At 38.0% G+C, this 72,089-nt stretch overlaps 1 protein-coding gene across 2 annotated transcripts; it reads left to right on the forward strand.

Annotated features, from left to right (window-relative positions):
* Positions 1-20,798: 20,798 nt before the first annotated feature.
* LOC149184189 (uncharacterized) lies at positions 20,799-47,943 on the forward strand. 2 transcript variants are annotated; one of them, XM_089417419.1, is made up of 5 exons: positions 20,799-21,340; positions 21,611-21,742; positions 21,834-21,886; positions 21,989-22,055; positions 47,245-47,943. In XM_089417419.1, exons 1-5 carry the CDS (start codon positions 21,101-21,103, stop codon positions 47,752-47,754), a joined length of 1,002 nt encoding a protein of 333 aa, XP_089273545.1. In that variant the 5' UTR covers positions 20,799-21,100; the 3' UTR covers positions 47,755-47,943. The 2 variants fall into 2 exon arrangements, with proteins under 2 accessions (XP_089273545.1, XP_089273547.1); XM_089417421.1 differs by having other exon boundaries at positions 20,806-21,340; positions 21,849-21,886.
* Positions 47,944-72,089: the final 24,146 nt, after the last annotated feature.

The following is a 72,089-nucleotide window of genomic DNA, read 5'->3' on the forward strand; positions in this document are numbered from 1 at the left end:
ATATATATTCCTAGTCAAATGAAGGTTGAAATTAGCAGGGATGTTACATTCGAAGAAGATGTTGCCCTTGGAAAAGCAAGGGACCTTCCTCCACCTCCTCCTCTTGAGAATAATAATGATATAGATATTTTGGATGGTCCTTCCATGCCCGAATCTGAGACAAATATTGTTGATGATCCCATGGAGCCCATGGATCCCTTAGATCCTCCTTCATGTGATGCTCCCACCTAGAAGAGGCCATTTTGGCTTTGAGATACATTAGAGAATGATGAGAGACGAGCTCTCATTCAAAGATCATTTAGAGAAAGGAAGAATCCATGGAGGTACCAGGGATATGCTATAGCCATGAGCACTATGACTCAAGTCGAACCTCCCACATTCGAAGAAGCCATAAAGGAACAAGTTTGGAAAGATGATATGGCAGAAGAATATGAATTGATTATGAAAAATGACATATGGGATGTAGTTCCGAGACCAAAATGGAAATTTGTGGTGACTTCTAAGTGGATATTCAAGATCAAGCATGGAGTTGATGGTAGCATTGAAAAATACAAGGCAAGGTTCGTGGCTCGAGGATTCTCCCAGAAAGAGGGAGAAGATTATGATGATATATTTGCACATGTGGATTGATATACAACCATTCATTCGATAGTTTCCCTTGTCATAAGTCAAGGATGGACCCTTCATCAGATGGATGTGAAGACTGCATTCCTCCATGGCATGTTACAAGAAGAAGTGTACGTTGAGTAGCCAGGGATTTGAAGTAGAGGATCGAAAGACACATGTTTGCAGGTTGAAGAAGCATTATATTGTTTGAAGCAAGCCCCCAGAGCATGGTATGCCCACATAAATAGTTATTTGGTGAGGTTAGGATTCACAAGAAGCAATGTCGATCCCAACCTCTACTTCAAGGTAGTACAAGGTATGTTGTTGATTTTGGTTTTATATGTTGACAATCTATTTTTGACAGGTAGTAAGCCCTTGATGATTGAGTGTAAGAGGGAGATAGCCTCTGAATTCAAGATGAAGGACCTTGGACTCATGCACTACTTTTTAGGCCTTGAGGTGTGGCAAAGGCTCGGAGATATTTTCCTTTCACAAGGAAAATATGTTGTGAAGTTGTTGGAAATATTTGGAATGATAGAATGCAAGTTCCTACCCACACCGATGGAAATGATCTTCAAGAAGCTATGTGGAAAAGCTACAAGACCCGATTTGGTGAATCCATCCGAGTATAGACAGTTTATTGGGGCTCTTATGTTCCTAATGAAAACCTTTTTAGACATATGATATGCAATGAATACATTGATTCAATTCATGATTGAACCTCTCCATGTACACTAGATCGCTTCCAAACACATTTTGAGATATTTTCATGGGACTATCACACTTGGTCTGAGATATTCTGCCAGAGATGTTCGACTTCATGGATACATCAATGCTGACTAGGCAGGAAACGTTGTTGACCAGAAGAGTACGTCTGGATGTTGTTTCAGCCATGGATCTACCACGATATCTTGGATGACTAGGAAGCAGAAGTCTGTAGCATTGAGTACGCCGAGGCAAAGCATATTATCGCTAGCATGGCTAGCTGCGAAGTAGTTTGGTTGAGGAATCTCTTTTGAGAGCTATTTGAATAGGTCCTATATACTACAGTGATATATTGTGACAACAAGAGTGGGATCCATCTTGCAAAGAATCTCGTATTTCATGACAAGTCCAAGCACATAGAGATTCTATATCACTTCATTCAAGACATGGTGCAAAGAGGAGCTATTTGGTAATTTAATTGATGTTAAATTACTTACATGAATTATCAACTAGAGCTAGGGTGCAAAGAGGAGTTGTTTGGTAATTTAATTGATGTTATATTACTTACATGAATTATCAACCAGGGCTAGTAAACCGATGAAATCTATGTGCACTGTATGTGCTAGGAGTGTTTGTCACTCATTTAATTCCTAATTTAATTTGAGTTATTGAAATGCACATGTTTCTCTATATCTATGTAAGTAAATAAAACACTCATATAAAATGAAATCAAGTCTACTTTACTTGTTTGAATAATGATCACACTCACACTTGCTTTAAAATAAAATCACTCTTAAAATCACATTTGCTTAAATGAAAATCACTCTTGAAAATCACATGTGATTAAATGTATATCACTCTTCAAAACCACACTTGCTTAAATGTAAATCATACTTATAGTTGAATGACAATCACTCTTGAAAACCACACTTGCTTAAATGGAAATCACACTTGTACTCGAATCAAATTACTCTCTACAATAAAATCACACTTACAAATGAACCTGTTTTAATTTAAAGAAGGATTAGTTCTATAATTGAAAATCACTACAATGTAAAACTTATACTTCTTCTGCTATGTTAGATTATACTCTATCCACTTGCATCTGAAATCTCTCTTCAACTAAACAATAAAATTATTAGCAAAAAAAATCTCAAACTTGTATCTAAGAATCAAAACTCAAATACTCAAATGAATTGACAAAAATCTACAGGAAATATGAACTGAAATACTAACTGTTAATAAACAAAGACCTTACTATCTCGAGGGGGCCCTCCTACGAGAAGCAGGTAGCACTATCAAGCTTTCACAAGTTAATTATCCATGCATTGAGATCGCACAACAGGATGGAATCGAAACAAAGTTTTTATATATCAAAACAAAGTGCTTACAAATAAAATTCAAGTCTCCTTTAGCTATGCCGAGAGGCATATTTATAAAACCCTTATGCAATAAATGTTTTTAGAGCTTTACACCTATGCTAATTGACATTGGCTATAATTAACTTAAGAGATAAGATATCGTAATCTTGCTCATGATTTGCTATCAACGCAACAAATCATGAGGCAGAAAATATGCATCTCGCTCGCTTGATTCGCCTTCCATGATGGTTGACTTATCCTTTGACCGAACTGATAGAGTGCCTTCTTCATCGATCCAACTTTTGCAAATAGGAAAAAATCATTGTCCCAACTAATTGTCAACTACCCATGTGCCTTGTTTCTCGGCTGAGACTCTGCAAACCTATCGAACCTTGGACTTAGCTATAGAAACATTCATCAATTGTAGAATCACTGTAATTCGGTGGCTCAAGTAGATATTAAGTTAAATAATAAAGACAAACAAAATTTACGAAATATAAGATGATTATGTACTTGCTATACTTTCAAACTTGTACTTTGACACCCAAATTGTAGTTATGAAGGTCAAAAAGGAAGGATTAAAGTGAAAAAGGGTTATCAAAAAGAAGAAATTTTGGGGTTCAACAGGAGTTGTTTGTCTCCATCACATATCGATAGATGAGCAAATTGCAGATGTTCTCACCAAGGCTTTGTCGAAATGGAATTTCTTGGTCTCAGAGAGAAACTTGGGTTGATGGTGTGACCCCTCCTGATAAGGGGCATTGCTGATTGAGGACACTGAGCCAACTCTTCACCCTTATTCAACCCCTAGGGTGAGGAATTGAGATAGAGGGCTTATGGGGTGAGTAACTCTGGACAATAGGGTATCATCCCTATCTGTCACCCGTGGGATGTGTGTGATCCTTGTCCATTTTGACAAGTCAAGTATCTCCCCCACCTTTGGTCGTTGCAGAGTATACCCTAGTTGGCATCCTACCCACAAGCATGGCTTATTGGGATTGTCCCTCCCCTTCTAGCCAAAGGGTTGAGGAGGCTTGGAGACATGTGATCCTTACCTCTTGGTAAGTTGAGTATCTCATCCAAGCTCGGATTATGATGCAAGTGTCATACCACATGAATCCTTAGAGTTTTCCATGGGAAGATCGACAGGTAATAAGACTGGGTTGATATTTTCTCCCCTATGTGTTTCTTGGTTGAGAATGAGCTCCTCGATGTGATTCTAGGGTTGAGATATTCTCCCCTGTGTGTTTGGATATCCTATTGCTTAATATGGGGTTGAGATATGTGACTCTCTCATGAGATAGAAGGTGTAAGCTAATGCTCCATGATTCTTCTTCTTTTAGATTCAACAAATAGAGTTGAGCAGATATGGACACAACATGACAAGATGATATGATGATCAACAAACATATATTGGCAAGTGGAATTCTTCCTAGTTGAGAGGGAGTGTTAAAGTGTGAAACTAGGTTCAACTTTCATCTTGAATAGCTCATATGATGAAGATGATGATTGCATTGAATTCCTCTTTTAGAGAGGACCAAAATTGACCTAAATATCACCTCATTCGGACAAGCAGAAGTTGGATTTTGAATTTATGTACCCACACATGCACATTTGGACAGGTTAGCCTCAACATCAAATGGACACCCATGGAAGCCTATAAATACAAGTGACCTCAAGCTCATTTGGATATCATCATCATTAAGCATCTTATTCTTCTCTTCTTTCATTGATTGGTTCACACAAGTCTGACGGAGGAAGCTCGCACAAGGTCCGAAATTATAGGTTTGAGGCTTGCACGAGTTTAGGGTTTTTGTTTTCTGGTCGCACGCTTGATACAGGATCAATCCGACCATAATCACTTGCTTGTAGGGCTTAAGGGAGCTACTGGGAAGCCGCATTCACTCGCATGAAAAATTTCTGAATGTATTTGGGGCTTTGAGTTAGGGTTTGACTCTTGACCGATGTTGACCACATATGACCGAAGGCTGGAAGATTTCTCTCTATTGTACAATGATTTTGGAAGTTTGTTTATGATTTGTATTGGGTAAATATTTGCTAGATGATTTTGTATTGGGCTCATTGTACTCTCTGCTAAAACATTTTATGAAAATCTAATAAGAATAAGATTTGAAAGGGTTTTCCCCCCTAGTGGGGTTTTTTCCTTGGTCTTTGACCAATTTGGTGACTCTTGTGATTGAATTTATTGTTCTATCTTCAATTACTATTTATGATTGGAAACATTTTTAATAATTTAAAGAATTGCTAATTAAAGAATTGAATTGGGCTAAAGTAATTGAAACAACGTAGAATAATAAGAAAAATTAACACATAAGGGAACACCATCTGATGCTAACCTCGACGAACCTTACCCAACTCTGTGACTATGAACTCTATTCTACTCATACTGTTATTGCTACTGCTGTGTTGTTATTTTTGCACTCTTGTTGCAACTACTGCAATATTGAGCCTGATCTCCTCGAATTCTAAACCATTAGCTTCTACAAGGTTGCAACCTTTGAAGTTAGACACCCTTTGAGTCTCGATCTCTCTATGGTAAATATCTCTGCTCCGTCTTGGAAACTTGTACTATCCTCTTGCACTAGAAATTGGACTGCGAACCCTTGCACTTGGAATCTTCTTGTTGGAATTGCACCTGCATATTGCAACCAGGGGTTAAATTTGACGCCCGTCTACCCGTTTTTAGCTCTTTTACACGTAAAATACGTTCACATTTCAAATATCCACGTCAACCGTAACTTGCTATTAATTTTTAAAACCGTCAATTTGACGGGCAGGTTTGTAAATGAAAAGTTTTAAGTTTTTTTTTAATAATTTTTTGATATATATATATTATATATATATTTAACATCCAACTTCCAAGTCGGGATCGGACCGTCGGTAATAGGAATGAAGTGACTGTAGTACTAGTCTGTGGCTCACTGGCTGTAGGCTGTAAGTTGGCGTGACGCGTCCACCAACTTTCATGAATTGAAATAAATTTTGAGCCTGGAGCATTTACCACTGTGACTGTTCCAACTTCCGCCGCCCGCGTGTTCAAGTCTCAAGATATGGAAAGATATCATAGATTCATATGTATTATGGATTCTGGAAACAAGAAACTTAATTAACAAGTTACAAGTCCATCGTCGATGGGGCAGTGCTGCAGTGGGCATCTCCGGCTTTATATTTCCAGCGCTTTTATCTTCGTAAAAGCTCTCCCCTTCTCCGCTTGAATCCGTTGGAGCTTTTTCCGTGACTTGCTCTGCTCTCGCCTCTGTCATATAGATAGCTTGGGCTGCTGTTTGGCGTATTTGGCTGTTGTTTGAGCGAGAATCGTGGCTGGCGCGAGCGAGAATCTGCCCATTCATCTGCAATTTCTCCCATTTATTTCGATAGTGAACCACAGACTCTGCTTACGATCCGGCCGAGCTACAAGGTGAGCTTTACTTTTGACAATGACAGCACAGAATCACACGGTGTAGTTTACTGAGGTTTTTCATTTCTTTTTAGAGGTTTCGTGATATTGTAGTACAATGGCAATATTTAGTTGAAATGTAAAATTGGGTTTATTTATTTTTGTATTCACAAACAATTTAGAAGAGTTTTAATTAAAGCCCAATTATATTATATGTTATGGTGTGTTATTGTGAATTATTTCTGAAAATTTACTTCGTATAACAAGTGTTTTGCGTTTACTTATTCCTTTATTCTCAAGCAATTTAGAAGAAGAATTTTAATCAGACTCCAGCTCAGCTCTATTATATGCTATGGTGTAGTTTATTATATGTTATTGCGAATTATTTGTGAAAATTTACTTGGTGTAAGAATAGATTTTAGTAAATTACACGACTCAAATTAACTAATCCAAAAAATCCATTTAGAACAAAATTGCCCTAGCAAAATTTGCTCAGTTCTAACAGTTATACTACAGCATTTTAAGCCGCATCAACCAGTTTACACAAGCGAGAATGCCGTAAAACACAATGTAACAGTAATAGATCTGTCAGAGTATCTATATAGGAAAGGTCTGACAAAATGAAACAACAAAATGTAAGAAGGGGGTTAACTATGAGCGTTCTCGAGTGCATTTGCGGGGTTTTTTAATCGATTTGACATTGGAAACTGTAGACCTGATCAATCGATTTTCGAAAAGCTAACTATTTCTCTCGCGCGGGGTGCGAGGGATTGCTGCAAATTCCTGCATCTAGTCGGATCATTGTTCTTTACCAAATGTTTATTACATATTGAAAAACAATGCCTGACAAAGACTAATATGGTTCCGGCAAGATCCACATGATATCAGAGACTATGTGGAAATCACAGGTACTCAATGATGACCATGGCTTAGGGCTATTTGCAGTACAAGGCATTCATGGGGGATGTTGCCACGTGAACTATAAAGGTTGGTATATTGCCTGCCCTCTCACGCAATAAGTAGGCCATAGCAGCAGACAGTGGCCGCCTAGTGTACTTCGTGACCCCATAGTCACCTAATTTGCCAAAACTGTCCAGGAATAGAACCTGGTTCTAATTCCCTGCAATATTATGTGACTCTGTCAGGCGATCAATCTGCATTTTGATTACCATCTTAAACGATCATCAATTTTGTTGTCTGGAATTAAAACAATTTGTTATTATTACAGAGATTGCATGCTTGCAGAAATCTTCTCAACACATTAATATTCTGTCACATTTATTATTATTATAGGTAAGCTCTGTCCTCAGACGCATGACCTTTTTGTTGGTAATTCCCCTGGGCCCTAATTCACTGTTTTGTTTCACTGGCACTGGCCCCCTACAATAAAAACTTATAAATGACCTCTCCTTGTAACAGCTGTTATATTGTTTAGTTTTGGATTTTTGTTGTAAAATTTCATTTGTTGGATTAGTTAATTGAATTTGTTAAAGATGTATTTTTATAGTTTTATTAAATGATTTATTTAGATTTATTTTTAGTGTTTGGGATTTTCAGTAGAGTAACAATGCAATATTATTTTTTTAATATGGTTTAATTTGATGAAATGAAATTCATATATACTAAATACTTTATTTTTTTTATATAGGTATTATATATCAAAAATGTCTTCAAAAAAAGGAAATCAACTTTCTATCAAAAAAAAATTTGGATGGTCTAATACATCTCAAGCTTCATTGCCTGATAAAGAAGATCATGATTTTGATCTAAATGAAGATTTAGATGTCTTGGGGCATAATGAAGAATATGATATGTTGCAGCATAATGAAAAAAGTGATGAAGAATTTCACCACGGAGAACCTACCACCCAAAAAAAAAGAAAAATGAAAGTAAAAAGAGAGTTTCGTGATCAGTGGAAAACTAAGTATAAGTGGTTGAGAGAGGCAAAGCATGAAGGAAAAACAGTTATGAAATGCATATATTGTGAAATGCATAAGGCAATGGGGCCATGGGGAATTGGGACTGGTTGCTCTACATTGCAGCATGATTCTATAATTGTTCATGCTAATTCAAGCATTCATAAACTCTCACAGGCAAAGTGGATATGTGGAAATGAGAAGAAGGCGAAGTCTATTACAGAACATATTGCATGCATTGATGATATGAACAAAGAAAGAGTCATCACTACTATGAAATTAGTATATTGGATGGTACAAGAGGATCTACCACTTTCAAAATATGAATCTCTTTGTTTGTTTACAATGTCTTTACACACGCCTAATATGCCAAAGAACAAAGAGTACACATCATATACAAATCACATGGCTGCAAAAGAGTTCCTTTTTGCTATATCTCAGTACCTTGAAGAGCTACAAACTTCCAAAATGCTAGATAGCCCTTTTTTTTCATTGATGTTAGATGAAAGTACAGACCGTAGTTTAGAAAAACATCTTGTGGTTTATGCCACGTTTTTAAACTCAAAAGGATTGGGTCCTCCAATTTCACAGTTTTTAAAGCTCATAAATGTTTGCGATGGAAGAGGGAAAACAACTTATGATGCAATCAAACATTTAATGGAATCAAGGGGCCTTTCAACAGAAAGATTGATAGGAGTTTCCACAGATGGCGCTTCTTCAATGGTTGGTAATGAAAATGGTTTTATCACTTTCTTGAAGAAAGATGTACCTAATCTTGTAGGTGTTCATTGCATTGCTCATCGTGAAGCCTTAGCTGCATCAGATGCTTAAAAAAAAATACCTGAATTATTATTTGTTGAGAAATTAGCAAATAAGGTATATTCTTGGCTGCAAAATTCTACGAAAAGAAATAGTCAACTTATTGCTCTACAGGAACTTATGCAACTTGAAACTCTTCAAGCTCTTCAAATCCATGGAGTTAGATGGCTTTCAAGGGGACAAGTCATTGAAAGACTTGTTGCACTTATGCCTCCCATATTAACATTGTGGAAAAATGAAAGAAAAGACTCATGGTATGATAAGGCAAGAATCTTTTCAGTACAATTTTGTTTACATATGCTTGCAGATATAATGTGTGAATTAAACAAGTTGAACAAGCAATTCCAAGAAGAGTACATTGATGTTAGCTTTTTAGGGGCAGCCATAGATGTCACGGTAAACACTTTGAAAAGGTGGTTTTTAAGAAGCGACACATTTGCAGATGGCACATGTTATTTATCTAAATTTATAGATGCCTCTAAATTTGGCTTTTTAGAAATTTGTGATAAGGAGGGGCTTGTTCACAAGCATGAATTACGATTTGTATCAATTCCACATGCATATGATGATTGTGTTGATATACAAAAACAATCATGGAAACCGTGTATTGAAGGTTCAATAGAAAGTTGCAAACAACTTGCAAAAGATTATGTTCAAGCTCTTGTAGAGAATTTGAACGGAAGATTCCCTGATCTTGCATTTTTCAACTCAGCAAAATTGTTTAGCCCTTGCCATTATTTAGAGGATGTTCATGGCAGAGAACGAAATTCAAAGCGTTGGCTCGAAAAGATTTTTCAACACTTACAACATCCTTATTATCAAAGTGAAGAAAACAAAACTACATTTGATTTTGAGGCTTGTTTGAAAGAGTTGCATCCATTTGTTGACACTCTTCGTGTTAATTGCGAGGGATCATCTATGAAAGATGCATGGAGGATTTTTTATGTTACAGGGTTGCATACAAATTTTCCTCACATGTCAAAATTATGGCAGGCGATACTATTCCTGCAAGTACAGTTGCTTGTGAGAGAGGATTCTCAAGACAAAACATAATAAAGGATGTCCGAAGAACAAAGCTATCATTAGTTGCATTGGATGCCTTGATGCGAGTGTCTCTAACAGGGCTTGATTCATCTATGGTGGAATGGGATAGGGTATTTGACATCTGGAAAGATGCTAAAGAAAGGAGAATCTTAAATATTTAAAGTTTTTGCTTTTATTTTTATGTTTGTAATAGTGGTGTTTTGACAATTACCTCTTTTGGTGAAACTGTCCAAAATTTAGTTTGTGTACATGGTGATATTGAATCTACTTTTTGAACATTTACATAGTTCATGCACATTATGTTTTTGGTTTCTCTGCCGGGGACTGCACAGCATCACCAGCTTTATCTGTCTATGAAGGCAAATAGGCCCGAGCACTATGGCATTCACGAGTGCCATTTTGATTGACACTTGTTATCGACTGTCTCTGTAGTTTTTAAATGAAAAACAATAATGACCTGTCTCTGCAGATGTAGGAGGAAAGTCTAAAGACATGTATTCCTCAGCAGATTTTTTTTTTTCGTTTTAAGGCGGCGGGGTATTGAAGTGATGGTGCCGCACTATCCATGTAAACTTTGAAGGAATTGCAATCTCTGTTAACGAGGCATTTAGATGCAGAAGAAGCAGTACTACCGAGAATGAAAGGAAAACAAGGGCTAAAATACACCCCAGTCCTAAATTCATATTATATTTATATCCTAAATCTCCAATTTTTCACGGCATTTGGGTCAAATATCTATCTTCAGAGCTAACGATTCATTACAACTTTTTCTAAGTAATGTATAAATATATTTACTGCCCAAAAAAGAATCCAGCACCGAAGAAAAATGAATTACTAGGAATTGGCCGTACTGTTTACTAGTTTAGAGAAGTATTTAAGTTTAGGATTACATCTTTATGGAAATTTCGGTATAATATTTTTTTTTGAGATTTTACATCGGTTGTTTTGGGTTTATTTATTTTTGTATTCAGAAACAATTTGGAAGAGTTTTAATTAGAGCCCAACTCTATTATATGTTATGTTTTTGGTTTCTCTGCCGGGGACTGCACAGCATCACCAGCTTTATCTGTCTATGAAGGCAAATAGGCCCGAGTACTACGGCGTTCACGAGTGCCATTTTGATTGACACTTGTTATCGACTGTCTCTGTAGTTTTTAAATGAAAAACAATAATGACCTGTCTCTGCAGATGTAGGAGGAAAGTCTAAAGACATGTATTTATACGGCCTCAGCCTCTTCCAATGGCGCGCAATTAGCTGCCTCGCTTGATCAAAGCCTTAAGGTACTATCTCACCTGTTCCTGATAGGCTTGCTTTTAATGTGAACATTCTGATATATGTAACATAGAGCTGTCTGATTGTCTGTGTCAATGTAAACATATGAATTTTGTTCGCTCCGGAGCAACACCACCAACACCGATAACCTTTTAACCTAGTTTCTTCCCCTAATAAATGCAGTCGCTCTCTCCTTTCTCGAATGGCCCCATTTTTTTGTCATGGGTATATGTATATCTAGCTATGATATATATGTATATATAGCCATGATAATGATATATATATATATATATATATATATATATATATATATATATATATATATATATATATATATATATATATATATATATATATATATTCGACGGTGGTCATGATACTTAGTATGTGCTCCCGTCTAATTTCAACACAGAATTGAGTGGTGAGACGTAAATATGATTGAGATCTTGTAAGACTATAAGGCCATCTTTTTATGGCTTTTTGACTGTCCCATATTGTTAAAAGGAGCATTTGGCCTAAATTCAAACCATAATTCATTGCAGTTGGCACGGGCCAGGAGCTGGGCGAGGTCGTTCTCCATTGAGCTGGGCTGGCCAGGTGGGTAGATCACGAGCGTGCGAGATTAGACTTTTTATTGCCCAGTAACCCCACCAGAGCAACTGTGGATTAACGCGTATTTTGGCTTTGAAGTTTTGTGATCAGAAGTTGTCATCCTCTGTGAAAAAGCCGCATACAATTGGCAGGGATTCATGATCAGCAGGTCTCAAAACAAAGTGTAGCAATGAGACTTGAGCCCAATTGTACAACAAAAAATGAAAAATTTAAACAATTATGAGTACAATTTGAAATTAGATAAAACTTGTACAAATAAATTTTAAAAGTCATATGATGGGCAGTTTAAAAATAAAAACGTCATAAAAAAATTCCTTGACGGGTAGGGTCACCCGTCAAATTTAACCCCTGATTGCAACTAGGCAATTCACATTACCCTTGTTCCTGCAACTACCTCACGTGTATTGACTACAACTGTCATCTAATTGAATGATTTCACCCGCTGACACTGAATCCTACTACTGTGATACTCTGGGATCCTATAGCAAGGTAATGGTCCCATTGCAACAAATTGAAACTGATCTAACTGATCTCCTTGTTGCAACTGTGATGGAACCTGCCCATCTAGCACACTGGAGTTTCATACTCCTCCTCTGCCTGGATCTAGTGCCCTACTATATCCTTTCAAGCCTAGTCCCTGGATGGGACCCTTCTTCACTTGGAAACTTGCACTTTCTCCGACACTTGTTTCCAACAACTGGAACTCAATATATTTCCCAGATATACAATCTGGCTAACTCGCATGACCTCCTCTAGCAAGCTACAAAATATGCGAAACTCAAGTAATTTGGAAAAAACCCTAGAATCTCCCTCTCTTCCTTGCGTCCCTACGCTACTACTCGCACTCTTTGAGGAATGCGTAAATATGCTTTTGCTTCCCTCCAGAAATCCTTCTTCGATCAATGTACTGCCTTTAGCTGTTCATTGAGACTACTCCCTCAGCCTTTCAGATGTCCTTTTCCAGGAACTGACACATGATTTACAATCTCGATAACTCGAACTGGCTACTCTAGAAAAAACCACACGGCCTCTGCAACTAGAAATTTTGGATTTCTAAAACTAGAAACCCTATGAGAGAAACTCATTCTGTGTGTGCATTTTATCTTCCACTCGACACTAAATATTCTCTAGCAAACTTTTTCAAACCCTCTGTGCCCAAACCAAGAGTTTGTTTTGTGAAAATCTAAGCTGCTACTCTCTCTGCACGTGCTACACTCGTGACTGTTTAGTCTTTACTCACGCGATCCGTGCGGCTGTATAAGGAAATCTTGTGAGGTTCTCGCGGTTGTATTGAGCTAACCTGCATGGCCCTCTGAATTTTGTTTACAACAACTCCCTCTGAGCTACGCATTTTCCCTTCTTCGCCTTTGAGCCTCTTGTCTGCTAAATATGCTTTGATACCATGTGAAAATTCCTTCAAAAAATGCATCAACTAGAATTAATTCTCCTAATTGATTAATAATTAATAATTTTTTGATTAATATCGAATTAATCACAATGCAATTTCTTCACCAAAATAAACGTTGCGGAAAATAAATACAAGAAACCGAGAAATATGCTAGCACACACACATAAAAATTGACATAATTATTTTTGGACAAATGTCCCCGAGAAAATCGATGTAGGAAAACTGGTGCAACAAACGAGGGTTTATTTTATTATGCGGTAGTGAAAATCTGAGTGCAACTGGATGCCCAAAACTGGCAATCACTACGAGAGAAATACTGGAAAAATCTCGGTTATAGTCTCCCTTTGAAAAACAAGTCGTCCAACCTCTACGTAGGCCTTTCAATGCCCTTGCGACTAATCTTTTTGTACTCATGCGATCCATTTGATCCTCGTGGCTGTACTAAGAAAACTCACGTGACCCTAATCTATGACTTTCTCAGAAGAATATGCGCACACCTTACGGCTGTATCAGGTGATCATCTTGTGCGGCCTTCTCTTCTGACCCTTCGAAAACTGGAAAACTTCCTCCGGATTCACTGTCTTTGCCCCTTTGATACTTGCTACTCGTTCTATCCTACTAATCACCTGCACTAGAGAATCAAACTGTCTAGATCACTAAGTATCTGCAAATCTGTGCTCTCCATCTACCCATGGACCTCTTCTTATAATCTCCAGTTGGGACTCCAACAACCACAATTAAAACTTAATCGATGGTTGAGATCATCTCCAAGTCGATCTATGTGAGCTTCTATAGAATTATCACCTTTTCCAATTAATTACTTTCAATTAATCATTTTTCCTAAGTTATACTTAGGAAAATATAAATGATGGTTAATTAATTTAATTGAGATTATCTCTAGGTGGAATTTCGAGAAACGATTTTTGGGTTTTGGAGAACTCATGTGTTTTAGCCTCTCCACAAAGTTTTGAGACTAGAACACCATCTGGTGCTACAAAAACTAACATAGTCGATATGCTAACGAAGTCTCTTTCTAAAATGAAGTTTGTGTACTTATGGAACAAGCTTGGGCTTGTGGAGAATACCTCTCTTATTGAGAGGGAGAGTTGATGAGTCCTCATTATGAATGGACATTCTCCACGTGTCCTCATGACCTTGGTTGGAGACTGGTTTGATATTCTCCCTGTGTCATTATGACCTTGGTTGGAAAAGTTCTCCCTGTGTCATTTTGACCTTAATTGGAGAATGGTTTGACATATGAGATAACATCATGGATTGGAATTCTTTCCGTGTCATGTATTTTGACTTAATTAGGGAGGTTATCTATGTGTCAAGTACATAGGTTTGATTACGAAGAATGGTATGATGGATTGACATTCTCCTTGTGCCAAGTACTTTGACTTGATTAGGGAGGTTATCCTTGTGTTAATTACTCTGACTTGATTAGGGAGAATAGTTTGGATAAGACATACTCCATGTGTTAGTTGACCACTAGATGGAGTATGGTCCTAGAAGTTGTAACCTCCCAGTATCACGCTCAAATCTCTTTCTAGAGTGAGCTTGTTTATCATTTATGAGGCTTTTGGTGTTTCACCTAGACTATGTATACAGTTGGTTGATGGTGAACTGTGATTATGTATGATTGATGCCGATGATTATGATATTGATAATGATGTTATCGATATACCATGTGTCTCAATTGTTGACCTAATTATGGTACTTGGATTTGTTATAAACTTTTCTTAGAGAAATTTGTCAACATGAGAACTTCTAGATAGGCATTATGAATACCACCCTCGTTAAGAGGGAGTGTTCATTTTTGTAACTATGATCGGTCTTCATAATTTATATTTGAGCCATTGATATATTTGTAAACATGTTCTCCATGCTAAAAACAAAAACAAAAATATTAGACACGTTCTTGATGTCAATTGAAAAAGAAAGAAATTTAAATTTGTAAAAATTAAATCTTTTAAGGCTCTAAAAGATCAAGTCGGTGCCTTCAAATGTTCAAGTCAACCCTAGTGTAGAATGCACCCATTTAGAGAGCTAGATTGCTATATAAATAAGGCATTCACCCCTCCTCCAAGCCAAGTAAGCTCACATGATTTGAGGTAGTTCGTATCTTTCTGTTTAAGGATAATTCAGATGGTCTGAGGCAAAGAGAAGAGCAAGGATTAGTTTTTTGAAAGCATGAGAGGTTTGAGACAAGTCATTAAACCTTGTCCGAGGTCATCGAAGGATGATAACACTCTGTGGAGAGGGCCAAAGTTATGAAGAAGTAATCTCCATGGGAGCACCAAGTTGAAGGATGAATCTATGCATTAAAGAAGATGAAGTTATGCTCCAATAGAAGCAAATGTTATTGACCCAACTGATTGACTTGATTAGGTTTGACCTAGTTACTAAGATATATCACTATTGAATTGAAGATTTCTTTGTTGAAAAGGTTGTTGGGTTTTCCCCCATGTGGGTTTTCCCAGGGTAAGTGATTGTGTAATTGTATGGTTGTCCCTTTATTATTCTACTAAAACTTTTGTTTATTGTTGAGATTCTCGATGCAATTACTTTATGATGGATAATAGGTGCAAGAAAACGATGAACTCAAGATAAGATCATAAAAAATAATTTTTTGTTTAGAGAATCCTTTAAATGTCAACAAATCTCATCCTCTAGTTATAGTGATCTCAGAAAAATCCAAAAGCAAAATTATATTAAAAATTATATGGTCATCATTCCTTTTAGAAAGAAAAAAACATATATATGTTTACGAAGAATTTAAAAACCTTTTTATCATTTTGGTGCTATTTAGCGATTAAATTTGAAAGAATAAATCCTACTTTCAAATTATTGGTCTTTTTCACTGAAAAATTATGATTATAATTATATGATAATAAATCAAGTATTAATGTTATAAATATTAAATATAATATTATTTTTTAAATGTTTTCAATATTAAAAATTAATTATTATTTAATAAATTAATTATAATTTTAATAAAAGATAACCATAAACATACTTCATATAATTTGAAACATAATTTTACGATAAAATAATATAAACAATTTTCCATAATACAAGTATAATGGGCCGAATATTTTCAAAATATTATAAATCTCAATGCAAATCTTCTAATATAATAATTTTTTTTGTTTGAACACTCATATAAAAGTTGGCTTGTTACACGTATGTATATTATGAGTGAGAACCACAAATTGAACCCACATCTCAAACATATTACAAAATACAAATATAACATGTTAAGTAATGAAAGGTAGCACCCTCTAAATTTCATAATAGCACATTTAGTATACTAATTTTCATAATAGCACATTTAGTATACTAACTGTAACTTTTATTTTATTTATTTATTTATTATTTGAGGATGAGATGCTCTTGGATTGCAACAAATACATTAGGTAGTACATAGCTATATCTTCAGTAAATTTTCTTGAGCCCTCTTATCTAACAAAACTACAATTTTTTCAAGAGGGACTTCAATTTGGACAATAAAAAATAGGGCTTTGTAGGTATATACCTTACAAAAATGACCCACCAAAAAACGTAAGCTACATGTAATTGATTAATAATGCAGTCCTTCATAACTATGTAATTCCAACCCATTAGCTCCTTCATAATCCATTTAGCTCTAAGGAATAGGAGAAGCCCTGATTCGACCATTGAATTTTAAATCTCCCAATCTTAATTTACATCCTTCATTAGCACACAAGTCTGCATCTATACTGAGATCACAGAGAACATGGAAATATGTTATTAAAGAGAACCCTTCCAATGTTTTCCTAATGCTTTTCATAAGACTTTCTAATGTTTTATCCCTCAAAGATAAGCCCTTAACCAAATGCTGAATAAGAAGGAGAGAGTCTCCCAAAACTGTGAGAGAAGTTACTTGCTTTTCTTTAACTAACTAAATCCCCAGGCAGAGAGCATAAGCTTCAACTTGGTTGTTTTTTACGCATTCTAAGCCCCATGAATACTTTGCAACTTTGCTTTGGTCAAGGCCATAGAACACCCTTCCCCTCCTGCCACCCCCATTAAATATAAAATTTATTAGGAAAGAAGTTGTATAAGATTTTGAGACTTTTTTCAATAATGTAGATTTCACATGATTGCGTCCATTATTGAATATTTAGGATAACATGTTCATCATTTGGGGATTTGTGAGAACCATACAAGCAAAGTATAAATAAGGGTTGATAAACTACCCAAACAAGGGCAACAACATCATGCTAGAATGATGCATTTCAATATTTTGATCGCTAATTAACTCCATAGTTCGGGCACCTTTCCTCTTTTTTTGCCTTTGTGTGTTGGATCCTATTTCAAATTCTATTAGTGCACATATTTTGAATTTGGATCGATTAGTGGGCTAGAACTGGCCTCTTTTCATGGGTTTGCGATGGAAGTGCCATCTACTCAATACTTTTTTGTTTTTTCCATGTTTATATTATATAGTATATTGTGTTTCTCTTGGGTTAGAATTCTCACTTTTTTGCTAGTCATGATCAGGGAGCACTCCCCCATCTCTATGCCCTTTTGTGCTATTAATAAACATTAAATATTATTTTGTATTTTAGTCAATATGCGAACATGTAGTCAATCTTTCTAATTTATATATTAATAGAATTCTGAAGCTATTTTTTCCCTAAATACTCTGTAACTTGAACATCATCAGGGCCATAAAACACCCCTCCCCCTCCTACTACCCTTATTAACTGTAAAATTTATTATGAAAGAAGCTATATACGATTTTGAGACTTTTGTCAAAAATGTAGATTTCACATGATTCATCTGTAATTGAATATTTAGGTTAAGATGTTTATGATTTATGGATTTACGAGAACCATACAAGTAAAGTTTAATTGGAATTGTTTATCAAGACCATCAAGTTTATTATTATTATAGGCAATAATGATTGTTCAATCTATCTTTCAAACCATGAAAATTGTGTGCTACATCATAATCCCTAATGCATAGATATGTCGATAACAACAATTCTATTACTTTATTCATAACTTGTTTAAGAATTCCATTTGAGGAAAATAAATGTTTCTCGAAATTTTCAAGGTAGAAATAATGTCTCATGGATCTTGTCCTTTGTGCGAGGAGTCTTGGGGCATTATTGAAAGTTTTGATACATAAAAATATCACCAAATAAATGATTGTTGCTACAAACATTAAGAAGAAAGTGATATATAAAGATGCATATAATTGAGAAAAGAGGAACACTTAGTTTTGAGAACAAAGAAATAGGAATTTAATAAGACACCAAATTAAATGATTAAAGTCAAATTTTTCACAACTATAATCATAATTTTAGGTTTTGTTACATTTATAAGCTCAATTTTACGTGGGTTCATATCTAAACTTAATCGAGGACACAAATATTTCATGAAGGTTGATAGAGTTTTTCATCCCAAGTGAAATCACACCACAATTATTAATAGAGCTATATGTGAAATGAGGAAAAACTACTCATTATAATATAGTGTGAGAGCCATATACATTAAGTGTGGACAATAAATGAAATTCCAATCATTAGATCAATGAGGATACATAACACCTTATTTCAAGTGAGGATATGAAAAAATAAGGTGTCAAATATTTTATTAAGTGACATTGAAAATGGTAAACACATTCATATGGTGGTGGGAATATGTGAGCATGATTTATGTGATGGATCTTATGATGTGGAAGGGTGCATTGTATTAATGAATAGGTGAAGGCCATTGAGAATTGATATGATTTCAATGTTTAGATGTCAAATGCAAGTATTGTTGATCACAATTCACATCCATTCTTGATCACAATTCACATCCATTCTCATTTAATACACAATGTAGAATGATCATTGAACATCCATGACTTAGGATTCACAACAATGATGTGCTATTCCAAATATGACCTTGTTTTTTTAATTTAATAATATTTGTTGTTCCCCATAAACAACTAGTAAATTTAAAAGTACATTTTCTTTGGAAAATGATTTTGAATCACTTTTATGAAGAATCTAACTCCTTAGAAAGATTAAAAATGGTTTAATTTTGATCACTAACACCACTCATGTAAAATCAATACTCATTTAAATTACATATGGTATTTAAAATATGTTTTTTTTTTTTTGTAAGCTAGTGCGGTACTCTATTTTCCATTACTAAAAACCATAAGAAAATTACAAAATGGACAGGTCTCCACCCGCCCTTAAGGGAAACCGGGCTTCGTTACCATCTAAACTGTTTCAAAGCCATCCAAAAACAGTGTGTCACCAGCCTATCTATCCATGCTAAATATACGTCTATCCTTACTAACAGTTTAAAGTTCTGAGACAGTATCATCAAAATATGTATAAACAAAACAACAGAAAATCAACTACATAGAGAAAAACCTCGACATCTCAGCTGCAAACATTTACTGCTTCGGTACATCCTTTGGTTCTGTCTCCACCTTGATGCCTAAACCCCCCGCTTGGAGCAGCTGCACAATATCATCCATCTTCTTGTCTTGCATCATTAGAGTCACTTGTATGTTTTTCAGCTCCTTTTTCATGGTTCGAATACCTTGAATCAATTCTGCCATCTCTAAAGCAACTTGTTCCATAGCCTTAGCTAATAGACGCTTCATACCCCAATATACATGCAGAGACTGTTTATATAATGACATTCTACCTCGGGTATGTCCAGGGTCAGGGAGATACTGTTCCCAATCCTCCATCTCTGGCTCTGAGTACCCTTGCAAGGCTTCTTCCTCCATCTGCGCTATCATCTTGCGGATATTAGGATTAGTATCCAATACATATGCAACCTCTACCTCTTGCAAACGCCTCCTCACATCCTTCTTCCCTCGCTTCCTTCCACGTGCCTCACTGGCTGCCCCTGCCTCCATCTCCGAGCTCAGATTTGAGTTTCGACCTCGTCCCGCAGGTCGCCCTCGTCCACACTGCTTCGCCCTTCCCCGCGCTCCTCTGCCCCGGCCGCGTTCCTCCACCTCTTCTTCGTCATTAAAGTCTTCACTCTCCTCCTCACTGTATCCTGTTCTGCGCGGTTGGGCCTTCCCTATGCCCACTTTGCCTCTCCCTCCCCGGTGGGGCTCCTCTTCTGCAAGGAACTTTCTAATGTCGAATTCCTCTTCTGAATCCTGGGGTATTTAAAATATGTTGAACACATGCTTTCTACCTAAATTCTTATACATACATATTAGGATAAATTTAACTCCTTGATTTAATTGCTCACACCAATGCTCCAGATTAAATTACATATTCCACATCATATTTAAAATATACTAAACACATAATACATATATAAATACAATTCAATAGAATATACCAAACACATAATACATATATAGATACAATTTAACATTAAGTAAATACTTCCTAACCTTAATGTAACGAATTATTATCAATACCGAAAATCTTAGTATTTTAAGATAAACCATTGAGCAGACAAAGCAATTTACACCAATATTCCTAACACATATTAAACCAATAGTGCTTACATCAAATAATCATACCTTTCACGAACATGGAATACCGCATAGATACAAAAAAAAAAATGTCGTTTTGAGGCTTAATTTTTCAGGCAATAGGCATCGGTCCATAGAGGCTTAATTTTCAGGCAATAGGCATTGGTCCGTAGACGTCCATATAAGCCTTTTTGTCTGCATTACCACAGGGAACGCATCATATTATTTAGTTTTAGTGTGCTATTTACCATGATCAATTCATCAACTATTTCTTTTCAGAGTACAGTTCGATAACTAATAATTAACAAGTGCTGTTAAACAAGTGGCTGAGGTCTTCAAGCATATCAAGTGCAAGACGGCAATGAATGAAACTGACCTGAAAATGAAGAGCATTTTCTAACATTTTGTGATTAAGGTCAATCAACCATTGCAGTTTTTGAATTGGTGGGATTCTGAGAAATGTTGCTGCCATTGGGAAATGGAATACGGGATTCTAATCCAATCCCCGCTGTGCCAATGCTCTCTTCTCCCTGCAATCTCCTCACAACAACCAGATTCAGTCCCCATCACGTCGTGCAACACCGATGGCTCGGGCATCCTATTCGTCTCAGACACTCAAGACATTGTTGTTTCACGAAGTATTCCTCGGCCTGCTTCGGAGGACCCAGAGCTGGACTGGAGCAAATTGCCCACAATCAGGTGAATACCTTTTAGCTCAATTTTGCAGACTTCATGAATATTCAGTACAGATTGAATGAATGAATTTAATGGGAATATCGGTATGCAGGTTAGATTCTTTTAGCTTAGTTTTGCAGAATTTATGCATATTCACAGCATAATGATATGTGAAGAATGAATGAATGAATTATATGGGAATCTGTGTATAAAGGTTAGCGCTCTTTAGCTTAGCTTTGCAGAATCTATGCATATTCAGAGCATAATGAATGATATGTGAATGCTGGTGTAAAGGTACTGGTGTCTGCAACCGCTGCCTGTTTAATCGGACAGCTTTCGAAGCCCCTAGCGTCGGCTCTGCTAGGTAAGGGTTTCAACTGGAGGTTAGCTCTTAAATCTGGTGGCATGCCTTCAACCCATTCAGCGGTAAGCGCACTGTCCTACTTTCTTATCATTGAAAATTGCTTCACTGAAAATATTCATTGATTATCTGATTTTGTTGAGGTGGGCATCTAAGATTTTTGTCTCGCAGAGCATGGTAGCCTCTGCCACTGCTATTGGACTGGAAAGGTAAGTTTGGGTTACCCATTCTCACAAGATTAATATTGGAATTTCAGGATGCAGTATATTGATAGACATCTATTAATGTGCTCTAAATTCATCTCAGTGCAGGGGTTTCTCAGATTCCTTGTTCGGGTTGACAGTTGTTGTCGCAGGGATTATCATGTATGATGCTCAGGTACTGCTATCCTACTCTGCGATGCGATTCAACCTGGATTTTTTGCCGAATGTAACATGGAACATTGAAGTTGAGCTTATTACTTAATTACTGTAGTAAAAAAATGTGTTATAGGCATGGTCAATGGTGCCTTGGTTATGTTTCTCGAAGCAACTTCCAAATAAAATTGTGTAAAAGATTTTGATATTGAGCTGGCAAGGCTTTGGGCTGGGACATAACTCTGTTTATCTGGCACCCATGTTTTTGTACTATGCCTTAGGAGATCTGTGACACACATACTTTTAGTCATTATGGTCTATAAGATGTATTCTTTTATATGACACGGCAGACCTCTTTTAATTTCAAGATTAATGCACAATTCGTGGTTAACCAAGAAACAAATTGACGAAACAGCAATTCGTTAGGAAAAAATCACTTAATTTTAATACAAGTTTGTTACAGAATACAATTCTTCTTCAGTCCAGCCAGATTCTGAACTTATCACACTCAATCCTCACGCCGTACCCTGTAACTCTTTCTTTTGGTCTTTCTCTTCTCTTTCCTATTTTCCTGATTGCCCCCCTTAGAAAAGTTGGGATCCCTGGCCTTCTTCTTCCTCTGTTGTTTTATTTTCAAGGTTCCAGAGTCCATTACCACCCGTGGATCATGATACTTCTGTTCCTTACTAATTTTCTGTTGTTTGCCTTACATGCGATTATTTGGATTTGGTATTCTTTTTGACTACAAGCAGTATCCACATATTGTTTTCTTTGAGTTTCTTTTGCCAGCAGATGTGTCTTATTGGGCCACAATCTTTTGGGTTTTTAGAGTGTCAGGCTTATTTAGGGCTTTCTGACTTGTCTCTTGGCTGGCATTTCTCCCAAATTCCCTCCGTTTAAGCATCCTAACAACCCACCAACATGTCCTTCCATTGCCAATTCTTCCTGTTGCCTCAAAATCTAGCAGGTCTTGTAAGGGGGAAGCCTACAAGGCAAAAACTAGACCAAGGGACAACAATGAGGTGTGGCCCATTGTCACCATAGCCACTATCTCCTGCACTTTTGTGGACTTTCACCACTAAGGAGGCATCCCTTTAGTTGGGTCACCTAGAGGATATGCTAAGTTCGAGGAGTAAGGTGACAAGATGGGCTTGTAGAGGATAATTGTTCCTAAGAACAAGGCTCAACAAGCATAATGAAGCAATTCACATTCTCCATAAGGCCTACTCAGGGCAAAAATGATCTAGGGTTTGAGAAATAGCTAGCCAAAAGAGCACACCTAGAATCACAAGCAATGAATACTAGCAACCAATGGAACAACTTGTTGAAGTCTAGGAAAAAACAGGGTTTGTCTAGGGCAAGATCTACCTAGGGCAAAGGAGTTTAGCCTTGAAATGGATGGATTAGCCACTAAAAGGGGGGTGGTTGATTTTGAGGCAACCAACATTCCTCCCGATGTTGAATCCTTCTACAAGCCCAAAACATCAACCCTAGCCTAATTCGTGCCCTAGCCTTAGCTAGTGGCTTATCCTTGAGGGGCGGAAAATTAGATTAGGAGAGAAATAATCATATTTAGGGTAATTTTGATGGATAATCAACAAAGTGACAAGGTTAGTGCCTAGTCCTTGTGATGATGGAGTGTATGGGAGTGAAATATATGTTAAATCTTGGTAAGGAGTAAGGGAATGATGAAGCCCTAGCATTCAAAACGCTAACTATAACTTTTGTGAGGGAACAAAGTCACTTGTGAGTGCTAGTTTAAAGATACACCAAGGGACCATTCACATTCTACTAGTGAGTAATGCATACAGTGCTATCATCTAGATTCCAATCAATGATCTTCAATAATAACTAGCACAATGGAAAACCCTAGATAATTAACCATTCCATACATTAGACACAAGAATAAAATTTATCAAATCCAAGGCATAGTTACAATCTTTTGGGTTTTTAGAGTGTCAGGCTTATTTAGGGTTTTCTGACTTGTCCCTTGGCTGGCATTTCTCCCAAATTCCCTCTGTTTAAGCATCCTTACAACCCACCAACATGTCCTTCCATTGCCAATTCTTCCTGTTGCCTCAAAATTTAGCAGGCCTTGTAAGGGGGAAACCAACAAGGCAAAAGCTAGACCAAAGGACAACAATGAGGTGTGGCCCATTGTCACCACAACCACTACCTCCTGCTCTTTTGTGGACTTTCACCACTAAGGAGGCATCCCTTTAGTTGGGTCACCTGGAGGATATTCTAAGTTCAAGGAGTAAGGTGACAAGTTGGGCTTGTAGAGGATAATTGTTCCTAAGAACAAGGCTCAACAAGCATAATAAAGCAATTCACATCCTCCAATAAGGCTTACTTGGGGCACAAATGATCTAGGGTTTGAGAAATAGCTAGCCAAAAGAGCACACCTAGAATCACAAGGCCAAGAAAAGGCTTCCAAACAATGAATACTAGCAACCAATGGAACAAGAAGGCTTCAACAAGCTTGAAGTTGAAGCCTAGGAAAAAACAGGGTTTGTCTAGGGCAAGATCTACCTAGGGCAAAGGAGTTTAGCCTTGAAATGGATGGATTACCCACTAAAAGGGGGGTGATTGATTTTGAGGCAACCAACATTCTTGCCGATGTTGAATCCTTCTACAAGCCCAAAACATCAACCCTAGCCTAATTCGTGCCCTAGCCCTATCTAGCGGCTTATCTTTGAGGGGTGGAAAATTAGATTAGGAGAGATATTCATAGTTATGGTAAATTTGATGGATGATCAACAAAGTGGCAAGGTCAGTGCCTAGTCCTTGTGATGATGGAGTGTGTGGGAGTGAAAAATATGTTAAACCTTGGTAAGGAGTAAAGGAATGATGAAGCCCTAACTTTCAAAACCCTAACTATTACTTTTGTGAGGGAACAAAGTCACTTGGGAGTGCTAGTTTAAAGATACACCAAGGGACTATTCACATTCTACTAGTGAGTAATGCATACAGTGCTATCATCTAGATTCCAATCAATGATTTTCAATAATAAGTATAGAATACCCTAGATAATTAACCATTCCATACATTAGACACAAGAATAAAATTTATCAAATCCAAGCCATAGTTACAAGATAGAATACATGTATAGTCCTTCATTGCTCTAAAGTAACATCCAAAGACCAAAGAAATAGCTGCAAATAACAAAATACACCATAGAGTCACATCTCCACAAGAAATCAAGAGGATGAAATTCTCCAAGAGGGCCAATATAATCACAAGTGCTGATGATCCAATACAAATGAACCTATCCTCTATTTATACGAGGATTAGGACTAATTCTTAGCCTACAAAAGCCCCTAAAACAAGTTTGATGATAAAATATACTTGGTTACAAGCCAACCCATTAGATTTATGAAAATATGCCCTAATTAGCCCACACGTGTGAGCTGTAAGCTCTCTAGGACGGATTTCATCCAATTTGAGTGCTCCAAATGACATGTTCAAGGGTGATGAGGTGTCCAAAATGATGTAAATGCATGTAAAATTCCATGATTTGACAGTTGGCCCTCAAATACAGCTCATTTCCTCCTGTGGGGTCCCAGGATCTAACTGAGGCACCAAAATGTGGTCTGCAACTACTAAAGGTGGGCTCCTTTGCTCCAACGTTAAGGGCTTCTTTGGTGCAACAAACACTCCCTAGTCTCTCATAGTGAGACCATCCTCATCCAGGCCCTCCCTATTAGGTGCTTATAGCCCCTACGGGGAAGTAACAGTTCTGTTGTCCACCTTCTTGATAGGTGTTAGTGAATAATAATGATGGTAATGAAGGGGAGGAGATTTCATGGCCAAGTGCCATGGTCAAAGGGAGCAACTGATGGGCATGTCCACATCTTGAGTATATAGATGTGAAGAGGGAGCATTCGTGGATGCATGAGATACTAGCTCGGTCTTTGTTTTTCACGCCTCTTGTGCGTCTTTTACTCAATTTTTCCTCGTATCACTGTTCATAGCTCAAAGGTTAGAGCTTGCTTTGAATGATGTGTTAGTTTTTGGTAGCATTGTAAGTGCTCTAGCCTTGAAAATTGGTGGAGAGGCTAAGTAAGGCACATGAGTTCTAAAGAACCCAGAAATTGTTTGGTGAAATTCCACCCGGATTGTATTTTATTAAAATAATTAATATTTTTAATGGGGTTCCTAAGTCTAAACTTGGGGAAATTAAAATATTAATGGGTATTAATCAAAATATGAGATGCGGATCAAGTCATGTTTTAATCTTAGTTGTTGATTAGAGACTTAATCTCGGCCGTTGAAGTCTCAACAAGAAAAGTATAAGAAGGAGGCTTGGGGTTCATTTAGAAACACACAGAGAGATTGAGGAAATCGATTTTCTGAGGTGAGAAGTTCTCAGGAGGAAAATCGATTGGGAAGATCTTGCAGCAGAGGGGCAGTGAGATTCTGGGAGAAGGACTTTTTGGAGAATACAAGGCAGAGAGAGGATAGAAAGACGTCTAGAGGAGGGCTGACGCTGGCCTACGCAGTGCTAATGCAGAGGTAGCGCAATTATTGAGGGGAAGTCAAGTTTCTGCAGAGGGAATTCAAAGTTTCAGTTGCCGGAAGCCAAGGTGTGAGACTGGAGGCAGGAAAGTTGATTTGTCAGCGAACAGAAGATCCAGAGCAGAGAGGCAGCGTAATACCCAAGATGGGTGACGCAGTTTGACGCAAAGGCCATCAGAAGGTGATGTAGAGCCTCCCAGAGCTTAGGATTAGTCATTGATTCTCTAGTGACAGGGTGAGATTATTTCACCAGTCTTTTGTCTAGTATTTTCTTTGTAAAGGATTGCTAGTTGAGTATCCGAGATTTGTATTCAGAATTTTCTCCTTAAAATAATAATAAACCCTCGGAGCTGCTGCACCAGTTTTCCTGCATTGGGGTTTTCTGGGGACTATTTTGTCCAAAAATAACTGTGTCCTATGTATCTTTTTCTTTGCTCAGTTTTCTGTTTCATGTAATCAAATTTAAAGTAGTGTAGGTTGCAGAAGTAATTTGCTTGAGTATTCAAAGAATAACTTGATAATGTATATTAAAATCAAGTAGGTGAAGTAAATTAAGATTTGCTGCAATAGGGGTTCCTTGAGGATTAGGAATTTTCACATGGTATCAGAAGATTGATTTTGAAACAGGGAAGAGCAGATCCAACGCTAAGGAGAGAGGCCAAAAGCTGCACTTGGTAGCAATTGGAATCCCCTTGAAGGGATTGCGTAGTCCTTGCCGGGAAAGCAGAGATTCCGAGGAAATATCTCTCTGAGAGAATCGACAAAGGGGTACGATTTCCGAATTGTGAGTTTGAAGAGGCAGAGGAAGTGACGCAGAGCCTTAGCACAGTGTTTGAAGGGCGCAGTTTCTGCCGGGGCAGAAATTCGTCGGAAAAGAGCGAAGACACATAGAAGGGGGAATTTCTCCTTAGAGAAATTTTTGCTGAAAAGTTCGAATTTCTCACTTGCTAGGCAACAGTGCTGAGCAGTGACTAGAGGAGTTAGTTCGACAGTTGGATTTGATGGCATTGCATGGGCTCAAAGATCAGGACAGGTTGGAAGGAGCTTCCGACTATGTCATATGGAAGACCAGAATCTTAGCTGTTTTGGAGGAGTACGATCTCGAAACCTACGTCAAAAGTGTTGTAGCTGTTCCTGGCAGTGAAGCTAAAAGGCTGCAGACCTACAAAAAGAGGCAAGAATTCTGTAGGAAGCTAAGAAGAGCGAGAAGAAGGGCAACGTTGATCTAAGGGTGAAGAGGAGGTTAGTGACTTGGTCTTGGAAGGGCTCTAGTGTCAAGGGTCTTTGTCATGGTCTTGGTATTCGTCAACTGAAGGTTCTATAAGAAGAATTTGTTTGGGTTTTCCTCTCAAAGAGTGAGAGGTTTTGGCCCTGGCTGACAACCTATATACTGTGTCTCTTGTCTCATTATTGTTCATGAATTGGTAATTGTCTTGATGAAAAGAATGCAATAATAACACAAGAAGAGAAGATCATAATCAAGAAGTAAAAAGACACTCACAAGCGATTATCATAATAGAGAAATCACCTATCTATTGATGCCCTAGATTTCTCAACACCGTGACCCTTGCCACGAGAAATGTCTAATTTCTGAGAAGGTCGTGGTGGTCTACTGGGAGTCTCCTCCTGCATAGTAGGATGACCAGAACCAGAAGGCATATCACCTCCACGTGAGGATGTAGATTGAGGTGGTAGCAACAAAGGTAAAGATGTTCCAACTCGAACACTGCTACTAGATGATGAGGGTGGCATGCTTGTTGTTGCTTCATCATCATCTTTCAAAAGTTCCGTTTCTAATTCTTCTAGATGTAGAGCGCCATCCTCCAAATTATCTTCCTCTGGGTTGTTGTCCCAAGTAGTATGATGTATCATCATGAGCCTACTCATAATAATGACTCAACAACCTCAAGTTGTAGTGCACATAAACCAAGCTTTCTGCTCGACTTTCATTGAGTCTGTTTCTTCTCACATTATGGATGAAGCTATAGGTGCTTCAACACCTCTCTGTAGAAGAAGTATTTACAACCTGCGAAAGCACTTTTTTTGCCAATTTTGCCAAAGGTCCCTGGCTGCCATATGTGTCCCACCATGTGACAACATCAAATCTGTCCCTATCTTCCATTGCATGCAAAGAACCAAACACTCCAGTGCTAGTGAAGTATCTGCCTAATTCAAGACGCAATCTAGCACACTCCTCCCTGTCAGGGACCAACTTGTCTAATGCTGTCATATACCCATTTTGTACCTCTGGAACTGTATGGGGTTTGGCCTTAACCCCACCCCCAGGTGCAGGTTTTCCCAACCAGGACGAAGAGTAGTATTTTGGCGTAAGGATATACGCCAAGGCATGTACTAGAACATTAAGTTTATCCCATCGTGCACACACAAAATTGTGAATAATATCATACAAGTTGGGATCTTGTTCTTGAACAATATCTTTTATTTGCCCCAATATGTTATCCATCTGCTCATACACCTCCCCAATCATTGGTGCGTCATACACCTTCCCAATCATTGGTGCATCTTTGTAAAACGAATCATGTTATAAATGGGCTTGGTGTATTGCCAAAATCCCCTCACATGTGCCCAAAACAGACCATCAAGAACAATCTCCTCCACCTCTTCAAAACCTTGCCTGTCAACTGCGGTTGGAGCCCTATCCTTTAATACCTGCCAACGTTGACTTGGTACCATGCTAACCAATGACTCTCTTACCTTCAAAAGGCGCCTGAAGGCGAGGTAATAGCTAGCAAATCTAGTCTTCACAATCTTCAACAACTCCAAACTTGAGTGACTGTGGAAAAGCCCATGGGTATTTCTATGATTGTTAATAAATTTTATCATTCTCTTTCCTTTTTTGTACAAATCACCAATCCATTTGTATTGAGGGTGTTTGTTCTTAATAATATCATGCATCAAAAGATTCATTGTGTGAACCAAACACCCAGACCAAAATATGTTGGGCTATCAATCCTCAATAATTGCTCCTGCTGCCTTATAATTAGAATCATTATTAGTGATGACTTGGATGACATTGCATGGCCCAATACTTTCAATTGTTTGAAGTAATGGTTTTGTAATGTTGATGGCGGTCTTGAACTTTTATGAGTAATCATATGCTGAAAGGAAGACTACACCACTAGTAGACACAACAAGAACACTTATCAATGGCTTGCCTTTTACATTTGTCCAACCATCAAATACAATTGATACCCCATTGTCATTCCAAGAATTTGTCATTTACCCAAAGCATCTGCTATTTTTGCTTTTTTAGCCTTGTCATACCTTCTTGTATCCTTTGGGGGCATCATTAATGGCGGAAACCATTTCATGCCAATAAGGTGATCGAAGAACATTGAATGGTATCCCACATGCATAGAGAAACCGATAAATTTTTGCATCCACATCATTCCTACACCCTTCGTAAAGGAAATCTGATATGGTTCTACGCCTTAAAGGGATGTTTGTTCCTATGCCTCCATATCCATTGCCATGGGAGGATGTTAATGGTGTTCTTAGTCTATGTGATTGTGGGCTAGTGGTGTCATATTCAAAGTCACCCTTTTATCTTTGAGATTTGTATTGGGCTTCCTTCTCTTCCCTTATGTATTTGGCTCTTTGTTGTGCGACACACTTCCACAAGTTTTATTCCTATTTGTTTATTTCCATCCTGTTGTTGCTCAAATTGTACACATGCGACAACGCTCAGGGCATGGTTGTCACTCTGATCCTTGCCCTTTCCGTTTAAACTGTCTCCTAAAGGAAGGCTAGGGGGGTTAGTCCCTACAAATGAGATGATGAGCAACTTGTTGGGAACCAACAAGTCAAGGAGACACAACTGAATGATCTAGCAACTTGGTTTGAGATTAAGCGACAAGTATGATTATTAAGCACAATTTGATTAGATTCCTTGAGATTATGAATTAGAGACCAGTGCCTTTAAGATTAATTACTTGCACAATATGGATTAATATTCCAAGTTATTGGATGAACAATTGCTGCAGGATATAAAATCTATTCTAAATGAAGTGTAGAACCTAATCTATGTGAGATGCAAGCTCTTGATAGATTTTAATTATATGCCTAGTGTGAGATGCAAGCTCTTGATAGATTTTAATTATATGCCTAGTCTAGGTGAATCCTTCTCCTCAATTCTTTTGAAGCTAGTCTCGAATGCAAGTTGTAGAGAGAAGTCCAAGGGAAGGAGGCTAAGGCCTCATTAACGATACCTCCCATGGAGTTCTAACCAACCAAGTGCCTCCGTTCCTACAAGGGATTGGCCACAAGAGAATTGCAAGGTCATTGTGTTAACTACGAATGAGGGTCTAGACTTCCCAAATTGTATGAAGAAGGTGGTTCTATCTTTCTTTGAACCAAACTTATGCTTGGAGGTGAATTATAAAGATGCACTTGTAACTTAGAATGAAGATGCAAAATATGAGTGATTAGTTCAATGAGATTATTAAATATGTTAAGTGCTTCAACAATATTAAATCAAAATGCTTATATTGATATTCAACACAAGATGACAAGAGCAATACAAGAAAATAGATGAAGCACTTAGAGAACAATTTAGAGATTATCCCAATGAAACAAGATTATCAATTCCAATTATCCAAGAGCTTATTAGAGCTTATTAATGTGTCAATGGCATCTCATTTAAGTCCTCTTATGTCAATGACATCTCATTTAAGTCCTCTTATGTCAATGTTTTTTAACAATTAGGCACAAGAACAATCTTAGAGTACTAATGAGAACAATTTATCATTTAGATCATAAGCTAATGAGACACATAGATGATCTTAAACACAATAATAACAAGCTCCAGTAGAGACAAGGACAATAAGAGATCGTTAACAGTGATATGCAATGTATGCAACTAGCAATGCAAATGCAACTTACTAACAATGATGAGAAGTTAGTGAAATGACTAAATATCCTTACGACAAGATGCAAGACATATGCAACCAGTTAACCAATGATGAGATCACTTGAGAAATGCAACAACTTTTGCAAATTAGATCGACAAGTTATTAGTAGGAAAACGGTCCAAAATTGACAATAGAAGCTAGCAAACACAATATTATTAAGCCTTTAAGTAATGATTGTTAATCTCTTATGTTCTTAGGTTCGTTTAAGAGTATTTTTAGGCTTGGTTATTATTCATTGATTATGCCATTGTCCATATTAGCTTTAGATCTGATATATTATGACAATTAAGAGAAGAGAGGAAAATATGAGAGACCAAACCCTTGAGGCCAAGTAGCCAAGTGGCACTATAAGGGTTGGTTTGACTTTGAATGAGCAATGTAGAGCCTCCAAGACCTGCAACCACCAATGTTAATCTGAAAACACAATGAATATACCCTCAAAAATCCCATGGCTAGGCTTAAAGTGACCTCCTAGGCTTGCGGCTAGGACAATTAAGCAAGTATGTCAAGTATAGGATCCAAAAATGAGGCTTTGGCCTTAAGAGTAAGTGTGAATCCTCGTCAATTTTTTGCGAAACAAATTGTCAATCTCAAAACCCCAATCAAAGGATGATTCAATCCTTTTAGAGCACGCGACTAGGGCTTTTAGCCCTTCTTAAGTTTGCGGCCAGGCTGGAAGGCAACCCTAAGGCTAGTTTGGCAAGTTTATGGCACTAGAAGGGTTGTTTTGACTTTGAATGAGCAATGTAGGGCCTCCAAGACTTGCAACCACCAATGTTAGTATGAAAACACATTGAATATACTCTCACAAATCCGACAACTAGGCTTAAAGTGACCTCCTAGGCCTACAACTAGGACAATTGAGCAAGTATGGCAAGTATAGGCTCCAAAAATGAGGCTTTGGCCTTAGAGCAAGTGTGAATCCTCTTCAAATTTTTGTGAAACAAATCGTCAATCTTAAAACCCCAACCAAAGGATGATTCAATCCTTTTAGAGCATGCGGCTAGGGCCTTTAGCCCTTCTTAAGTTAGCAGCCAAGCTAGTGGCTAGGCCTCAAAAGGCTAGAATGATGGTGAAATGGAATAATAAGCCTTAAAAACCCTTTCTCAATGGATAATGAGCCTGCAAAACCAATGATTAGCCAATAAACTCAAAATTTCATGGATCAGTGACAAAAATACAATGAGAAACTATCGCAAACCATTGCCATAAGTCACTTTAGGCCTGCAAAACAAAGTATTAACCCTCAAAATCAATTGCAAAGATGAAATTAGGTCCCTCTAGGGCTGTGACTAAATCTACGAGGCTTAATTAGGTGCGGCTAGATCTTATAGGCCAGATTAGGGCTACAACTAGGGTGAAATGACCCTTTTAGGGCTACGAACAAGGCCTAGAGGCCTCAAAACCCTTGCGGCCACCTCCTGCAAGCAAACCCTGTCACTTTCAAGCCCAAAACGACCTTAACCTCAAAGAAAACACGTACAAAATCAGTTTAGAAATTAAATACCTAAGAAAAACCCCAATTTATGTAGCAAACAAGCCCTGTAGGGCTAGCGACTTCCTCAAGGAGGCTAGGCAATGCAATTTTGGCACTTGGGTCTTGTAGCTTAGGGCCTCTAGACCCCAAATCAAACCTCCTTGGCTGTGTTACCACTCAAACTAGTAGGGGACCTAAAGGGGTTCCGAAGAGGGCAACTTCTAGGTTAAGGGCAACGGTGGAGGCTTAGCCCACTGTCGCCACAACTAAGTCTGCCTACTCTTTACGGACTTTCACCGATGGGAGGAGTCCTGGTAGTGTAGGGATCACTTGTAAAGTGTATGTTAATGGATAGGTGGAAAGTGACCTTGGAAACCCTTTCCCAAGGATGGAGTGAAGAATGGAACTTGCTTGCCCTTTAAACAAGGGACATGGTCCTCCAAGGGTAAGGGGTGAGGATTGGAGGGTTGAGGGAGAAGGAATATGCTTATAGACGAGGTTCTCAATCCCTGCAATCCTTGGGAAACTTCTCTAGATGGCTATTTCACACTTCTTTTCTTGACTTTCTTCACCGAATTGCTTACTTCAAGTGAGGCTGAGTGAGGCTATATATATACTTTGTCTCATGTCTTTTAGGCTGACATGATCTCTTGTAGGGAAGCCGACTTCATCTTCTAGATTCTTCATTCGTTTTAGGCCGACTTGGAGAGAGTTAGTGACAAGGTCTTGGAGGACTATTTTACATAGACAAGTGTAACTCTTTACAATGTGTAACATGACTTCATTACATGACAATGACTCTTTTATTCTAGATGACAAAATTCCTAAAGACTCTCAATGGGAGTCTTGACTCAAAAATAAAATCTCTTGCTCATGAAACCCATGATGCAAGTTTTATACTTTATTTTTCTTCTTTACATAAAATCACAATTACATGTCATTATGAAGACTGAACCTAGTTACATTTTTCAACATCAGATGCTTTCTTATCTTTTTCCAACTCTTCAGCGAAAGTTTGAGCAATGTTTAGGTCAGTTGGCTTAGAACGTCTCAACTCATAAGAAGTATCAACAAAAATTGCATTCAGATAATACTATAATAGGGATTTATCAATTGGTTTATAATCTTGATGCATCTCCTTAACAATACCATTAAACTTCTTATTAAATTCATCAACAGTCTCATTTTCGTTTTTCTTTATATTGCTGATGGTTCTAAGCAAATATCTTCCTTCCCTTTTATCCCCATACTTATCTTTGAAGGCATTGATGATGGCTTGTAGAGAATCAAAGGAGTTATTAGGCTTATCCAAGAACCATTCCATTGCATCTTCTTCGAAAGAAAGAACAAAAAGCTTCATTTTGACATCTTCATGATTATATGCAACTCTGCTAGCATGCTTCATCAAGAAAGTTGTAAATGCTCTGAGATGGGCTTCAACACTGATTGCATTGTTCCTTTGGAAAGAAGGCATCTTATTCGAACCAAACTTTGGGAAATCATGAGGTTGACCTTGAATATTACCAAAGTTGCAAGAAGCGAACAAGTCCATGATGTCTTTCTCGAAGGGATTAGGGAAAAGCAGATGGATATCAGGGAGGGATTCTTGTTCGAGAAAAATAAGATGTTTACTAGAATGTAGTTTGTTTAATTGAGCTCTAAGGACTTGTTCAAGATCCGAAGCGAGATTAGCGAAACTACTTGGATTTCTTCTAGTATACGCTTTTGTGAAAGGATGAATAAGTGGAGTCACCACCCAAACAGGAAACTAACCCAAATGTCCAGGTGCTAGAAAATGTTGTGATAGTGAGGATGAAAATATGTTGAGGCATCGAGAACAAGAAACTTGTCCCTGACAATGGTGCCAAAAAATGTTGTTTCTCAAATTGTACTCATAATTGCGACAATGCACAGGGCAGGGGCTGTCACTTTGATCCCTGCCCTCTCTGTTTAAGTTGTCTCCTAAATGCAGGCTAAAGGGGGTAGTCCCTACGGATGAGATGATGAGAAACTTGTTTGGAACTGACAAGTCAAGGAGACACAACTGAATGGCATAGCAACTTGGTTTGAGATTAAGCAACAAGTATGATTATTAAGCACAATTTGATTAGATTTCTTGAGATTATGAATTAGAGACCAATGCCTTTAAGATTAATTACTTTCACAATATGGATTAATATTCCAAGTTACCGGATGAATAGTTGTTACTGGATGCAAAATCTATCCTAAATAAAGCGCAGGACATAAATCTATGTGAGATGCAAGCTCTTGATATATTTTAATTATCTGCCTAGTCTAGGTGAGTCCTTCTCCTCAATTCTTTTGAAGCTAGTTTCGAATGCAAGTTGTAGAGAGAAGTCCAAGGGAAGGAGGCTAAGGGCTCATTAACGATACCTCTCACGGAGTTCTAACCACCCTAGTGCCTTTGTTTCTACAAGGGATTGCCCACAAGAGAACTGCAAGGTCACTTTGTTTTTTGCGAATGAGGGTCTAGAATTCACAAATTGTGTGAAGAAGGTGGTCCTATCTTTCTTTCAACTAAGCTTATTCTTGGATGTAAATTTTAAAGATGCACTTCTAACTTAGAATGAAGATGCAAGATATGAGTGATTGCTTCAATGAGATTATTAAATATGTTGAGTGCTCTAACAAGATTAAATCAAAATGCTTATAATGATATTTAACACACGATGACAAGAGCAATACAAGAAAATAGATGAAGAACTTAGAGAACAATTTAGAGATTATCCCAATGAAACAAGATTAGCAATTCCAATTATTCAAGAGCTTATTAATGTGTCAATGAGATCTCTTTAAGTCTTCTTATGTCAATGTTATTTAACAATTAGGCACACGAACAATCTTAGAGCACTATTGACAACAATTTATCATTTAGATCATAAGCTAATGAGACACAATAGATGACCTTAAACATAATAATAACAAGCTCCAATAGAGACAAGCACAATAAAAGATCGCTAATTGTGATATGCAATGTATGCAACTAGCAATGCAAATGAAACTTACTAACATTGATGAGAAGTTAGTGAAATGACTAAATATCCTTAAGACAAGATGCAAGAGATATGCAACGAGTTGACTCACGATCAATTGTGCTAACCCCTTGAGCTATATATATTACAAGGGAAACTTCAAGAGGAAACCCAAGTAATGTTTCCTCACATTTGTGGATGGCATCCCTAGTAAACCCATGGGCGTAGACTAGTGCGCCTCCCTTAGAGGGGATTAGAACTGAGCACTTGTTGGCATGGAACTAGCCAAATGCTTGACGACACTGGTAACAACCAATTGAGCTAACCAACCCCTTGGTATATATGTGTGTGTGTGTGTGTGTATGTATGTATAAATAGACTATAATTAAAATTATTATGTTAGTTCATTTGTATAAAGAATGTTTGTGTAAGAGGAGAGGGGGAGAATGTCATGCACCTAAATCTTGACATATAAATATTAGTTAATCATTAAAGATTAATATTATGGCTAATAGGTATATGTATGGATAAATCCGAAAAACTATGTTGTATAACCATAATTATTGCTTTTTTTTGGTTTGTTAAGTTGTCTGTGTTCTCCAGAGTCTAGAAATGACTATAGGCTTAACCTTTGGCTTGAGAAACCGTGACCCAGGGGCAACTAAGCCGTCAAAATCACTCGGGGATCGCACCCGTCCTAGGCCACACTAGCCCTTAACATGATTGGATTTTTTCCCATGGTGTTTCGAACTGTTGACCTTCACATCACAGAGTGACTTAACAGTACACCCCATCACTATCTATTCTACTTCCCGTGGGTATAATTATTGCATTAGAGGACCTACTATATCTAACTTTTAATATATATTTAATTGGTTAATTTGAAAGCAGGTGCCTCTTGATATATTCCCTTCACAGATACACACACATTCCACACACGCATATATCCCAATCTTTCCATGAGGGGAGGAGGGATACATGGAGATTAAAACTTTGTGATATAAGTGTTAAGGATATAATTTCATTGCTGGAAGATGAGTGCCATCCTTTTTAAAATGATTCAAAATCATGTGTTGGGTTTGCCCATGAGAATATTGTTGAAGACTATTGAAGTGAGTGACTACTTCAGGCATTTGTTTTGATGCAAAACAAAATGGCAAACAATCAATGAACAAAAATTAAGTGTGAAATTTAGAGTCAACACTGATAGTTTGATTGATGGGAAAAGGAAAAATATTAATAAGTTGGGCTCCCTTTGAGGGAATGTTGGCCTTCTTGTTTTCAAACATAAAAGTTGGTTGGGATTGACCAAGGGATAGTTTATCGATTGAGGTAGAATCAAAATAGGACAACCTAGGGGAATCCCCGGTGCTTTACTACAGAATTATGCTTATAGATCTCCTATTTTCACTCATTTCAACGCCTAACAATTGTGCCAAATATCTAAGGGTTTTTACATATGAAGTGGCATCTTTCTTTTTAAGTGTGATAGGAATTTCACTAAGTTTAGGTTGATATTTTGTGGAATTTCCCTGAATCACCCATTACAATCTCTGCAACATTTCGTGAGAACTTTTTCTTTGATAGCTCTTACCACTTGGTAATCTTCAAGGCTTCATCTTTAAGCTCTTTGGTTGTGTTATCACTCAAAAGTTTTCCTTGGATGTGGAAGGAAACTCACTGAGGAAACCTTCAGACCGCTCTGAGATTGGAAGCTAGCCCTTCAATCTGGAGAGGGATTTCTCCTTAACTCTACCACGAAAGGTCACTTTAGCAACAAGTCACTAAGCTCATTGGCCAGATTTAATTGGTGACACATGAAATTGGTTTGGAATGGACAAAAGGGGGAACATTGGGCATGGAGTCTTTGATAGAAAAAGATGCTAACCACAGGTTATATGAACAACTTTAACAAAGGCAAGATAGATTACGATTTTTTTAGACAAATCATCATAGAGGTATGGTAGAAGAAAGTAGAAAATAAATACCAAAAACAGAGCTGTATGATTTTTGCTAATGATATCTAAGCTGAAAAACACATAAGTAATTTGAAAAACATGAACTTGAGCATTCAGTAAGAATTCCAATTCATTTAGCTTTTTCCAAATATTGAAGATTTAATGATCAAAGTTTTGACTAAGAAGAAAAGAAATACAATAGAAAAACTAACAGAAAACCATCCACACATGAATCTTTGAAAATTTGCACAAGTAAACCTGTTTATAGCCAAGTATATTAATATCAAAGGTAAACACAAGGTTTGTTTTTTCAAAAAATTCCGAACCCCTGTTCTGTCTTTTGGAATATCCTTATAGAGAACTGTTTACAAACCGAATCCATGATTCTAGGAAAATTTAATTACAAACTATTTTTAGAAAATATATCCTATCTCTTATACTAAAACTAATATGCATCTTCAAAACATAAATACTTAATTCACTGTCTCTTGATTTCATGGTGCATGACAAACCGTTTGTAATAAAAAGTGGAGTTGTAACTAGTAAACTGTTGAAGAAAAGGAATGAAAATAGGTAACTGATGCTCTGCCATAAAATCTAGCAATCGCCCGTCTTGTGCCTCAAAATCTTGCTAAAAAATTCATTACAATGCTTGAAATAGCCCATCTCTTTAGACCTCTGATGTGATCCTCAAGAATGATATCAACTGTGTAAACATATCTTCCAGATAACTTTAACGAAACTGATCTTTTTATCGTTGCAAGAATCCTGCAAAATATCTAGGAGCTGACAAAATAATTGGCAATATACATCGGGAGACAATCTTGCAATGCACTGCCAAAACAGAGCAAAACTGGTGTTGACAAAATAGTTGTCAGCGCAAAACAGAACAAACTAGCACTGACAAAATAATTGTCAGCGCTCTGTGTAAAACTATAAAAAATGAACACTGACAATTAATTGGCAGCATGGTTCAGGAAATATCATTTGAGCTGCTTTGCTGCCCTCAGTAAAAGGTCTACTTCATTAGTTTGATTTGTTTTCACCCTTTTAGTCTTTTTGGCCTTGGCCTTGGGGCCTTGCTTTTGCTTCTTGGAACTAGAAGCCTTTTCCTTATTTATGACCATATCATTTAATGGTGAATCATCTAACTCAATAACCTGGTTTACTAGGGAAGGGTTTTGCTTCAGTTTAAACTTGAGCCTGAGTTTGTTTATAGGTCTAGTATGGGGCTTTTGAATCCCATAAATTTCAACCAGGGTAGGTTCCTTTTTCCTCTTCCCCTACACCATGTCAAATTTACCCTCCCCTGTTTCACTAGGTCTGTCTTTTTCCACCTGAATTAGTTCATCTGCATGAATTTGTTTTGGAGGGTCTGCAACCTCGACTTGCTCTGGTTCCTGGGGAGGAGACAAGGTTTTCTCTCTCATGGCCCTTTTGGCCTTCCTAGTATAAACCCTTTTCAATGTAGGTACTGGAATAGGGGTTTCAGGTTGTGACACCTTCCCTTTACTTTTGGTTTGAATGGAAGAGGATTCCCTTGAGGCTTTAATAGCTTTAACAAAATCCTTATGTTTCCTACATTTTCTGTTTTCAGGCATAGGGTTCAATGTCTCGACAAAACCTGCCCAGAATAAAAAATGTTCCCATGTTCTATTTATCCTCTTTAAATGATCAACAACCAGCAATTTAACTAGGGCTTTATGAAAAACATATGACTTTGGCCTAGCTCGAACTTTGGTCGACATCTTTCTCAAGCTCATCAACAAGAAATACGACATATTCATACACACTTGCCCAGAAAGCTAGAAATTTAAAGTGGTACATACCCATTTTGTGGTAGCCCTTCGCAAGTGAAATATCTCAGAATAACATTCAAAGTCTCGTGCCATTCTTTTTTAAGCCAGGACCTCTACGCACTTAACCGCCAGGGTTCATATTTGTGCTCATCTTGAGAAAATATGGAATGTCGGTACCTACCAGAGTTCGGTTCTTAAACCATCACTCTCCATCAACTGGGAGGCCTGTTGCCTCTAAAATTGTGTCCTCTATGACTGGGAAGGAAATGTCAGCGATGCTAACATTTTCCCAATCGAAACCCTTTGCAAAAGCTTGAGCCACTCCATTGTGATAGCCATCACATCTGAAACATAAATCTTCCCATCCCGCCTACCGAAATTGTTCCCGAAGTTCTGGGATGGCTTCAAGGATCTCAGGGCCTCCCGGTTCTCCTCTCTGCAAACAACTGCCTTTCCCCATGGTTGCTAACAATAGGCCACAAACTCTGCAGATGACACTGAACTGATGGCACTAATCTTTGGAATGAAAACAACATACATGAACCTGCTATGTTGTGAAGAAATTGATTTGTTGGCCGTTCGGTTGGAATGATAATGAAATATACACCTTATGCCTTAATCATCACATTTGTCACTCACCTGTAACGAATTCATGATGACTAGACGCTGTAGCTTGGAAGAGAATCACATCAACTGCCAGGCCAGTACTCTGCAACAATCATCGAATCATGTCACTGAAGTTTGATTTGTCAGTGCGAATAGTCGTTGAATAATAGGCTACACTGATTATCAATTTGGCAATGCCTTCGTTTTAGCATATGGACCATATCGCTGTCATTTGATGTGTCAACGATTCTCTTATTTTTTTTAACGCTGACAAATTAATTGCCAGTGCTTTCAATTTTTTTTTAAAGAAAAAACTTTAAACAACCAATTCGAGTTCTTGAAACTTTGATCTCAAATATCAAACTGTGATAACAGGTTGAAAATAAGCTAAAAATGAAAGGATGGGCACCTCGTTGGTAGAGATAGTTGGTAAAGCACCTGTTAATTCTCTATCAAGTCAACAAAGTTTAGATTTGAAGCCACTGAGCCCTTACTAAGTCCAAAACTCAAATTAGTGTTAGTTCCTTTGAAGGATTTGGGCTATACCTATATAATGATGATATATTTGTTGCATACTTGGCTCTTATAGATCCAAATGGGGTGGCAATCTCTGTTGCATGAAACTCCTAAACTGCCGATAGACCAGTATTGGAAACTTATTGGAAACTTGGAAACATGTTGGAAACTTGTAGGAAACCCTCAAGTGCCCATGAGGGGTGTGGGATCCATAGGAAGTGTAGAGAACCTTAATCTATGAAAATGAAGACAAATTAATCACTAATTCTTATCTAAACCTACCTACAAATTAACCTATCGTCTTATTTTATTGTGAGATAATGTGTTATTAAAAATAACTACATGCACACTCTGTTTCTCCCAATGTAGCCATTTGTCGGGGGGATGGGGGGGGGGGGGGGTCATGTTTCCAGGGCTTCCCATTTCCGAAACTAGTATATATATATATATATATATATATATATAGAGAGAGAGAGAGAGAGAGAGACTCTATTTCCCCAATGTGTTGAAGAATCTAGGGCATCTAAGTTATTATGAAATTCTTCTAGCAATGATAACAATTTGTGAAGTACATTTACTTCTCTTGTTAACACGATCTTCTTCTTCTTTTTATTATTGTATGTTTTCTAATTTCATCAAACAATTACCAAAAACACAAGATGTTGGCTCTCAGCCAGGGCAAAACCTCTCTCTCCTAGAGAGGAAAACCCTTCTTCGAATTTCACTTATTGAAGCTTCAATTGACAAATGCCAAACCCGAGACCGTTGACAAGAAGATCCTTCAAACACAAGTCAAGCCTTTTTCCTTTTACTTCTTTGTAGCACTTCGTCCTCCAACTTTCAGTAATTGATGGTACTTCTTTTTGGCAACTGCAGAAACCCTAGATTGTATGCTCTAGAGAGAACCCTGTCCTTTTCTTCCTTTGCTTGAGATGGAGCCTTTCTAACTCAAGAAGATGACTTTGTTACCACCCAACCGAGCTTTCTTTTCTTCACTAAGATTGCAGATCTGGAACGCCAGTAGTATGCCCTTCTTTTCTTTGCATGTGTGGGGTATACCTTCAAGAATATCATGCTTGATTCCTTCTCTTTCCTTCGCTTGACTAAGAGGGCTAATAGGCACTCTTTTCTAGCCCAATTAATTATCTTTTATGACTGCAATAAGAGGGCTGTTATGACAGCAGAAAGAGCCTCCTTATCTTCGCATGTGTGACTGTAATAGGCCCTAAAACAAGCCTTGAAAACTCGGTCTTCAGTTCCTCCTTCACTGCAATAGAGACACCTTTCTTCATCCTTCTTGAACCCTTTACTCGTCCTCCTTCTTCGCTGATTTCAGAGATGAGATTATTGGTCTTTGGAGAGGTCAAATGGCTCTTTATATAGGACTCTGCCTCTCCTATTAAGCCGACTTGATTTCTATAATTCAGATTTCTTCCTTTTATGGTGCCGACATATGGAGGAGGCTTGTGACTTTGCTTGGAGGTATTTCTTGGACTCTAATACATAAATATACATGGTGTAGTATGCTCTTAAGGGTATTCAATATTTCTTTTGACTCTTTGACTACCCTATGACACTTTGACATGTGCTAGACCTATGCAATGAGCAAGAAACTCATTTCTATAATTTACAAAAATAATATTTCTTTTCTTTTATAAGTACAAAGATCAAAATTACATTTATGAAGACCGAACCTAGTTACACTTTCTTCAACACTAGCTCTTAACTAGGGAGGTATTCATAAATCATTTACAAGGCATTTGGAAATTTTCAATTTTGAAGAATTCACATAAGAGAAATAAGATTGGCAATCCATCTGTTATACTATCATAGTAACCAACATTGTTTCCACAAGGCCTTGATTGACAACTCTATCTCTCAGTAGATTAGAGCACAATGTTGGCGAGACCAATGACTATAGACATCTTCATCATTGTCTCCCTTCATCATTGTCTCTCAAGGTACATACCCACCCGAGTGTTCATTGAGTATGACCTTCTAGGACTATTCTTATCTTGGGTTCCCAACTCTCAAAGAATATCGGTCCTCTTACCTACTCTATCTTGGATGCCCTACACATCCTCAAAGAGCATCGAATGCCAAATGATTATCCAATCCTTCCATTCTTTCTTCCCAAGTGAACAAAAGAATTTTGTGTCTATCTCTCCCTCTCAACTAGGGAAGATAAGCCCATTCCTGTGAAGGAATGTATCCAAGCTCCCTCTGACCAGGGACTTGACCGAGCTCCTTCTGAACTAGGGACTCTTCTTACATCAGCAACTTCTTCGTGGGTCCTTTAGCTGCTTGATCAATTTCTTTTCTTGATGTCATGAATTTTGTCGTGCTTCTTCCTTGTAGGGCATCAGCCATTGATCACTTTCCTTCTTGGTTTGTCATGTCCTTCCTTTCTTCATGGAAAGTGGCCTTCTTGGTACATGTCTAGAACTTTTGTCATATAGCTACTTCTTTTTCATCATGCTTCTTTCCGAAATTTCCATTCATCATATGAATGCTTAGTTGTACTTGCACTTTACAATTCTTTGTTCTAGTAGCCCTGCATGACTTCATCCAGATATTACTCAAAAATTAAATTAAATAGTACCTTGCTAGATGGATTTCCATCATGTCATCTTGTTGGCTTGAATCAGTATCCTGCATTTTCATATCTCCAAGGCCTTTCCAGGTGTCAAGGGTCCTTTGATCTTTTTCTTCCTTTGTTAGAGTTCTCGTGCCTTCTTCTGGGAGATGTCTTCAACAAATCTGTCGGATGATGATTCCTAGTGACCATGGTGTCCTTTCATCTCTGATATCTTTTCCCATATGCTTCTTCATATGTTGTTTAGTCAACCACCTCATACTCCTTATGAGGACATTTCTCATGTTGACCTTTATTGGTGTGTGAATCATGCCTTTGAGCATATTATTAATGAAAGAGATCTTCCCTATTCTTGACCATGTTTTTAGAGCCATTCCCCATGCTCATTAATACATATGATGACATGACTTTTAAACTGAAAACATAGATGCATATATACCTCATCTTAGTTCTTTTCTTGATCATCTCAGCTTCCTTTGACAACTTCCTAGATTGAGATTGCCTCAATTCCCTTTGTTTTGCTTCATCTTTTCTTGCCTGCATATCATCCTTTCTTGAATCCCTGAGTGGAATTCCTATCGAGACATCTGCTTTTCCTGAAAGTTATGAACCTTCTATTGAAGATTCCACTGGAGGATCTTAGTAGTCCTCATCCTGCAAATGCTCCTTCTTGTTGATGATAGTGGCTTTCTAAGATTTGATTATGATCATTCCTTTCTGCATTGATGAGGTCATTCAATAGCTACATCCTTCCTACATGAATATCTTTATCTGAGCTATCTCTACATAATGCTCCTATATTCTTGAAGATGCCAATTTTCATAAACCATGCATTCTATCCTATTTCTACATGTTCCTATGATACCCAAAACCTTGAAAGAAGACTTATGTGAAGAAGTTGACTTTAATCATAGTAGAGATCTGGAGGGTCCTCCTTTTTCTGCTTCTCTTCTTCTTTCACTTCTTGGGTAATGTGAGCTTCTTCTCGTTTCCTCTTATTGTTGTCCTTCTTAAATTTGGGGCAATCCCTCTTATAGTGTCCATATTCTTGACAACCAAAGCATTGGACTTTGGACATATCTCTGTTACCCTTCCTTCGTGGACCAAACTTGCCAAATTTTCCTCTTCTCTTGGCCATAGCAGAAAATGCTTGCTCCTTTGATCCCACATCATCTTTGGCTTTGAGTCTAGTCTCCTCAATTTTGCATAGAGACCAAAGTTCATTTAGTGGGGTAGCTTCCTTCTTGGCATATATACTTGATGTGAAGTTGCCCCATTCCTCAGGTAGAGCATTGAGTACTACAATTGTCATTTCTCTGTCAGACATAACTTCTCCTAGCTCTTGTAGTTGATCTCTCATCTTAGAGATTTTCATGAAGTAGGGAGCTATTTCTTCCTTGGATATCTTCATCTTATACAATTCATTACGCAATGATAACAATTTGTGAAGCACTTTTACTTCTCTTGTTAACGCGATCTTCTTCTTCTTCTTCTTATTGTATGTTCTCTAACTTCATCAAACAGTTGCCAAAAACGCAAGATGTTGGCTCTCAGCCAGGGCAAAACTTCTTTCTCCTAGAGAAGAAAACCCTTCTTCAAATTTCTCTTATTGAAGCTTCAATTGACAAATGCCAAACCTTAGACCCTTGACAAGAAGATCCTCCAAGCAAAAGTCAAGCCTTTTTCCTTTTACTTCTTTGTAGCACTTCGTCCTCCTCCTTTAGGCAACTGATGGTACTTGTTTTTGGCAAATGTAGAAACCTTAGATTGTATGCCCTAGAGAGAACCTTGTCCTTTTCTTCCTTCGCTTGAGATGGAGCCTTTCTAACTCAAGAATATGACTTTGTTACCACCCAACTGAGCTTTCTTTTCTTCACTAAGATTGCAGATCTGGAACAGCAGTAGTATGTCCTTCTTTTCTTCACACGTGTAGGGTATACCTTCAAGAATAAGATGCTTGATTCCTTTTCTTTCCTTCGCTTGAGTAGCCTCCTTCTTTGCTTGAGTAAGAGGCCTAATAGGCACTGCTTTCTAGCCCAATTAATTCTCTTTTATGAATACAATAGTAGGGCTGTTATGACAGCAGAAAGAGCCTCCTTATCTTCACACGTGTGACTGTAATAGGCCCTAAAACAAGCCTTGAAAACTCTGTCTTCAATTCTTCCTTCGCTGCAATAGAGACACCTTTCTTCGTCCTTCTTGAACCCTTTAGTCATCCTCCTTCTTCGCTGATTTCAGAGGTGAGATTATTGGTCTTTGGAGAGGTCAAATGGCTCTTTATATAGGAGTCTGCCCCTCCTATTTGGCAGACTTGATGACTTGAGGCCGACTTGATCTCTATATTTCAGATTGCTTCCTTTTATGATGCCGACATATGGAGGAGGCTTGTGACTTTGCTTGGAGGTATTTCTTGGACTCTAATACATAAATTTACATGGTTTAGTATGCCCTTAAGGGTCTTCAATATTTCTTTTGACTCTTTGACTACCCTATAGCACTTTGACATGTGCCAGACCTATGCAATGAGCAAGAAACTCATTTCTATAATTTACAAAAATAATATTTCTTTTCTTTTACAAGTACAAAGATCAAAATTATATTTATGAAGACCGAACCTAGTTACACTTTCTTCAACACAATGTACCCATTTGTGTGTGTATGTATACATTGTATCCTATGTTTCTCCCGATGTACCCATTTGTGTGGGGGTTGTGTTTCCGGGTCTTCTTGTTTCTGAAACTAGTACACGTTTTGTGCAACTTAGGTGGCAATGAGTGCTTTACAAAGTGAGTTGCATGATGTTTAGTGTTGTAAGGATGTTTTTGGGTCATATGAACACAACAATGGGCTTTACATTTTTCTAATTTCAGAGTAAATTGGGAATCACACTTGTGGGTAAACTATATCTGCATGCTGCAGTGGCTGTCTTTACAAGAGAAAATTCAATTAAATGAATTTCAATATTGAGTTTTTTTCCTTTTTTTTGTTAAATATTCCCAGGTAACGTATATTGGGAAAACCCCTAGGGACTTCCCTTATTTCGAGGATGGTACCCAGTTAAATCAGTTTCTTCTGGGTGCAAGGTCAGATCAACAATAGGGCTCAAAGCCGTTACAACAATACACCCATTATGAACTCAACATGTCACTTCTGGGAATAGAACCCGAGGGGGGAGGATAACACTCCATCCTACAACCACTTGGGTTAAACCCAACTGACATTGTCCAGATTGAGCTACTATTTCAGCATGTGTGTTTTTAATATTGTATATTTCTGCACCATATTGATTTTGTAAACATCTTCGTAAAGTGAACAATAGCACTTCCTTAAAATCTAAACTGGTAATGGATCTAAGCATTTTTCAGTCCTATATTGTCGTTAGGCTGGGTCAGTTGTCAAATATGGATTTGGATTAGGTTTTGGTGTCAGAGCGTGCAGACTTAGCAAAAAAGTCATAAAAGATGTTTGCTTTTCTGCAACTGAAGGCTGGGCATTAGACTTGACACTTCTGAGCAGATTTGACTGAAGCTACTTCAGATTCAGACATGTTTCATATGTTGCTGAGTTTTGTTTGATATCTAAGACTTTCAAAACCATGGTCAAAATCAGATCGGGAAGAAATTTTAGATTTCCCGATTTAGTGATTTTCATCCTTGTATAAAGTTTAAACAAATGATAAATGTTGTTGATTATAGCTACATTGTATTTGAACAGGAAAGTTTGTAGGCGGATACAATGCTAAGGACTTGTCTGGATATATTGGCATATTGCGTTTGTGTTGCATAATTTCTTATACCAATATTTCTACAATATACAGGGGGTTAGAAGGTCTGTTGGTAAGCAAGCTGAAGTGATCAACATGATGATAGTTTCTAATGCAGTTCCCGTTTGCACCAGCAACAATATAAACTCTTTCGTAACTGATGGTGAGCAAGTCTTGGATTCAATGCAAAGGGAACTGAACTTAGTAGAAGATCTGGATCCCTCAGTAGCTCTATCTCAAATTGCTGTAGCAAATGCTGAAACTATAAGATCAGCAACACGCTTTCCAAGGGAAACAAAAGTATCAAGTCTAAGGTCCCGTGAAATCAGGATTAGCGATGAAGATGGTCAATTTATTGATGGGGAAAGTTTGAGTTCTTTGTCTGAATTGACTCAAACTTCACCGAGTGTGATGACTGGGAAAGTTGATTTTCAGAGATTGAAGCAACTAGCAGCCTGGAGACATATTCCGTTGAAGGAATCTGTTGGCCACACTAAAATTGAAGTTTTGGTAGGAGGATTAGTTGGGCTGATTGTAACTTTGGGACTTCACTGGATACGGTAGCAATTGCAATTGTTGATTGTATGATTTGTATCTTGGTTACAAGTTCTTAACCCATTTATTTTAGTGCATAATTCATAATTCCTTTACAAATGTTTAAGGTGCACTAATCTAGAGGTTTTGTATTCTGTATTTGTAATGGAATTTTTCCCATGAAAGTGAAAAAAGGGCTGCAGTGGCCATTTTCTACAATCATTTCTGTTTCTTATTTGTGTCACTGTTGAGGCTATTCTCATTTATTTGGTTGTAGCTTTGTTTATGAAATCCATTTAAGAGACATGTTAGAGCAGTAGACTAAAAGAAAGCTGCCTCTATAATGGCATCGTAGATCTCCATTATTATCTTTCAACATTTTTGAGACATTCATCTGCTCTATAGAATGAAAAGTAAAAAAATCATTATGGATTTTAAGCACTCTGTTTGTGAGAGACAAATTGAATCTGAATGCCATGCAGAAAGAACATGATGGAGAAGTTCAACAAATGGGATACACATGATGCATATACAATTTACGGATGTTGATATGGAAAATAATCATTTCAAAATATGCAATATTATCTTACAGTGATCAAATCATGTTGTAAACAAGCTCTATTTGTGAGCATCTTTGATATTGTTCATCCAATATTTTGGTGCGACAAAGACATGGCAGGCCGGTGTCATAAGACTCGGTTCAGCCATGGATTTCAAATTGAATGAGTAAGATAACTGCATTGGAGTTCCATTGTGAAATATTCTCAGTTTTTCTTTTTCGATAAACTCACTTTATAGTTATAAAAACTAATTCCCAATGGCCGAAAGGTTATCGACAACGTTATGAACTTTAAGAGAATAAATGGTAAAGAATGGTACTTTGTTGGGTGTAGGATAATGGTGATTATTAAGTTTTCTTTAATGGATGGAGATGGGCTCGTGGTTTAGTGACAAAATTGACAGAGAAATGTGTTGAAGTTTCTAAGTCTAACAATCAGAAACCCTCCATGTACTCACTGGTTTATTTCTTCCTACTTGTCCTGATTAATTAACAAAGTTATTTACCATGTAAATACTGAAAATAAACACAAGTACATGTTCAACATATAATAGATCATCAACTGAAGGAAATAGAAACAAGCACACAAGCGACACCGTTGTTTTTGGACTAATTTCTCCGGAAAAACCAAATGTGGGAAAACCGGTGTAGCTATCTGAGGGTTTGATTTATTAAGCAGTTTCAAAATACAATCTGGGTGCCAAATCCGGCTCACCCAATATAGAAAAATCTCGGCAGTAGTACCTCTACTCGAAAGCAGATATTCCAGCTGAAATCTCGGATAAACACTCTGGTAGCTCCATAGCTCCAATCTACCCCACGAAACCCCAGTGCCAGCCTCTAGGGACTTCGTCAGCTTCTCTCTGGCCCAATGTTAGCCCAAAGGCACCTCGACTTGGCCTGCATTAGCCTTTGGAGGCACTGCGTTAGCCCTCTGGCCCTCCACGTCACTCACGCTGACCCTCTGAGGCACTGCGCAACTCTTGGCTGCCTCTGCGTGAGCCGAGGAGGGCTCTGCGTGAACCCATGCTGGCTTTGTGTGAACCCTTCGCTGCTTCTACGTGCCTCTCTCCGGCTACTGCGCTGATCTTCTCAGTGCTATCTTTGCCTCTCTGCTTTTGTATTCATTGCTCCTCAGTTGCAACTCTGATCACTCTCTCAACTTTCTGAGCAAACCCAGTGCCAGAAAGTCGAAATCTTGATCTCTTCGGTGTGTCCTTCAAGTGACTCTCAAGCCTCCTCTTATACTTTTTTCGTTGACATATCAACGACAGAGATTGTGTCCCTAATCAATGACTAAGATTAGATTTGGCTTGATCCATGATTTTTGGACCATTCTAACACAGTTTTATATTAATTCACATTAATATTTTAATTTCCCTAAGTTTAGACTTAGGGATTCCATTAAAAATATTAATTGTTTTAATATCTCTCAAACTGTTAAAATCTACCTAAACCCTTTTTGGGTATTGGAGATCTCATATGCCTTAGCCTCTCCACCAATTTTCGTGGCTAAAGCACATCCGATGCTACCCCAAAGCAACACTCCCTCTTAGCGAGGACTATGCTCTAGCAATACTCCTCACTGAGCATCACTCTAATCATCTGACATCGGTTTCTGTGCTGATGCTAGGCCTGCTGCCGAACATCCTTTGCACTGCTGCATCCTGTACTGCTGCCCACGGCTCTGCCACTGCCACTGTTGCATCCTGTATTACTGCCCATGGTTCTACCATTGACATTGCTGCATCTGTACGACAACTCCCTCTGCATCCGTGCTGCTGCCCATGGCCTTGCCACTGCCACTGCTGTGTTTGCACTGCATCCCCTCTCATCATGTTGCATCGTGTTGCCCATAGCATTTCCACTGCTAACTGCTGCACTGCGACTCAGTTACTGAGAAGTAAGTAACTGATCTCCCAACTCTGACCTCTCTGTCAGGCTAGAGACACTCCTGATGTTGAAACTCCCTCTGTCGCTGACAAGTGCTCCCTCTTTGACCTCTGCGTTGCTGCAACAACTCCCTGCATCTCGCACCGTTGCACACCTCTCTGTGCCATCCTGCACTGTGGCAACACTCCCGTGCTTCTCGCACCGCTGCCTCATGTTGTCCTGGGCATCCTGCATTGTAGCTTCCTCTATCGCTCCATCCGCATCCGTCTCTACTGACATCCGCTAGTCCTGCTACTCCTCTTCGGGGCTCCCGTAGCAAGGTCTGATCCGAGAGGTTGGGTACCTTAAGGATCCCGCCCCTCATTGCCTGTAGTCCGTCTGGCTACAGCTCGATGTGTCCCCACTTCTGCTCAAGTGGCGTGTGTGCACTCACGGCACAGTGATCGTCTGTCTCCACTTCCTTCTTTACCCTTGCTGGGGCAGCCTTGGTCTTGAAGGCCTCTTCCTTGTTCTTCTTCCTCAGATAATGGGTCGCATAATGACCCAGCTCCCCACAGTTGAAGCATTTGACCTTGGAGAGGTCCTTCTTCTTCTATTTCTCCTGCTTTCCCTCAGATGCTAGGGCAGCATCCACCTCCTCCTCCTCCTTGATTCTGATCCCCTTGCCGCTGCTTCCCGTCTTGCTTAGCCTTTTGATCTCTTCTTGGCGAAGAGTCGCCCATATTTCCTCCCAATTTGGAAGGGTCGCCCTACCTAGTATACTCTGGACAAACACGTCCCAGTCTTTAGAGACTGTGTTCAGGGTTGTTCTCACCATCAATTTTGTATTTGGTGTGGCCCCTATGGAAGTCAGCTGATCCTGGATCTCCTTCAATCGACTAAGGGAAGTGTCGATCTATTGTCCCTTCTGCATCTGGTATGACCACAACTAATTTCTAGTAACATCCTTCTCTGCACAAAAGTATGTTGGTACAATTTCTTTAGGGCCTCCCACATCTCATGTGTTGTTTTCTTTTCGGCAATATGTGGTACTACATGGTCCTTGACCCATCAAGGATGATGCTCCTGGCCCTCGCCATTGCTTCCTCGTACTTTTCATTATCAGGTGGGTCAACTGGGATAGCTATCGTCCTCAAGGCGAAGTGCTTGACACGATTTCTATCTAGAACGGATAAGGCTCTGGCCTTCCAGAGTACGAAGTTTGAGGCTTCGTCCAGCTTGTCCTGGTCTCTTACCCCGTTCACTGCCATCTCGCTCCTCTACTTCCTTCCTGGAAACCCTTTAAATATGTCGAGATGCCCTCACTCTGATCATTTGTGCAATTGCACCACTGATCCGGATTTCTCGGATAGAAACCCTCGGTAGCAATCTCCCTCCTCCTTGGCCTTGCCCTGTTAGGTACTGTTATGACTACAATACCCCACCAGCTCCACTCTGCAACTCACCCACAACCTCCTAAACCGCAGCGACACGAAGTTAGAGCTCCTAGGCTCTGCGCAATCCCAACACTAGCAAATTAGCCTCCTTAGCCAACTGCGTCAGCCATCCTGGCCTTTGCGTGAGCTTGCCTTTGCCTCCCTCAGCCTCTGCGCTGCCTCTTCCTGGCTCAACCTTGATGATGTAGGTATTGCGTCACCCTTCCCTTGCCACTACTCTGCTAGGAACAACTTCTGTCACTCGGGACAGTTGTTTTCTGCTGCTGTTGCTCTACTCTGATGTCCTCAGTTCTCCTATGATCTGCAACCACGCTCTGATACCATGTTGAAGTTTCTAAGTTTTACAGTCAGAAACCCTCCATGTACTTACTGGTTTATTTTTTCCTACTTCTGCTTCTGCATGAGCCCAGGATGGCTCTACGTGAACCCTTTGCTGCTTTTGCGTCCCTCTCTTCGACTACTGCGCTAATCCTCCCGGTGCTATCTCTGCCTCTCTGCTTCTGTATTTACTGCCCCTCAGCTGCAACTCTAATCACTCTCTCAACTTTCTCAACAAACCCAACCTCAGAAAGTTGAAATCTTGATCTCTTCGGTGTGTCCTCCAAGTGACCCTTAATCCTCCTCTTATACTTTTCTCGTTGACATATCAATGATCAAGATTAAGTCCCTAATCAATGGCTAAGATTAGATCTCGCTTGATCGATGACTTTTGGACCATTCTAACACAGTTTTATATTAATTCAAATTAATATTTTAATTTCCCGAAGTTTAGACTTAGGGACTCCATTAAAAATATTAATTATTTTAATATCTCTCAAATGTTTAGAATTTGCCCAAACCCTTTCTGGTTATTGGAGATGTCATGTGCCTTAGCCTCTCCACCAATTTTCGTGGTTAGCGTGCATCCGATGCTACCCCAAATCAACAAAATTTCTAGAGGTCTATCCTTGTTAAGAACACATGGTGGCCAATTACTAGGCTGGCTATCATTTGGAACCAATGCCCTATGGTAGTCAATATCTAGGGTAGCTACCATTAGATTTTTGTGTTTGGGTTCTCCACAATCTACCATGTATTATGCCATTTCTGCACTACGAGCTTCCTTTCAATAAAATTGTATCTTGGACTTGCTGAGATGTATTGAAAGTTCATTCAATGTATTAAATTTTAAAAAAAATATATATATTTTTAAAAAGAGCCCTGAGATATCAAAGCCATTATCATAGGACAAATTTTGGACGTTGAGCAATAATACTGTTTGCATAAACTAGGTATTCTATATAGGACGAACACCTTCAATAAAAACTCACAAAACTAGAGCAAAGGTCACATTGCTAATATTTTTACATGATTAAAACCCTCAAAAGAGAAAAACAATGGATAACAACTTGAGGAAACTTTATTAATGCAACATATTTTTTTACATAAGAAAGTTCGCACAATCAATCATCAGCCATGACTCTCCTTTAGATAGAGAATCTAGATCATAGCAATATTATCAGAACCGAAGTGGAAAAACCCTTTGAACTGGGAACTAGTAAAAAAACCGGACCAAAAAACTAGTCGACCAAAAACACATAAAATATTCAAATTTTAAAGAAAAACACATATATTCATGTGCATCCATATGAATCCAAAACATTTATGCACAAATAAGCAAAAGTTCTCATTTATATAGCATGTAAGGGTGCACATAAACAAAATAACATTGATTGTAATCCATCTCTAAACCAAAAATACACCAACAAATAGAATCTAAATGGCCTCTAACATCCAAAAAAACATGCTACAACAAATACCTACCTATCATCAAAATCATTGTGTATATTGGGATCTTCATCATCAATATCTCCTTTTAGGTGGCCTCTAGCATCCATAAAAAACATGCTACAACAAATACCTACCTATCATCAAAATCATTGCCTATATAGGGATCTTGTCATCAATATCTCCCTTTAGATGGCCTCTAGCATAAAAAAACATGCTACAACAAATACCTACCTATCATCAAAATCATTGCCTATATTGGGATCTTCGTCATCAATATCTCCCTCTAAGCCTTAAAATAAGATAGAAAAACGTAGCATGCTTCAAGATTTTGTTTGACTGATGGGTACATTTTTAGTAGGGCCATGATAGAGAGGCTTAACAACCAATGCCACTAATATCAAGGTACATAAAGGGTTTGGTGCTCTTGATTAAATATAGTTCCATATACTTGTACATGACAAAATTTGATGGAAATGTTGCAATCCCCCCAATCCCGAGATCTTGAAAATTGTGAAGTCTGCTAGATTTTGAGTGAGATTTAAAATTCTACTTTCTCCATATGAAATCCAATAAGGTCGGAACCACTCCCAAACATCCTGAGTCATTTCATGGCAATGTTAAAAATTTAAGTAAAATGATGAAATGAAAGATAAAGGAGAATGTCAATTTAGTAAAAGTGATATTCTCCTTTATTTTTCATTTTCATTCTTTTACTTAAAATTTATCATTACCATGAAATGCATAGCAATACCAAGGTCATAGGCTTGAATATTAGGTTTTTTCGTAAAAAAATTGTGTTTGGAACATCTTTGGTGGAATTGAATTGAACCTGTTGATTTGGTACAAAACCAGTCGGATCGGTGAAAAAACACTGGTTTGGTACTGAATCGGTAGGTTCCATCACATAACTAGCCGGTTTGGCACCGAACTAACCATTTCTGGTTCTGAACCTTGAACATGAGCGGTTTGGCCCCCAAACTGGTCGGAGTGGTTGGTTTCACTAGTTCTGGTCTGGTTCTAATAACGCTAGAACATAGACCAATCGGGTGTTGAACCACATATCAATAGCCATTAATATTGAGGAGTATATGAACCGTTTGATCAATCTATATTTAGAACATATCATGACAGTCATATTACAATGCAACTAATGCATATTAAAAAAACATGACAAGAAATACACTTTTACCTAATAGACACATTAGAGCATGTTGAACTTAACTAACTCCTAAGTGTCTAAATATCCTAATAGTACTATATTAAATTTAGGATATTTTATTTATTATTTTTATAAGCATTTCCATTTGTTTCTGTTGATGCATCTTTTCAAAGCATTGAGAATCATTTTAGTCAAAGGAAACTAAAGCTTTTCAATGTTCATACTTAAATATTTCCTTTAACTTTTTATTGGAACTTTAATGGAAGCTACTAAAGGTGTATATATGATAAATACTATTGGATGATCCCTTTCCTTGTAACAAAATTTTATTTTTTCAAAGAAAAAATGTTAATTTGGGTGTGAGATTTAGTTTTGGGTAGTTTACTATTGATCTTGCACTCGGGGTTTCCCTGATTATATAATTGATTCTTTGGTGCAGAATTGTTCTTGTGGTCAAGGTCCTTTTTGTTTAGGTTTCGCGAACATCTTTAGTGCTTTGCATGCAGTGTCTCTTGAATCTTGGTTGCAAAGCAATATGCATCCCCAAGTGAGTTTATGTTCAAAAAGTTAGTTTGGTTTGGATGTACTAATGCAATAGGATTTGATTGTGCTAGGCCTCTTGAAAGTTGGATGGTTAGTCAAGTGGTAATGTCATGAAACTTGTTCACATGTAGTGTTGATTAGAATGATAAACATGTTGGTGCACTTCTTCTTGTTGGATGCATATATTGATCTTGATAACGTTAAGGGCATAGAACTTGTGCCTAACCTTTACAAACCTTATTCAAATTGTGATAGACTTACCCTTATCCTAACATTTTTGGTTGTTGAATTACCCCCAATGAATTTTTGTTCATGCAAGTTTGAGAGTGTTGCATATCTTGAATAGTATGAGGACAAGGTCGTGGAGGAGTACGAGGACATCTTCACCTCCCCCATAGGGGTGCTTCTGCACGGTCAGGTCAATCACTCCATCGATTTGACCCCAGGTGTGTCGTTACCCAATGGACCAATCTATCGACGCTCCGTTCTGGAGAACGATGAAATCAAGAGGCAAATTCAGGAGTTGTTGCAGAAAGGTCACATTCAACCGAGCTCATCGCCTTGTGGAAGCCCGATTGTGTTGGTACAGAAGAAGGATGGGACTTGGAGACTCTGTATTGACTATCGGGTGGTGAACAAGATCACTGTTCGGAATAGGTACCCGATCCCGCGGATTGATGACCTTTTGAACCAACTCAAGCGGGCAAAATATTTCAGCAAGATCAACTTGAAGTCCAGATATCACCAAGTACCAATCGAACCTTCCGATGTGTGGAAGACTGCCTTCAAAGCCAAGGAGGGCCTTTTCGAACGGTTGGTTATGCCTTTCAGGTTGACGAATGCTCCTGCAACCTTCATGAGGCTTATGGATGACATCTTGTGGCCATTCACCAACTCATTTGTAGTGGTATATTTGGATGACATCTTGATCTTCAGCTAGAGTTGGGAAGAGCACCTCCACCACATCCGACAGGTTCTCCAAACACTGTGGCAACATAAGCTGTGTGCTAATTTGGAGAAATGCACTTTTGGCATGACCCAGGTTCAATATCTGGGATACATTATTGATGAACAAGGGGTGCATGTGGATCCAGACAAGATCCAAGTCATTCGGGATTGGCCAGCCCCAACCACTCTGATAGAGCTCCGTAGCTTTCTGGGTCTTGCCAATTTCTACCGCAGGTTCATGTTGGGGTTCTCTCATATCACTTGGCCCTTTAGTCAAGTCACCAAAGGAGGAGCGAAAGAAAAATTATTTTGGTTTGAATCTCAACAGAAGGCATTCGCAGAGTTGAAACATCGTCTCTGCTCGGAACTAGTGCTCACATTTCCAGACTTGCAACAACCATTTGAGATCGAGGCAGATGCCTCTGACTATGCTATTGGGGCAGTCCTTACTCAATAGGGGCATCCTATGGCATGTCACTGTGAGACACTTTCAGACACAATCCGGAAGTATCCCAATTATGACAAAGAGATGTATTCCATTGTGCAGGCCTGCCGACCATGGAAGCATTACATTTTGGGTAAGGAAACGGTCATCCACACAGACCATCGACCCTTGCAGTTCATACAGACGCAAGGGAAATTGCAGAATGATCACCATCAGAAATGGTCCACATACTTGCAAAAGTTCCATTTGAATATCAAGTACAAGAAGTGCAGCAAAAATAATGTAGCAGATTGCCTCAGTCGACTACCGATCATGGTGTTAACCACCGTGCTCAACCATTATGGGCATGAGACTTCTGATTGGCCACTTCTCTACAAAAGCAACCCAGAATCCGGCCACACATACTGTATGCTCTTGGAGGGTCAGCAAGTTCCAGATTTTCACCTCCAGGATGCTCTGTTATGCCACCTGGGACACCTTTGTGTTCCTTCAAGCGAGCGTGCGAAGATGATTTGAGAAGCGCACTACAGTCGGGCCACTAGGCATTTCGGGGTCAAGAAAACGGTGGCAGTACTGCAGAAGTATTTCTATTGGCCGAATCTTCGACAAGATGTCGGGAAGTACATCAGATCCTGTGCTGCCTGCACCATTGCCAAATCGACAATCAAGAAGCAAGGTCTCTATACGTCGCTGCCTACCCCTAGTCAACCTTGGGAATCCATCTCCATGGATTACATGTCAGGCCTTCCTTCTACTAAACATGGCAACGACTGTGTTTTTCTGGTCGTCGATAGATTCTCAAAGATGGCCATTATGGCGGCCTACAAGAAGAGTATCATAGTAGAAGCCACTGCTAAACTCTTCTTTGAACGAGTGTGGGTACACCTTAGGATCCCACAATCTATCATCTCAGATCAGGACAACAGGTTCCTCAGTACATTTTGGTCCAGTGTCTGGTCGATGCTGGACACCAAGCTCACTAAGTCCACAACTTTCCATCCCCAAACTGATGGCCAGACAGAGGTCGTCAACAGGATGATCGTACACATTTTGTGCATGTACAACTCAAAGCATTCACGCACATGGGATGAAAGCCTCCCCTATGTCCAACACAGCTACAACCAGGCTCTCCACAGCTCGACTGGCCACAACCCTTTTGAGGTGGGCTTGGGAATCCAGCCACTATGTCTCATTGATGTGGTCATACCATTTGAAGTGACTCCGACATATTCGGCTCATGTCCAGTCCGAAGCTGACAAGGCAAATATATTTATTGAGCACATTCAACACATCCGCCAACAAGTCCATGACATATTGGACAAAGCCAATGCTAAGTACAAGCAGCGACATGATCAACATTGGGTGCCACACATGTTCTAGGTGGGCTACAAATTTTGGCTACATTTGCAGAAGGAGTGCCTCATTGGGCCCCACTGCAAGATTCACCCGCTTCGATATGGGCCATACACCATCACCAAGGTTGTCGGAGATAATGCTTTTGAGCTCATCATCCCCCCATTTCTTGGCCTGCACCCAGTGTTCAATGTGGATCGCCTTCGGCCATACTTTCCACCATTACTGGACACATCCGACATTGCAAAACAACTCACACCAACAGAGTTAAATCCGGACTGCATGGAAAAAGCCGCAACTGATCGGATCATGGACATGCAAATCAAGAACACTCGCCAGTAGAAGATCCAACTCTATCGAGTTGTGAAAGCCGACCAACTCTTGCACCAAGGAAAATGGCTCACTAGGAACCACGTTCAATAGAAGTTTCCTCATTTCATGGAGGAACTCAACACAATGGAGACCATTGCTTCCTAGGGGGGGGGGGGATGATCCAGGTGGATATTGGTGGCCACCCGCCTATTCCACGTGGACCCCCACCATTGTTTCTTTCATTTTTTCAGTTTCCTTAGTTGTAGCACATTTTACTATTTTTGGCAGTTTTTCGGGTCCTGAACTTCTGGAACCGTTTTGAGGCCCTAAATGACGTGTTTTTTGGCAATATTCCTCCAAGTGATTTCATTGAAATCATGTTTTCAATTGTAGTCGTCGGAGAGATCTTTCCAACAAGGTATCATGTGCATAAAATGGAGATAATATGACCAGTTACGACCCTGGAAAGTTGGTTGCCCAATTAACCCCAACGGGGCCCATAAACTCTTGGTGTTACATCTCCTCGGGTTAGGGTTTTGGTTGTTTAGGGTTTTCTCTTATTGTTCAATAATAAAAAGGCGCTTGATCCTCATTGTAACTCAGTTCAAATGCATGTAGCCGCCACATCTCTTCTTAGAGATAAGCTACTATCACCCGAGCTAGTCTCATTTCCATTCTGTTTGTAAGCATATTTCATTATTTGATATTAATGAAAGATAGTGTTATTTATGCTGCATCTTTGTATTTGTGGTTATCCCTGTAATTTGTTGCATTCTCGTATAAATTCGAATCAACTAGGAGGCTAAATTGACTTTGGGTCTACACTAGAATGATTTTGACTCACGATCTTTTGATTTTTGCTAACTATGGCCTTGTTATTGGTGGCAGGGAACATTAAGGGATCAATATCTTCAACATGATCATGAATTTGAGGTTCCCTATACAAGACAAAAGGTGTCCCATCGAAAGTGGGGACGGTGGCATATGATAGATCCATTTGCAATTGGCCACCTATTGAAGCACACCACTTTCTTGATAGCAACATACCCCAGGCATCAGGCACATCAATGACTACAATATCCATCAAAATAGACATATCCTTGTTAGCTGCTAGAGACACCTTCACATCTTTAACAGACATATCCTTGTTAGCTGCTAGAGACACCTTCACATCTTTAATAAGACCATGAAAGGTACAGATTTGGAATCAAAACCACACACATTCTTATAAGGTCTAGTGATGCTGAAGTATTAGAATCAAGCATATAGTTGTGCAATATGAGATTGTTGATCACTAGGGATAACAAGAATGGCTCATGACCTCCATTTTTCCTATTAAACTACATATTTGCAAGATGATAAGAGAGTCTTAAAGCTCATCCTCAAAGTCAAAGGCCTTTCTAATTTGTCGCCTTTGAGTAGGAAGCTCTGCGATCTCCATAAGAGGAACTTGCACATTAACCGTAGCGAAAACATTTTTCATATCCACATGTAATGCAATACCATTGTTCTTAGGTTTTGACTTAGGTTTATTTTGGGTTTGTACTTGAGAATTGTTCTTCTTTCGGGATGCAGCTCCAAAGCTAGAACTTATGTGGCCCTGTTACTGTTCAAACTAGCAGGGGTCCTGGGAGGGGTTCCTATAGAGCAACTACTAGTTCAGGTGGCAACAATGGAGCAATAGCCCACTATCACCTTAGCTAAAGCTCCCTACTCTTTACGGAATTTCACTGACGGGGGGAGTCTCAGTATTATGGAAAGCACGAAGAGAAATATATCAATGGTGTGAAGGTAGTGATTCCAAGAGCTTATTCAAAGGAGATACTGTTAATTTTAGGTATGTTCTATGCTTAGAGCAATTTATTTGAACTTAGGAGTTATTTGAATTCCCAAAGAGAGAGTCAACATCCCATGCGATGACATGAATGATGAAATTGTGCAAAAGGATCATGAACTGAACGAAATCACAAATTCCACCATGGTGATAGGAACTAGCGAATTTTTTGAATAACTAGCGATATAATATTGATTTAATATAATTGGAAATCTCATGCCAACCACTCAACTAAATACCAATATATGATGATATATATTTAATGAAATGGGTGGAAACCCCTTTTTTTGAATATGAAAATTTGGATATCTTGCAATTGAAAATCCAACTCCATTTTGGTCATTTCTTCTTTACCCCGTTGTAATAATTTCCCAGTCTGTTTCAGTTTCTAATCCAAAGTAGTCGCACATACACCCTAACACATAGTCCTCTATGCTGAGGACATCCTCGTGAGCATTCAATTCCCTCTATCCCCACCCATATTTGTTCTTGAACATATCCAAGGTATTTTCGTATGTCCCATTCGAGGTCAAAAGAGGGACATAAATGAAATTGTTGTCAAAATTTTGTTGAATATATTCTCGATTTTTTTTGGGACTTGACCAGAACTTAGATTGGGCCTTTACCCAAGGAGGTTCTCCTGGTCCAGTCAATATTTCTTATTCCGGTGAGCTATTCTTGTTAGAAAGAATGGTGGAAGATTCTTTGGGAACCCATTCAGAAGATCTTCGAAATGTACAATCTCATGATATATGACCTTCATTATGACATATGTAACATTCAACATTTGGCTTCAATATTTGCGAAAATGGCCGCGAAAATATCTTGATTTGATCCACATGCCTCCATATAGGCACTTAATAATATCCTCTATTCTCATCACATTATATGTTTGGCAATCCTGCGCTTTGTGCCTAAATTTTGTGCATAAAAAGAAATAACCATGGAACTTATTTTGATACTTAGGTGTAGAGGGAGATCTTAACCTTTTGAAGTTATTCCATGGAAGATCCATATTCATTTTCTGATTTCCAATACCTATTTCATTGTTTATACTATATGCTTTGTGAATATTCCTTGTCATGAGAAATATTTTGTCTTCATTCTGGTTTCTTGTACTCTGCTCCTTCCTGTAATTATGTTGAGAGTCATTGGAATGAACATGTTTGGCTTGGTTAATCACTTGCATTGGATCTTCAATATATCTACTACTAGAATCGAGCCTCTTGGAACGATCTTCATTGAATGATCTTTGGGGACCATTGTTCTTGGGTGCCTCACAATTTCCTTGATAACCAAGAACTATTTTAATTAGAAAAGGCCTATGCATGCTGAGACTATGATCTACGGATCTAATCCGTATGTGGAACTTTGATTTGAGCTACTCCAATTCTTGTCTCAATAGGACAACCTCTTTCTCTAGTCTTTTAGAAATTTCCTCCTCCTCATTGAGTTGTTCGGACATAAATTTGTTTACCCTTTTTTCTTCTTCCAGTTCAACTTTGAGAGAAAGAATGGTGTCTTCATTTAGGTTTTTGTCTTGAAGATGTTGCATAAATTGACCTTCCTTCTTTCCAAGGGTCTTTATTTCTTTTAATGTGCTTCTAAGTTCTCCCTCATAGTTTATTTATGCTTCAGGTTCTTTGGTCTCATCAATGAATAATATTCCACCCTTTTCTTGATTAGTCATACTTTTATTGCTTCATTGTCGCTTTGTTCTTCTGAGTAGAAATTCTTCATCTTATTGGCTTTCTTCTTCTTATGATTCCTAGATTTGAATATTGACTCATCATTACTATCATTCATCTTAGCATAAGGAAATTTAGATGCATAATGACCTATCCTTCCACATTCAAAGCATTTGAAAGGAAGCTTACCTTTAAAAATTTCAGTTCTTCTTTCTAACTTTTGGACAAACTTGGCTTCTTATTCATCAAAGTTAAGAGTCTACTTGATCTTCTTTACTTTTCTCTTATTTAGCCACTTTAAAATATTCTTCCTTGACTCTTGATTTATCCTCCTTTATTCTTAGCACAATTATTCAACTCAAAGGAGTGCACTCAAGTTGAGTGCATGTCTTCATAAACTTGGAGTGCATTTTTTTTATTTTCTAAGTAATTTTATTGCTTTTGTTTTCTTTTTCTGTGCTTTTGTGTGTTTTTCGAGCGTGTGCACGGTGAGAAGGAAAGTTTTTATGTCAATATAAGTGATGATTTCACCCAACCATAGACTAACTAACTCAAACACTTCTAATGGTTAAGTGATGATGCTTAGGAAACATTGACTTAGGAGGATGTGACATTAGGAGAAAACACACAAATAGAAAATCAAACAACATTCCGATACTAAGCGTTTTGAAATGATAGTTAATGTAGGCTCCAAAATTGACTTAGGAAAAAGTTTTGGAGGGTCATTGTTGTAGCGACAACACTTGGAGATACACTGGGAGAACCCCAACTTCTCGGAAATGGTTTCATTTAGGTGAAAAGTCTCAATTCTCTAGGAAGTATTGATTCAGTCAGTGGGTTACCTTAGTTCCCTGCGCTTACTCGGTTAAAGATATAGTCTTCCTAGTTCCACTCCTCGACGTAACAAAACATAAAACAAGCCATACCATTATCCTGTCGATGTAAGTAAGGGTAATATAGCATGGCGAAATCAAAAAAATTATACTATGATTTTTACATCTTTGGCATTGCTTCGCTGCCAGTAGCACTGGAAAATACCCCAATGAAGTCGCTTCAGGAACACAAATGTTGCTTTGCTGTCAGTAAGACTAGACAATACCTCAATGAAGTCACTTCATGAACATAAACATTGCTTCACTACCAGCGAGCTTGTACAATACATGACGAATTTGCTTGCTTCACCTCCCTGCGCAGAAAGCCTTTCTCTTCTTTCAACCTTTATTTTTCTCTTTCTTTTCAATAGGACTATGCATATGCACTTATTATTTTTCAACGGGCGGAAGAGGGATCTCTACTTGTTGAGAGAAGAAGAGGTTTTTCCTTCAGAGATATGTTTTAGACCTATGATGCTTTGATCGCTAAAAATCCCCCCCTTAACTTACTCTACTCAGATAGATAAGCAAGAACAAATTATCCATAGAAAAGACTGAGTGCAGGGATGATAATCCTAAATAGATACGAGCATCATGGTTTGCGTGCAACTTCCCAGCTAAAGGATCGTATTTTCCATCGGAAAATCATTGACTTGAAAGTGATGTAAACCAAAACAAAGAAGAGGGTAACAAATAAGCCAAGGGTTGTACGGTACTACAACTTTCCTTGCACAAATGTTAAGCCACATCATTGCAAAGCTAAAAACCAGTTTTATTTAAGACCAGATAAAAGAAAAAGGATCAAAACAAGAAAAATGAAAACACAAAACATGCTTGCAATGCATATAACTAAGTGAAACATATCCTACCGTAAAATAAATAATACATGGTCTGGTTATATGAAGTGAAATTTCCAATGCAACCACAGAAGCTACTCCCGACCTTTGGTTAAGGTGTGATCATGAAAAATAAAAACAAAAAACAATGCAGTGAAAAAGACATACTTGCAAACATGTGCATTGACACGTAAAAAGAAGAAGTGAAATCACAACGGTGTTTCACACTCAACTGCTCTTTCAAACAATAGACTCCACATCAACAATAATCACTAGACCTATGACCATACAATATGACAAAGTGCATGCAAGTACAGGACACAAGACATGGGTCTAGATTGAAAATATTCTTCTAATGAGTCGGCAATAACATCATGGAAACAAGATTTAGGGAAACTTAGACAAGAAAGACCACGGAAAGATAGATCCATGTCATAAATGACATTAACAGGTTGACCACAATCCATGCTGTTGTGTGAGTGAAATCCTTTGATGGATGATGTAAAATATTCATCAAGATCCTTCTCTATTTCCACATCACAGATTAAATATTTGCTTGAGATGGTAGGTATAGGTGGGAGGTCGATAGTCTAATTAAACTTTCTTCCCTAAGGGTTGAAAAAAATTACGTGAATAAAATAAGAATTCCCCAAGAGAAAGTCAACATCCCATGTGATGACATGAATGATGATTGTGCAAAATAATAAAAAACTGAACGAATCACAAATTCTGCCATGGTGACAAGAACCTGATATAACCATCATCGTAGGATGAAGTGCCCTAATCACCTGACTTAACTTTGAGTTTTGAGAAAACATGGTCAACTTCTTACCAAAACAAGAGTCAATTTAAATATGAGATTCAAAAGAAGATAGGTTTCCAAGATTACTACATAAATCTTCAATGATAGCCATGCCTTCTTCTTGATCAAAAGGAGGTTGTAACAACCCTAGTTAAAATTTCATTTAAATATATATAATACCATGGTTGATGGAACACGTATTCTAAGTTGAATGGTGGGTAAGACATCCTAGTGGGTGGTTATTTCGGTTAATGGCTAAAGGAAATTGGAAAAGGCAATAACAAAGGCTTTGGAAAGGAAAAATGGCATGTTTGAAACACTTATGAAAATAATGGAAATTAGGAGAAAGGGAGAGTGAAAGGTCATAGGTTGCATGTGAGATAGAAATTAAAGGAAAATAATGGAAATTGAAGAAAATAGAGGCTTCATTGATAAAAAGGATTATGAGGATCAATTGGTAAGCTTTTGCTCAGTTTTGAAGCTCTATCATTATCTCCCTCTCTCTCACTCTTGGACACTTAGAGTTTTCTTGGATCACTTGACATTGGAGCAAGAAAGGCAAAAGGAGGCAAGAAGGAGGAAGGAGAATGGAAGGAGGAAAATGATCAAGCAACTACAACATGATTCTTTGCAGGTATTGATTTGAATGTGTGATTTCCTTGCTAGATTTGGCATGCATGTTATTGGATGTGGTTATTTTTTGTCATGGCATGGGTTTTTCTAGGTGTGGTAGTGTTTTCAGCCCAGAATTTCCATTTTCGGATAGCCATGGTGTGATGGGGTTCTCATACTTCGGTTGAGCTAGATTGATGGATGGATTCAAAGACGAGTGAGGTGGATCTCTGAAATGACAAAAAAATGGCCTAGTGGTCCCTGAACCAGACCCTGGATCACGGTAAAGCCATTGACCTAGTAACCCCTGAGCCAAACTGTGGGTTGCGATAAAGCCAGGATTGTGTGCCCCATTGGGCCTAGGAATTCTTACCGGTGAATGGCAGGAAATATGGTATATATAAGAGGTGGATTGGTCTCCGTTGGGCCTAGTAGTATCGGGGTGAGATGTACGGTAAATACTGGAGAGTGGGTCTTGATGTAGGGCCTAGTGATCCCTGGATCAGACTGCGGATTACAGTAAAGCCTGAGAGACTAGGTGAAACTAAAATTCCTCACGGTGTAGGTGAAGAACACTGGTAGCATCCATGCTTGTTTGGTTCTTTTTGGTTGGTTATGAGTCCCACATTCATGCTTGGAATATGGCACATGGGTGATTGGATGAAGAGATATTTGGCTTAGCCAATCTGTGATCGGTTAGAACGTGGTAGTCCCATCCCTGGTTGGTTTCTACATTCATTAATGAGAAATTCATTCCCTTGGTTTTTCATGTGTAAATATACTGGTTTATATGTGGATTCTATCGCTAATGTATTCATGATATTTCTTTTATTATGTTGCTAGTTATGAGCATGTATTTGACAATGATGATGTATGACTCTCCTCATGTTTCTATTTGTAAATGAATAAACAATGTATATATGACCTAATAGATGATAATGCAACAAATGATATAAGGGAACAATTATTCTTAGAGATTCTCAAATAAGTATGAGACCCCTATGCTTAAATCTATTGTTTACACTTGTAGATTGCATTGATGTCAAGTGTTTGACATAATGTCAGTGTCGGTTGGGGATGGTCAGGGCTAGTCCTAGAGTTAGTTTTCGATTTATTAGTATTTTCATTATGTGTTTAATGGATTTCATAAGTTACAACAAGTTCTGGGCAGTGGCTGGAATTATGGGCTTGAAAAGTGGCTCAAATCCTGGGGACACTGGCACAACATTGAGAAAAATAGTCCTTGGACGCTGGTATGTAAGACCCATAGCATGGGAATGCCCAGAGGTCAAGTGGTATGAAAGCTTAGTGGGACCCAGGGGCTGGTTACCAGAAATGCTGGGATGGTTATTAGGGATCTTGTAGCTGATGTGGAAGGTTTGTATGATGTGTTTCCATCGATTCCATTTCCTTAAGGTCACCTAGGAGGTTGAATCCAATCTTAGTAGCCTCTTGTCACATGTTTACCCTGGTTGGCCAGTTATTTGGGTAGATGTGGGAGGAGGGTGTTACAGAGTGGTATCAGAGCATGTTGCGCTCTCTTTGGGTCATATCTGATACCACAAAGTGGTATCAGAGCATGGTTCACCCCTCATATTGGATGAGCAGTGTGTTGGTTATGCATTCATGTCAGTTGCATATGTGTTGCTTACGCTTGTAGTCCATGTGCTTGTTGCATTTTCATGGTGTTGATCATGGTTGTAGTGATGTCGCCATGTGAATATCGATGGTGTTTTTGTGGGATGTGTCGTCATGAGTGTATGGTTGTATATGCGTTTGTTATGCATTTCAGTGTCTATACACTATACTGCATGCATTGTTAGGGTTATGGTTATGCATGTGTGGTAGGTCAAACATGCATCATGAGGTCGTTGTATACAATTAGGTCATCATGATGATATTGGTATGTTATGATGCTAATGTGTTGGCTGAGATAGAGCATGAGATGCAAATCATTAAAGTGAAGTTTCCACATTGGACCTCGAGGCAAGAGCATGTCGTCCCACAGGTTGTATGTTGGGCATGCAGGTATGTAGGTTAAGGATTGTTATATGCATTAGGGTTATATACATTAGGTTTATGTACATGTCTATTGATGTTATGGTTAAATACATTATAGATGTTAGTTTATTAGGGTAGCCATATGCACATGTGTCAAATAGTCATGAATGATAATATCCTGTGGTTGTATTCATTGCTATTGGTGTCTTATGTTAAATAACTTGATGATTATGTTATATGTTTTTGACGAGCATGTTATAAGTTAATTTCTTGTAGTTATATTATAGTTAACTTGATGATTAAGGTTATTACATTAAGATCTTCATGTTATATGTATCATGCTAAATTGGATTGGCCTATGCATATGGTTAGGGTTATGACATTAAGGTATGAGTCAACATAATTGTGATATTGTGTTGTACTAATCTAGACTGATCGTACATATGTGATTGATATGCATAAATGGAATTTTTTTATGAGATTATGATGTGAACATGTTAGCTAGTGACTATTATGGATATCATTACCTTATTTATTTTTGAGTTGATATGTCGTGAAGTTATATCATGCTAATCTGGTTTGATTGTGCATACAAGATACCCTCCCATGAGATACATTAAGGTATGAGCTTGATTATGTCATCTAATTTGTGCTTGAATGTTTGGTTACAACATTTAATTGGTATTTGAGTGTTGGTGTATCTTATGACGTCTATCTTTTGTCTGAATGTTTGATTACTTGTATGATATGAGTATGTGTCTATAAGATTTCCTGAATGAACGATCTTGTTTTAAGATGATTGTACTAACACATATGTGTTGAGATAGCTGGCATGTACTTTAGTGTAATAGGTGACAATTGTAGTATTATGTCTAATGACTATGAGTTGACTATGAATTATGACATGATTGCTAGTCTTGGTAAAGGCTGATTTCAAATTGATAGATATGATTGTCTTGATATTTGGAACATGTGTTTGACATGTGTGAACAATTTCAGGAAACATTCTTGCTACTAGCATAATAAGGTAATAGTTGATGTGTTTATATAACTAACAATTGGGTGATGTGACAGTGCATAGTAACACTCAATTGTAGAAAAGAAAAGGTCAAATAAAGGACTTGGTCAAGAATTCTTTTGGCTATGTTTGGAAACCCTAATTCCAAAAGAATGAGTGCTTTGCATACAAAAAGACTTATTAGCCTTAATATTTTCTGATTTTATGTGGATATGTGCTAGATTAATGAACTTGTATTTGACAAGTATATTAGATAGTCTCTAGTTATAGGTGGATATGCCAAAGAAATTGGAGTCCCTTGAGACATGTCATAGATGTATTCAACTATAAGGCAACGTGCTTGGCATAACAAGGTAAGATAACTGGTATATTATAATATTTATTTATACATTGACAATTATGTGTTGATGGCAATATGATGCAAGGGATTGTATGGAAAGGAAACTTCCATGGAATCTTGAAGAAGTCTCAGGTTGATCTTTCCCTTGGAAGCACTACGAACCATGGGGATTGAGTCATGGTGTCTATTGAGAGTCTTGTGATTTCAATCCTTTGTGCTTTGTTTGCACTTGATTTACGGTTTTGTTATGTATAGTGCATGATCATGCCACTTTGTTTGTGGTGTCGTATTGTTATTGGGTTTCATGGTTTTCTTGCTTGCTTCTTGTTCTTTCCTTTTATGTTTGGAGTCTTGGGAATTGGTTGAGAAAGAGGAAAGTTATTGGATCTTAGGAGATATGAATGAAACCTAGCAAGTAATGTAAGACCTGAATGAAGATCAATGCATGTATAAGGTGTTTGGTAATTTAATTGATGTTAAATAACTTACATGAATTATCAACCAGGATTAGTAAACTGATGAAATGTATGTGCTCTGTATGTGCTAGGAGTCTTTGTCATTCGCACAATTCCTAAGTTAATTTGAGATATCGAAATGCACATGTTTCTCTACAACTATGTAAGTAAATAAATCACTCATAAAAATGGAATCAATTTTCGTTCTCTTGCTTAAAATAAAGATCACACTCTTCTTGAAATAAACTTCACACTTTCTTCACACTTAAAAATAAAATCACACTCACACTTTGCTTGAAATAAAATCACACACACTTTTTTTAAAATGAAATCAATCTTGCTTATAAATAAAATCACACTAGCAATAAAATCACAATATAAATAAATCTACTTTAAAATAAAGAAATGATGAACTCTGCCAATGAAAATCCTATTTATATCATTGCAATGTAAAGCTATGCTTCTAATATATATTAACTTATACTCTATCCATGTGCACAAGAGATCTCACTTCACTCAACAATAAAATGATTAGATGAACTTGCTGCAAAATAATATGAAATTTACATTCAAAAAATCAAAACTTAAGTGATTGAATGAACTAACAAAAATCCTATAGGAAACACATAATAAAATACTAATTGAAAATAAAAGAAAAACTTACTGTCTCGAGGGGGACCTCTTATGAGAAGCAGGTATCACTATAATGGCTTCACCATATGATTAATCACACATCGAGATCACACAACAAAATAAATGGAACGAAAACAAAGTTTGTATTTAACACATAATGTATAAAAAATAAAATCCAAGTCTGTGTTCGCTATGTCGAGAGTAATATTTATAAAACTCCTCGCATTAAATGTTTCAGAGTATTACACCTGATTCTTAATCGACATTAGCTATAATTAAATTTGAAAGATAAGATATCGTGATTTTCTCATGATTTTCTATCAACACAACAAATCATGAGGCTAAAAATCTACATCTTGCTTGCTTAGTTTGCCTTCTACGATGGTTGAATTTCGCTTTGACCCGACTGATAGGGTGTCTTCTTTATCGATCTAGGCTATGAAAGTAGGAACAAAGCGTTGTACAAGCTAATTTCCATTTGCCCATATTCCTTGTTCTTCGGCTGAAGCTTCACAACCCATCAAACCTTGGACTTAGCTACAGAAACATACATCAGCTACAGAATCATTGTAATTCAATAGCTTAGGTAAATATTGAGTTAAATAATAAATAAAAATGATATTTATGAAATAGAAGATGATTATGTACCTACTATGCTATCAAACTTGTAAACTGATACCCAAATTGGAGTTATGAAGGTCAAAAAGGGAGGAATGGAGTGAAAAAGAGTTGTAAAAAAGAAGCAATTTTGGGGTTCAACATTCCCCCACACAGAAGACATTGCATGTCCTCATGCAAAATTAAAAATTTGTGAGTCCTTTCTGTTATTGAGCCTCTTCAAATGCTTGAGCAAGGACATTCAAGTTAGTCCTCCTTGCTTTCTTAGTGGGGTTTCTTCATCAAACTTGTGTGTTGCAAACTCATAATCTTCCTCTTAATAAATTTGTTTTTAGTTTTCAATTTCATATTTTTCTTATACCATAAACCAAGATGTAGTAAAATGTTGTCATTTTGGGTTCTTTGGATTTCATTCTGTGCCTTTATTGTTTCATTCTCTTGCTTCAAATGGCTATTCAATATTTCCAATTCATAAATTTCTTGCTTGAGGGTGTCTTCAACTTGGAGTTCCCTTGAAACATTATAATAAATTCCTTCATTTTATTCTTGTTTTGAGGATGATGCAACAAATTTACCTGTAGCTCTTCTTTCCAAAGACTCTATATAATCATAAATTTTCTTTTGGACTGGATCGATCTTAGGAGTTCTTCTAGCTGGACTATAATTTGGTGATGGAACTCTGGGTTCCATTTTTTCTTCCTCTAAATCGACAAATTCAGGGGAATGTCGAGGCTGTTCATGCACTTTTTTATTGAGAATTTCACTTCTTCTTATGGTAGATTATGGTTTAGATGGTGATTTAGTAGTAAGGGGCTACTTTTTAACCTTTCCCCGCTCTGTTTTCTTTTTGGATGAAGTTTTTTACTTAGTGCTGGATACCTTTCTTATGATATTTTTCTGCTTCAGAGTTTCTAACATGTTTATAACGGGGGTTTCATCATCAGAGTACTTATCTTGCTATTTTTCTTGTGTTGGTGAGTTTTATTTAAGGTTTGAGAATAATTTTCTTCTGCTCTTCCTAGTCTTACTGCTAGGCTCTTCTTCTTCTGCGTCCTTACAATCATTTCTAATTAAGAAATATTCTTAATTATCTCCTATGCTCCTCAGGTGGGCCTCAATCAAGATTTTCATTAGGTGATGATGGTATAGGGAATTATCTATAGATTTTACCTGTCTTGAATATTACCAACCATCTTTCTTAAGCTATGAAGTAAGAAATATGGTATATTAATTTCATTCCCGTCAAGAAAATTCATCATTAAGCATGCATGATAAAAGAACATGTTACTGAATCTTCCTTCATAAGTTATAAACTTTTGAATGATCAACAAAAAATTCCTCCATTTATTCTTCAAAGTTGTGATTGGTATTCCCTTTTTAAAAACAAAAATGCCATACCTAAATTCTTTAGGAATACTTTCCATTCGTTTTCTTCAATTTTGTTGTTCTTGAATGGAAATGCTCATCGATTCTTATTAATCCGATAGATTTTTCTATGAAAGACTCTATCAAAAATAGCTTCACATCCCCAATTTATGCTTCAATTCCATTGTATGACCTAGCGAAATACTTTGTTACCTCTTTCTCGTGCCCATCGAATTTGTCCACGAATTCTAACCACTGTGCCTACTGCAACAACTGTTTGACCTGTGGGAATCCTTCAAGAAACTTAACCCCATTCGGCGCTGATCTTACAATGAACCCAAAATTAGAGAAGATTAGCCCGTAATTTCTCTTTTGATAGGATTAAGGAGTGGAAGGAATTTGTGTATGGACTAAATCAGGGAAACAGAGTTTAGGTGAGGGCAGTCTCGACAATAAAATAGGGATGAGTGAAATGGCAGTGTCTCGACATGAAGTGGAATGATGAATGGAGAGGGGAGGGTGAATTTCGAATTATATCAAGGTTCATTCCCGAATTGGTTGATAAGACATAGATATTTTCATTAAAACCAAAGTTGTGTGAGAATAATTAAGGGTAATCATTATTCAGTATGGCAGTAGCAACAATTACTCATAATTTATTTCATAATTTAAATGTTCTACCTTTATTATATAACTTAATATTTACATACCTTTAATCCTTTGTCTTATTGATTTTGATTTGTCTTTTGTAGGTTGTCAGGTTGCTCCAGCTGCAATCTTCATTGAATTTTCTTTTTCCATAATCTTCATCTGCCCTGGTCGCAATCTGCCAAGTCAGCTGCAAAATTCTATTAGAGTTGCAGATTTTTGACA

This window comes from Pinus tabuliformis, chromosome 3_2 (genome assembly GCF_031772625.1).
Source record: "Pinus tabuliformis cultivar Carrire ecotype Pingquan chromosome 3_2, CPIR1, whole genome shotgun sequence".
NCBI classification, from domain to species: domain Eukaryota; kingdom Viridiplantae; phylum Streptophyta; class Pinopsida; order Pinales; family Pinaceae; genus Pinus; species Pinus tabuliformis.

Coding starts and splice junctions, on each gene's coding strand:
- LOC149184189 (XM_089417419.1), top strand. CDS start 21,101: ATGTTGCTGCCATTGGGAAATGGAATACGGGATTCTAATCCAATCCCC. Junction 21,341..21,610: donor AGCAAATTGCCCACAATCAG/GTGAATACCTTT, acceptor GCTGGTGTAAAG/GTACTGGTGTCTGCAACCGC. Junction 21,743..21,833: donor TGCCTTCAACCCATTCAGCG/GTAAGCGCACTG, acceptor TGGGCATCTAAG/ATTTTTGTCTCGCAGAGCAT.